Source organism: Physella acuta, unplaced genomic scaffold (genome assembly GCF_028476545.2).
Source record: "Physella acuta isolate Inbredline_101_S28 unplaced genomic scaffold, ASM2847654v3 ptg000527l, whole genome shotgun sequence".
Taxonomy (NCBI): Eukaryota; Metazoa; Mollusca; class Gastropoda; family Physidae; genus Physella; species Physella acuta.
In genome coordinates this window covers 133142-205230 of record NW_026732046.1, presented here as the reverse complement: position 1 = coordinate 205230, position 72089 = coordinate 133142, and the positions used below count along the sequence as shown (strand labels likewise).

Sequence of the window (72089 nt, the reverse complement as noted above, 5' to 3'; positions counted from 1 at the left end):
GGGAGTCTAAAATTGTTCTGGGTGTCATTAATGGATAACCCTTCTGTATTATTGATACGCGGCTAAATATGTATTGAGTACAAAAAGAAAAAGATGATCGTTATTGATAAATGTTATCTATAAAGTGTTACGATAAGGAAATATATTTTTTACATTCAAGTTTGTGATCCAATTTAATTCTGTGACTGATTGAGCGAAGAGAAAAATTCCAATCGAAACAGTAGATGCAATTATTGCAAAAAGCAATGATATTCTGAAACAAAATACACACGTTCAATTTATTAATACTCATTAAAATAATTTTAAAATTATTTTTGAAGGTTTGCAAAAAGGAAAATAAGATTAATTTATATTTATATATATATATATATATATATATATATATATATATATATATATATATATATATATATATATATATATATATATTTATATATATATATGTATATAAATAAATTAATAAATTAATAAATAAATAAATATATATATATATATATATATATATATATATATATATATATATATATATATATATATATATACATATATATATATATATATATATATTTATATATATATATATGTATGTATATATATATGTTACGGGCCAGTTGTAGGTTAGATTAGAATAGTTTAGAATAGTCTAGAACTAGGGGAGAGTGCCTGTGTGAGTGGAGTTCACCCTACTGTGTAGTTACCCTTGTGTGTTTATGTCTTGTAATCCCAAGGTCGAATGCGGGTATAAAAGGGCGAGTGAACGATTGTGGGGGGCAGTCAGCGGGTTAGTAGCGGTTAGGACGAGGGCTGTTCTGGTACGCTTGAATGCATTGAGACGAATAAAAGTAGTGAAGTTAAACACGAAGCGTTGTTATTGATTTGAAATGAACCCAGAACGTAACAACTGGTGGCCAGTATAAATCAAGTAGAAGCACAAACTTGATGCTGTCCTGTCGTTTGCCTGATGCTGTCCTGATGTTTGCCTGATGCTGTCCTGATGTTTGCCGGTTGCTGTCCTGATGTTTGCCGGTTGCTGTCCTGATGCTTGCCGGTTGCTGTCCTGATGTTTGCCGGTTGCTGTCCTGATGTTTGCCGGTTGCTGTCCTGACGTTTGCCGGTTGCTGTCCTGATGCTTGCCGGTTGCTGTCCTGATGTTTGCCGGTTGCTGTCCTGATGTTTGCCGGTTGCTGTCCTGATGTTTGCCGGTTGCTGTCCTGATGTTTGCCGGTTGCTGTCCTGATGTTTGCCGGTTGCTGTCCTGATGTTTGCCGGTTTCTGTCCTGATGTTTGCCGGTTGCTGTCCTGATGTTTGCCGGTTACTGTCCTGATGTTTGCCGGTTGCTGTCCTGATGTTAGCCGGTTGCTGTCATGATGTTTGCCGGTTGCTGTCCTGATGTTTGCCGGTTGCTGTCCTGATGTTTGCCGGTTACTGTCCTGATGTTTGCCGGTTGCTGTCCTGATGTTTGCCGGTTGCTGTCCTGATGTTTGCCGGTTGCTGTCCTGATGTTTGCCGGTTGCTGTCCTGATGTTTGACGGTTGCTGTCCTGATGTGTGCCGGTTGCTGTCCTGATGTGTGCCGGTTGCTGTCCTGACGTTTGTTGGATGCTGTGGGGATGCCGTTAGCCCGACGCTATAGCTGTTTGACAGAGTATGTAACAACATTGACTGCGAGTTGCAAAATTTTGTGATGTAGAATGGTTGAGATATAGGTAGGAGTCGTAAACCAGTGTAGCCATAGAGCGCAGGTTGACTCAAATTTTTTGTGATGTAGAATGGTTGAGATATAGGTAGGAGTCGTAAACCAGTGTAGCCATAGAGCGCAGGTAGACTCAAATTTTTAGTGATGTAGAATGGTTGAGATATGAGTAGGAGTCGTAAACCAGTGTAGCCATAGAGCGCAGGTTGACTCAAATTTTTTGTGATGTAGAATGGTTGAGATATAGGTAGGAGTCGTAAACCAGTGTAGCCATAGAGCGCACAGGGTAGACTCAAATTTTTAGTGATGCAGAATGGTTGAGATATGAGTAGGAGTCATAAACCAGTGTAGCCATAGAGCGCAGGTTGACTCAAATTTTTTGTGATGTGGAATGGTGGAGATATGGGTAGGAGTCATAAACCAGTGTAGCCATAGAGCGCAGGTTGACTCAAATTTTTTGTGATGCAGAATGGTGGAGATATGGGTAGGAGTCATAAACCAGTGTAGCCATAGAGCGCAGGTTGACTCAAATTTTTTGTGATGCAGAATGGTTGAGATATGGGTAGGAGTCATAAACCAGTGTAGCCAGAGAGCGCACAGGGTAGACTCAAAAAAAATTTTTTTGGTCTGGAAAGTTCTTAGATTCGGTGCGATGCAACTGGGTGTGTATGATTTTTTTTTTGTTTGTTAGTTACACGAATGATTTGTGCTAGCTCGAAATTGTAGCAGTTCTGTATATTGTCATTATGTATTTCATTGTATATACAATCTGTCATATACATTCTTCGGAATGTATATTTTTAACTTGTCTACTAGTGTATGTGTATGAAAGGCTTTGTGTTTTTTATTTAGCTAGGATTTGTTAGTCAGTATTTGTAGTTATTACTACAAATACTTAGGTGGGGGGTAGTGTTACGGGCCAGTTGTAGGTTAGATTAGAATAGTTTAGAATAGTCTAGAACTAGGGGAGAGTGCCTGTGTGAGTGGAGTTCACCTTACTGTGTAGTTACCCTTGTGTGTTTATGTCTTGTAATCCCAAGGTCGAATGCGGGTATAAAAGGGCGAGTGAACGATTGTGGGGGGCAGTCAGCGGGTTAGTAGCGGTTAGGACGAGGGCTGTTCTGGTACGCTTGAATGCATTGAGACGAATAAAAGTAGTGAAGTTAAACACGAAGCGTTGTTATTGATTTGAAATGAACCCAGAACGTAACAATATATATATATATATATATATATATATATATATATATATATATATATATATATATATATATATATATATACCGTGTAAGTAACTGCGCGTTGCCGCGGGTTAAGAAAAAATATTTTAAGAGGGTTTCATCAATGAAGTTTCATTCCAATACTCATAGACTTGTGAGCTTATTTTCTAAACTTTATGTAAAACAGAACCTGTACCCATACCCATAACCAGACCCAGACCCATACATACGGTTTAGACGGATTAGACGGATTAGACAGATAGATACTAGCGTGTCCGTCCTCGCGCGTTGCCGCGGGGATAAAATAATTTTTTACGAAATATTTTGAAGGTTTCATCATGCCTCACCAATTCTATATTTTTAGAGGAGTGATCTTGTTTTCTGAAACTGAGTTATTTAAATATAAATAATTCCCGTGCTATATTTCTTTGATCATTTTGTCGGGACACGGGCTTACCTACACTACCCCAGTGCGTTGTGTATAAAAGCCTTTAGTGTACGTTAATAACTATGTAAAAGTGAGGTAGAACACACTTAAGCGACAGCCCATGTGTCAGGGGCGTAGAAAGACGCTCTCGGGAGCCTCCAGTTGCACTACCACAGGGGCACCAGGCTTGGTTTAATTATCGAATGTCATATGCCGCCTTGTCAATAGTGTAGGGTACTCCTACAAACTAACTAGGCGCCATTGTGCTCACAGGATAGACCAGGGGGACAAGCATTGTATCGACAAAAATCGCACCCTCCCTGGCGCCGCCCATAAGTAATTGTAATGTTTTTTCGCCGAAACCTCTTCGGGAGTATTCTCATAATATACTCCGCAACGTTTTACGGCGATCGGATGAACAGTGTCAAACTGCAATCGACTTTTATTTTTTATATACAGTATATAGAGAAAAATCGAATCGCGCCGTGACGGGGCGTTATCTTAGCGAATTCGGAATTTTTTTTTTCGCCGATATTTTTCCACGAGTATTTTCAACAACTTCCCAAAGTTTCAGGGCGATACGATGAAAGGTGTAGTAATGCATAAAAAACAAATAAAGAAATATTTGTCGAATTTGTCGAAGACCCGATGGCCTCCATGATGAGGAGGTGAGATAATTATTTGTAACAATTTCTTCATGAGGATATGTTGTAATGATCACCCACTGAGGTGAAGTGTGTTTAAGGCCTGACCTTTAGATATAACAAAACCAACGATGCTGCTTGCTTCTGTATCCTTATTTATTGCATACACAACATTGCACAGAAAAGTACAATTGCAAGTAACTAAATAGATAGGTAGATCACGTACAAGCAGGCCCTGCTTATAGTTCTTCATTAGGTCTATATACTACCCGTTATTTAAATCCCATGTCAGTAACTGTCCTGGTCACTCGTAGGTTGCTGTTTGAATGAAAGTATACACAGTCGCAGCTACCGAGAATCCCAGAGGTCACATGTCATGCGAACGCGAGGAAATATCGCTCACCGAAGACCATAAAATGAACATCAACAGTCGCGGTCCCACAGCGCCGCTACCAAATTAGTTGGAAATTATCTCCCCTGAGGGGTAACCCATGGTATGTGTTACACATAAACAAAATCTAAGGCAGTCTTTGGAATTTCAAATGACATTGCCGTGTTGGATGATACCTTTCTGAGCAAAACAATAAGGTCAAATGTGTATGTATGTATAATGATTTGCATGACTATATGACCGGGTGTGTGAGTTTGTGAATGAATGTTTGTGAGAGTATGAATGTGGGTATTAGTGTGTGTAAGTATTTGTGCGAGTGAGAGTATACACACACACACACACACACACACATATATATATATAAATATATATATATATATATATATATATATATATATATATATATATATATATATATATATATATATATATGCATATATATATATATATATATATATATAAGACGCCTTGAAGTAATATTTCTTACTTTGACGTGCGCATGTGTTTCAGTATTTCTTCCGTATCACCATTATCTTGAAATATATATATATATATATATATATATATATATATATATATATATATATATATGTATATATATATATATATATATATATATATATATATATATATATATATATATATATATATATATATATATATATATATATAATAACGTTAAATATATACAATGAAATAAATCACTCATTAAAAAAATAATACCATAATACCAATGAATATTGTTAAAATTATCCAAGCACATTAAAATCATATTGTAGAATGGTATGAATATTTAAAATAGAGCTTAAAACTTTTATGCTCTTCATAATGGAAATATTTTTAAAAGAAACAATACTATTAAAATCTTACCGTTATTATTTATTAAACTGTTTGTACTCTCAATCTTGAAACATGAAACAGTTTCAAAATCAAGCCATAAAATGGATGCGTTTATGCAGCTTTGACAGTCATGATGATATTTATACAGTTGTATCGGTGTCCATTCTTCTACAGAGACCTGTTTAGGACAGCCATGAGGATGTGACACTATAACGGTCAACTTGTCCACATCATCAAATCTCTTGTATTTGTCCTCTACTTTCTCACATAGATCATCAAAGTGCCGACACATCTTGTCCAGTTCATCAAGCAACTCTAAGTCACATGACACACATGTAAACCTACACACGTCTCCCTCAATATCTGCCTCCCCCACCCCCAAGATATCAAGACTGACCCCATAACGTTTAATGTCATCAAAACCTACAACACACTTGGTCTGTCTCGCCTCACTGTCATCAAACACCACGTGTGTGGCTGTCACCACACAAACCTCACCCCACACTTTGCTGGGTGTGTCCGAGTGTTGACACTTGTCACATGGACAAGTGACCTTGTTGTCACTCTCTGTGTACTTGACCACATGCCACACCCTCCCCGTCCCTGTCCTCAACACGTCACTTCCTCTGGTGTTATAAAATGGGTACTGACCACTGAAGCATGGAACAGACTTTGGTCTCTTTAGACTGGTGTACTTGACCTTTATCAGGACCGTTAGTGCAGACAAAATTTTGATTAGCTCCAACATGATGACGTCACGGTAACGTGAGGGGAGATGATCCAAGTTGAAATCATTAACAGGTATAAAGTTGACATGACCTGGATTCTTATGACATTCCGCACAGTGCTTGTGTAAGTCAGCTTCACCTCCATAGCAGATCTCGGTTTCATGATGTCCTGGGGATGTACAAGGGGAGGGAACTTAGAGGTTACATGGTAAAATTTGTAAAAGACAAGGGAGATAACAAAATTTGAATACAACCTAAAACTGTAAATTTTAAGCTGAATAACAATTTAAAATGTCAGAAACAGTTAGAAGGAAATAAAGTTTACATTTGTTTGTGATAAAACCATTGGACCAAGTGTTTACAATAATGTATGAGCTGCAATAGATGCCTGGATGAAATGTTCTACAGACTGAACCAGTTTACCAACTGGAATAGAATTCTTTAACTTAATGTTAGCAGCCTTATGCTCAACCAATTTGTAAAAATGTCAATTCCTACATTGTATGTACATGTTTCACAAAATAAAATACTCACCTGCTTGAAAACCTCCTTCAGATTTTGTTTCTTCCAAACTTTGTGTTTTGTCCTGGCTATATGTTCTTCCTGAATAAATTTATTATAACATTTTGAGATACAGATACTATAGAAATTTTTTATATTGTATCCCAGTATAAACATACAGTAACAGACATTTAAATTATGTTTGAATTATTACCAGAAAATACATAATGCCTACCCTATAATTTCCTCACAAATATACCATACACTTATAGAAAATATATTCACCTGTCAACTGAAGATTTCTTTTCTTTTCACCTGTATCTCCCATCTCTGACAAATTTATCTGCAAGAAACAAAACAAAATGTACTAAACACTATTAATAAATATGTGCTGACACAGACTGTGTGTAATCATCTCTGTTGTGCTCAAATTATCTTTAACTTACTATCATTATATTAGGTGTAAACCTGTTTTTATTGACCACAGTACTAGTAAATTCACTAACTAAAGCTACAGAGAAATTGATAGCTCTACCTGTTGGTGTGCTGTGTTTGATTTTGTCCTCTGCTTGACAAAATGGAAACAGTCTCAACTCCAGTCACTCAAACTTATGTGGGTTGTCCAATCACGTAAAATATTTGTGGATACTTTTCTGCTTTTTAACCTGTAGGGAAATACAATTAATTTAGTAATTATAAAATATTTTTTCCCCGTAGACATTATTTAGGTTGTAAATCAAACTAAATTTTACTTCTTATAAGATGTAGAACAATATAATGTGTAACCTTATATTTAACTTAATTTTGTTAATTTACATGTTATATGTTGAACAAAAAGTGTTAGCATTATGTTAAACTGAGCTAATAGCTTGGGTTATCAAAAAAAAAAGTTTATTATAAGTTTTATGATAATCCTTTTATTGATATATGCTAAATGATATATATATGAACATTTCACATAAAATATGAATATGTGTTGGCGTAACTCGTAACTTACAACTAGTTAACTGATGGATAGATTTGTTTATATGGTATTCTAAAGTGGTCAGTTAAGTAGTTTACCGCTAAACAGGACTAACATTAACATTAAATTATATAGTTTATCTACATTGTTATAAGAATGTTTTCTCAAAAGAACTTGCTGAAATCAATGTTTAATTACATGTGTTTGGTAACATGGTTTTAAAATTATTGCTTTCTTTGATCCTTATTAAAGCTAAATTGTTTTACATAGTTTATTTTAAAAACTAGCTGTCTGTACCAATTTCACATGAATTATAGGCCTATATCATATATGTGAGCGGCTGGAGTGTGTTTATCTGTTATTATAATTATTTGTAACTAAGAAGGCGAATGTCGCTTTTTATGTTCCTTTGAGGATTGTTGTGGTTTTTAGTTAAGTAGTCCGCTATTATGGCGCTGATATGATTTTTATTTTAAAATGATTTATAGCCTGGTTATTGTGTCTTGCTTATATTTTGATGTTATTATTTATGCAAACTTTGTTTTGGAGTGTGGCTCCACTTTGCTTTATATCCTGAATGTAAGTTACTGATTATTGTATTAGGGACTATTTTCTTGTGCGTAGCATTGGTTTCTTTGTTCGTAGTATTGGTTTCTTTGTTCGTGAATGTGGTGTGTCGACATGGAGGGACATTCTGCTGGAATGTCGAGGCCTGTGTGTTGAAGAGTTTCTGTGTCACGTTTATGTGGTGTATGGTAACGTAGGGTTATTTTTATAGTGTTTTATTATGTTTTCCATATTTTGTTGAATAAATTTTATATTAAATTGTTAAGTTTTTTTGTTTTTTTAATTTAGACTAAGGTTAGGTTATTAACCAGTCTGGGTTACCGGACTTGCACTGACCGGACTGTAGTTAGTTAGATAAGCCTAGAAGGGTAGATATTAGGTATCCCCCCCTAGCAGGGCTTACAAATTGGTAGCACGAGTGGGGTCAGTGCTTTAGTCTAGTTAAATTTTTTGTGTTTTGTTAGGACTAGGTTAGTTTAGATAAATTTTTTTTCTTGATAGGCCCTTTATGGAACCATTTGTGTTTAGTTTTTGTTTAGTGTAGTAACCGTTTGTTGTTTAAAACACCCAATTCGGACGAGATGGCGGAGGTGGCACCAACCATCATCATCGTTCCACCCAGGGAGATCCTCATCAGGAAGTTTCATGGGGACAGCCATGGCTATGAGGTGGACCGGTTCATCAAAGAGGTCCAGTCCCTCTGGAGGGCCAGGGGAAACCTCTCCGTAGAAGAGAGGAAGGACCTCCTCTGGCAGTACCTGGGGGAAGCGGTGAGAGAGGAGCTGAGCTGCAGGGGTGATGACCTGCAGCATGACCCAGAAGCCACCCTCAGGCTCCTCAGAGAGGTGTACGGCGAGAAGAGGAGAGTACCGCAGCTCATGGCCCAGTTCCAGATGGTTGTACAGGGCCAACACGAGTCGGTGAGGGCCTACTCGCACCGACTGCACAGGGCCTTCAAGACCCTGGTTACGAGGCAGAGTGCCCTGCAGGTCCCACAGACTGATGCAGGGTTTCTTCGAGACCAGTTTGTGGAAAACCTGAGCCAGGCCACAGTCAGACGCCATCTGCACGAGCTGATTTTCCGGGACCCTAAGATCCCCTTCCTGGCCATACGGGATGCGGCCATTCGATGGTCTGGAGACGAGGACCCTCTTGCTGAACCTGCCTACGTGGCAGCAATAAATGCCAGGCCCATTGAAAAATGTTCGTTCAGGTCCAAGCTGGAGGACAAAGTCAACAGGCTCACCGAGCAGCTTGCTGCTCTGCTGAAGCACTTTACGCGGGACACCAAATTGTCCAATGTGCGCCAAGCACCTCGCAAGCGCACGGAGGTCCAATCAAAGGGCTGCTATAACTGTCACCAGAGGGGTCACCTCGCCCGTCATTGCCATATGGCAAAGAAATATGTGCCCAAAAGGAATCAAGTGACACCGAAGGTATGGCGAGGGGACAAGGTCCTCCGCCCCCGCGAAAGGACTCTGGTGCCTGCCAAGGGTGTACCAACCATTCAGGCGACGGAAGGAGACCCCAGAATGAAGGACAAGGTGGTACAGCCATTAGACCAACCTTTTCACCCAGATCCGTCAGTGGTATCAGGCCCAACATCCTGCCTACGCGCCAGCATAACCAGTGTAAAGGTGGACCAATCTGAGGAACTAGAGGCAATGGTTCCACCTAACCCATCCTTAATTAAGGCACCGGGTGGTGGTGCTGGGGCATGCCCCCAGACAGAGTCAAGCAAGAAGGACAAGCAGGTCAAAAAGGCACCTGTAGCTGAACTGGCCATAGGCGACCTGGTCCTTCTGAGACAACCCCCACTTGGCAGACGCAAAATAGCAGACCTGGACGGCCCGACAGTTTATGTCGTGGTCGAATTACCTCCGATCACCGGCGGGTGTTACGCCATTAAAAAGAAAGATAGCCCTTCTGGCACCCGCCGGGTGGCCAGCACACAGATTAGGAGATATGTGCCTCCCAAGGCTCAACCGCCCTCCCCAAGGCCGGTCAAAGTTGTACCGCCGGCTGCTACAGCCACATCGTCTGATTTTGTTGCAGAATTTTGTTTTTTGTAAAATTTATGATTGTGCCCCGTGGGCTGATTTTTTTGCAAAGTTTTGTTTTTTGTAAAATTTATGATTGTGCCCTGTGGGCTGATTTTTTTGCAAGTTCTTTTGCAAAATTGTGATTGTGCAAAGTTTTTGTATTTTTGTAACATTTATGATTATACCCTGTGGGCTGATTTTTTTCAAGTTATTTAGCTTGCGGTGACCGCAAGCTTTAAGGGGCGTGTATGTGAGCGGCTGGAGTGTGTTTATCTGTTATTATAATTATTTGTAACTAAGAAGGCGAATGTCGCTTTTTATGTTCCTTTGAGGATTGTTGTGGTTTTTAGTTAAGTAGTCCGCTATTATGGCGCTGATATGATTTTTATTTTAAAATGATTTATAGCCTGGTTACTGTGTCTTGCTTATATTTTGATGTTATTATTTATGCAAACTTTGTTTTGGAGTGTGGCTCCACTTTGCTTTATATCCTGAATGTAAGTTACTGATTATTGTATTAGGGACTATTTTCTTGTGCGTAGCATTGGTTTCTTTGTTCGTAGTATTGGTTTCTTTGTTCGTGAATGTGGTGTGTCGACATGGAGGGACATTCTGCTGGAATGTCGAGGCCTGTGTGTTGAAGAGTTTCTGTGTCACGTTTATGTGGTGTATGGTAACGTAGGGTTATTTTTATAGTGTTTTATTATGTTTTCCATATTTTGTTGAATAAATTTTATATTAAATTGTTAAGTTTTTTTGTTTTTTTAATTTAGACTAAGGTTAGGTTATTAACCAGTCTGGGTTACCGGACTTGCACTGACCGAACTGTAGTTAGTTAGATAAGCCTAGAAGGGTAGATATTAGGTATCCCCCCCTAGCAGGGCTTACAAATTGGTAGCACGAGTGGGGTCAGTGCTTTAGTCTAGTTAAATTTTTTGTGTTTTGTTAGGACTAGGTTAGTTTAGATAAATTTTTTTTCTTGATAGGCCCTTTATGGAACCATTTGTGTTTAGTTTTTGTTTAGTGTAGTAACCGTTTGTTGTTTAAAACACCCAATTCGGACGAGATGGCGGAGGTGGCACCAACCATCATCATCGTTCCACCCAGGGAGATCCTCATCAGGAAGTTTCATGGGGACAGCCATGGCTATGAGGTGGACCGGTTCATCAAAGAGGTCCAGTCCCTCTGGAGGGCCAGGGGAAACCTCTCCGTAGAAGAGAGGAAGGACCTCCTCTGGCAGTACCTGGGGGAAGCGGTGAGAGAGGAGCTGAGCTGCAGGGGTGATGACCTGCAGCATGACCCAGAAGCCACCCTCAGGCTCCTCAGAGAGGTGTACGGCGAGAAGAGGAGAGTACCGCAGCTCATGGCCCAGTTCCAGATGGTTGTACAGGGCCAACACGAGTCGGTGAGGGCCTACTCGCACCGACTGCACAGGGCCTTCAAGACCCTGGTTACGAGGCAGAGTGCCCTGCAGGTCCCACAGACTGATGCAGGGTTTCTTCGAGACCAGTTTGTGGAAAACCTGAGCCAGGCCACAGTCAGACGCCATCTGCACGAGCTGATTTTCCGGGACCCTAAGATCCCCTTCCTGGCCATACGGGATGCGGCCATTCGATGGTCTGGAGACGAGGACCCTCTTGCTGAACCTGCCTACGTGGCAGCAATAAATGCCAGGCCCATTGAAAAATGTTCGTTCAGGTCCAAGCTGGAGGACAAAGTCAACAGGCTCACCGAGCAGCTTGCTGCTCTGCTGAAGCACTTTACGCGGGACACCAAATTGTCCAATGTGCGCCAAGCACCTCGCAAGCGCACGGAGGTCCAATCAAAGGGCTGCTATAACTGTCACCAGAGGGGTCACCTCGCCCGTCATTGCCATATGGCAAAGAAATATGTGCCCAAAAGGAATCAAGTGACACCGAAGGTATGGCGAGGGGACAAGGTCCTCCGCCCCCGCGAAAGGACTCTGGTGCCTGCCAAGGGTGTACCAACCATTCAGGCGACGGAAGGAGACCCCAGAATGAAGGACAAGGTGGTACAGCCATTAGACCAACCTTTTCACCCAGATCCGTCAGTGGTATCAGGCCCAACATCCTGCCTACGCGCCAGCATAACCAGTGTAAAGGTGGACCAATCTGAGGAACTAGAGGCAATGGTTCCACCTAACCCATCCTTAATTAAGGCACCGGGTGGTGGTGCTGGGGCATGCCCCCAGACAGAGTCAAGCAAGAAGGACAAGCAGGTCAAAAAGGCACCTGTAGCTGAACTGGCCATAGGCGACCTGGTCCTTCTGAGACAACCCCCACTTGGCAGACGCAAAATAGCAGACCTGGACGGCCCGACAGTTTATGTCGTGGTCGAATTACCTCCGATCACCGGCGGGTGTTACGCCATTAAAAAGAAAGATAGCCCTTCTGGCACCCGCCGGGTGGCCAGCACACAGATTAGGAGATATGTGCCTCCCAAGGCTCAACCGCCCTCCCCAAGGCCGGTCAAAGTTGTACCGCCGGCTGCTACAGCCACATCGTCTGATTTTTTTGCAGAATTTTGTTTTTTGTAAAATTTATGATTGTGCCCCGTGGGCTGATTTTTTTGCAAAGTTTTGTTTTTTGTAAAATTTATGATTGTGCCCTGTGGGCTGATTTTTTTGCAAGTTCTTTTGCAAAATTGTGATTGTGCAAAGTTTTTGTATTTTTGTAACATTTATGATTATACCCTGTGGGCTGATTTTTTTCAAGTTATTTAGTTTGCGGTGACCGCAAGCTTTAAGGGGCGTGTATGTGAGCGGCTGGAGTGTGTTTATCTGTTATTATAATTATTTGTAACTAAGAAGGCGAATGTCGCTTTTTATGTTCCTTTGAGGATTGTTGTGGTTTTTAGTTAAGTAGTCCGCTATTATGGCGCTGATATGATTTTTATTTTAAAATGATTTATAGCCTGGTTATTGTGTCTTGCTTATATTTTGATGTTATTATTTATGCAAACTTTGTTTTGGAGTGTGGCTCCACTTTGCTTTATATCCTGAATGTAAGTTACTGATTATTGTATTAGGGACTATTTTCTTGTGCGTAGCATTGGTTTCTTTGTTCGTAGTATTGGTTTCTTTGTTCGTGAATGTGGTGTGTCGACATGGAGGGACATTCTGCTGGAATGTCGAGGCCTGTGTGTTGAAGAGTTTCTGTGTCACGTTTATGTGGTGTATGGTAACGTAGGGTTATTTTTATAGTGTTTTATTATGTTTTCCATATTTTGTTGAATAAATTTTATATTAAATTGTTAAGTTTTTTTGTTTTTTTAATTTAGACTAAGGTTAGGTTATTAACCAGTCTGGGTTACCGGACTTGCACTGACCGGACTGTAGTTAGTTAGATAAGCCTAGAAGGGTAGATATTAGGTATCCCCCCCTAGCAGGGCTTACATATATATTTTAAAACAAAAAGAAAATGTATTGTTTTGTGTGCTTAATGCCCTATGTAAGCTGTTGACTAAACTAACTGCTCTTGGTTAACTTTAATTGAATTGTACCTTGCTTTTAAATTTTTATGTTGGCTATGTTACAGTGCATGTTTCTATTGTTTACATTTTAAAATTAGGCAATAAACAATGTAGCCTGGCTCTAGGCTTATAAATGTTATTTATTTGTCAGAAGAGCATCAAGGGTGTGAGTAAAATGCGAGATGCAATTTGGTGAGGCAGTAAAGTGCTGTTGATATGTTTTGTCTTGCATCTTAACCTCGTCTGATTGGTATAAGAAATTAACCAATCTTTAGCATTTTTTTTTCACATTTTATGCTCCAACTTGCATTTTGCATTTTACTAAGACCTCCAAGGTCTAAATAGTAGATATCTTGATTTTGTAATAATAAAATTCAATTAGAGTCTATTACTATTTATATCATACCTAGGCTCAGAATTTACTTTAGATATCTAAAACATATTAGCAATTTGTTCAAATTAGGCCTAGTAATAATTTAACAATAATTTAACTACATAAGGCCTACTTACTTATTACTAGATCTAGATGTTTAGTTGTTCCGGCAATTTATGTTATGTTCAGTTAAATTTTAAATGTCGACAGTCAAGTTGTAGCTGAGACTTAATGTCGGCAGTCAAGTTTGTAGATTAGACCAAAAGCCAAAACTTTTCAAAAGTCTAAGGTTAATGATCATGATGATTGTCATGATGTAAATTGACACGATAGGCATAGATAGTGATACAGACATATAGTTGGGTAATAGAGTGGATATAGAATCTAACTAATCTATTTCACTTTAGATCTAGATCTAGATGTATATTATAGTTTAGAAGTAGATTCTAGATCTAGACTCTAGATTTCTAGATCAAGAACAACAATCAATGAGTCAATGAATGTAAATGATAGTAATAGTAGTGACGACATAATAACTAACTAATCTAGATCTAGATTTAATTAGTAGATCTAGATCTAATTCTAGATCTAAATCTAATTCTAGATCTAAATCTAATTCTAGATCTAGAATAGATCTAATTCTAGATCTAGGAGTCTAGTAATAAAATAAACTAGATCTAGTTAAGCTAGTAAAGTATCAGATCAGATGTAGGGCCTGTTCCCAGTGGCGTAGCGAGGTCGGGTGTCACCCGGTGCGGCACTTAATGGTGTCACCCCCCAGAGGCGTAGCGACCCCCCCCTCAAACTTTCGAGTTGCACCCCTCCCCTCAAGTTTTCGATTTGCACCCCCCCCCTCGAACTTTCGATTTGCGCCCCCCCCCCCCTCAAGTTTTTCTCTATATATTTTCCTATTTTTTGCCTTGGTGTCACCCACCTAAATGGTGTCACCCGGTGCGGTCCGCACCCCCCCCCTCGATACGCCTCTGCCTGTTCCGCAAGTCTGGTAAGCTTTGTCGTCTGCTAGATCTAGATCTATAATCTAGATCTGTATCGAAAATTTCTTTCTTTGAAGAAATCGATTCCTCGTTAAAAATATAAATACTTATTTTTCAATATGGTAGTAGGGAACAAGAAAGCAACATTTTTAGATTATATTGTTCTAATATCAAATAAGGCTGCATCTAGTTATGTAAACAAAAAAAGGCATCCTAATTTTAAATTTAATAGGCGTAAATGAATATAATTGTAGTCGCCCGACTCGCCTCTAACCAATTACTAAGGCCAGATATTTTAAAACGTGATTAAAAATAATTTGCCAGTTAGATCTAAATTATTTTTAAGAATCTTTATTTGTCATTAATACATTGCCATCCTACAAAATAATACGTAGATTTTGTTTTATTTTATTTTCGCTTAACACGTAGGTATTCTAAATGGTTTTGTTTTCTTAATTTATTTCAATAAGGTTTTCGTTTTTAAAGCAGGAAATTGTGTCGTGGTTTATGTGTGCAGGAGACTCCTACAATTTTGGAATATAAAGGGCTAGGGTCTATGACATTTATGACGTCCACACACAATGGGGGCGGAGGTGGGGGTGTTCGGAAAAAAATCGACTTTTGTGGACGCGTATGGATGGGGGGGGGGGGGGGGGGTAGGTCGGGCCTAGATCGTTCAAACAAATCATAGTAGGCCTACAACATTGTTTTGTGTCAAAGCCAACGACGATGTAGATCTATAGTTTTTTTTTGTTTTGTTTTTTCTTTACAAAAATAAATATTTAATTCCTTGCAGGATTTTGTTCGGTATGTCAAAAAACATTAAAACAAACCAAAAGATTATCACACAGGACCTAATTTATACTATGTCGTTTAAAGTAGACTTAACTTTTCGACATTTTATGGGCTTTACTTTTAATATTTAGGTCTAGTAAGGGAAGTTACCAAAACTATAACATTACTAAATTACATTAGCAATGTACAGCATAACAAGTCGACATAACATGGAGGGAATTGTGTAGCGTGTACAAGACACTAGCCAAAACGAAGGACATTGAAGCAAAACCAGGAAGAAAACCAGACTGTAGTCAAAAGACAACGTGATATAGCGCATGACGTAGAGACAAGTATCAGTTCATTGTGTTGAAGGAAATCGCATCCAATATTTCAAATAATAACAAAACATTTGTTATAGGCCTATCGGTAACACACAGAGTTTCTTCCGGGCATCTTTTTTTTGGGGGGGGGGGGGGGGGGGGCTCAGCCCCCGCCAAATAATTCTACCACCCCCAGAACGAAATGAAATTTATATAATTTATATAGAAAATATATACTTTTAACAGTGTCCTCCCCCCCCCCCCCCGAAGAATGTCAACCGCCCCCCCCCCGAAAATTTCAATTGCCCTCCCCCCCCCCCAAAGAAAATAGTCTGGAAGAAACACTGGTAACATATTATGTTAAATTAAAAAGTTATAAACTTAAAATATTCTCATGTACTTGAAAACTTGAAAACATAACGTTAAGTTACGAAAACAATAAAACTAGAAGGCTAAGCACTAACCTAATGTTGGGTAAGTTTTGAATGATCAAATAACTCACAGCTTAACTTAATCCAACGTTGAGTTAATAAAAAAGATAAATAAACTTACCTTCAAACCTCTAATATTTTCTTGTGGTCAGATGGTTGAGAAAGCTGGAAATGTCTTGAGTGAAACCTCTATGGAGGTACATGTCGTTATAAAAGGTGTGTCACTATGACAACCAGATCAACACTGATTTGTGCCAAATTGTATAGGGTCTTTACGTCAGCTTTTTTTCTGGACTTATTTTCTTTATTTATTTTAAAGCACGTTACGCCCTAAATGTGTCCGACAAAAAAAAAAATCAATCAATAAATCAATGTGGTTGGCGCGTGTTAATACCAAAGTTCGAACGTCAGTAGCGGGTTCTAAACTTCTGTAAAAATTAACTACTTCACACAACGGGGCGGGGGGGGGGGGTATAGTGAAGTAGAGTCGTATTTGTAATTTTTAAAAATAATTGTTCTGAAATGTAATGTTAAATATAGAATACAATAATTTTAAACGGTGCGGCCGCTACCACAAAGTGGCCCTCGAGCCAAAAGAATTACCCCCCCCCACCTGTCTTATGATATTCAGTGGCTAAAAATGAAGCTAAAAATAACTTGTGTCTGGCTATTTTAAACAAAATCACGTGACTATTGATAGTGGTTGAACCACTGTTAAACCTGGACGGGTTAACTTTGTTAACGTGACTATCTTCTACAACCTAGTCTATATTTAGCGTTTTATTTAAAGAGGGAATCTTTATGTTCTATAGAAATTATATTGACAGCAGCTTTCAAAATACTTACGGTAAACATAGTTGGTCTTTTAAAAGATACACAGAGTTACATTGGTAAAATAGATACGAGTTTTAATACCAAACTTAGCTTGGTAAATTTTCACTTGCTTTTACCGTATACTTTGGTTCGCATTATGTGTGTGTGTGTGTGTGTGTGTGAGCGTGAGTGTGTGAATGTATATGATGTAAGACAATGGTGACTCACTCATCTAACACAAACACACACAATCACACACCAACTAATCCAATACAAATGTAATTAGTAACACACACTTGAACATCCAACAATTCCCGCAAACAATAAACACTTTAAACATATCCCTCCTCCTCCAACACAATTAGATATATGTGTCAAGTGGTTATGCGCTATTGAGGTCATTGACTCCGATTTCAGCCTGCTTTTCATTTTGGATTTGCTTCCATAGCCTTTGTCCAACCAAGAACAAACTACAAATCAGCATTAGTTTGATTTTGGAGTTGTCTCTCCTAGAAGAGTGGCTGTCCCCATCTAAAGAGCCTAGTCTGACCGACGATTTTCAGTCTAGTACTCATGAACTTTACTGGCTCGACAACGACGACGTAATACAACAAAGATGATTTTGGTTCAGTATTTTATCGTTTGTACGAAAAACAAATAATTGATTATTTTATATAATACAACAGCCAATATTTTATATAAAAAAACGTCACATATTTTATATCATACAACATCCAATATTTTGTATAATACAACAATTAATCCTAATATATAAAAGCCCATGTGATCAATTCTCTCTCTCTCTCTCTCTATCTTTCTCTCTGTTCGCAAAATATTTTCACAGGCTATCATATCAGTATCGTTAGCAATATTTGGAGAACTTGATACGGAATTTTGTTGAAAATATGTAAGATGTTTTAAATGTATAAACAAAATTTTATTTAAAGAAGAAAAATTAAAAAAAAAATTAAGGAATTTTTGAATGTAGAAAAACAATTTTAATTATACAAGCAGAAAAGTGTTTATAGTTATGACAAGAACTGCTAAACCGAAAAATCTCGAGTTCGAACCCTCGGGCAGATGAGGCTCGTTAGCTGGGGACAGCCACTCTTCTAGGAGAGACAACTCCAAAATTAAACAACTGCTGCCTTGTAGTTTTTTCTTGGTTGGACAAAGGCTATGGAAGCAAATCCAAAAAGAAAAGCAGGCTGAAATCGGAGTCAATGGCCTCAATGGCGCATAACCAGTTGACACGTAACGCTTAATTGTGTTAGAGGTGTGGTCAAGTCGGCAAAAAGCTCATGGTTGATAAATTCGAACAAAATCTCGAGTTCAAACCTACTGGCAGATAAATCTCGATCCCCTTCAACACTAATAATTAAGAACGAAGAAGAAGAAGAAAGATGACAAGAACGCCATAAACCAATGACGTCACATGTCAAATGTTTACACTAACGAAAGAACACAAAACTAAGGGCATCATCATCCGATTTTAGAAAATAAAGAAATGAACTATTTCATTCAAATTTGATTTAGATGTACGTACGCTATGAAATGTATACAATACAATTTTCTCGGCCAAAACTTATAAAATTTACTTTATCTATTTGGATTCTACATCTAGAGATTCTAGATCTAGACTAGATCAACGAAAAAACAAGAAGCAGACGCTAAGATCTAAATTTAGATTTAGACTCTATCTCTTGTAGAATCTATTCCAATAATGTATTTCTATATTAAACTATTTCAGGCCTTAATTATATTATAAAAATCTTTGTTTGTTTAGCTATGGAATTGGCTAATTTCTAATAAAATTAAATTTGAAAGAAAAGGCCTATCCTAGTTTCTAAATTACATCTTTTATACTTCATGGATCATAAGGTGCCTAAATACTGAGATGATAGTGTAATTGATACCTTGCGAGTGGTACGGGTTCAAGATACACCAAGTTAATCTTTTTTTTTTCAATTTTTTTTTAATATGTTGATGATATAGCTGCCTATCGGGACTTGGTGGGACACGGGGCAGGTGAAATAGAGTTCAACTGTTTTTGTCTTTTTAGCATATGAAGGGATAGTATGGTCAGAACCATGCTCAGCGCATCGTATACAATGTGTGTCACTATGACAACCAGATAAACACATTTATGCTAAATTAAGTAACCTCTTTACGTCAGCTTTTTTCGGGAATTTTTCTTTTCTTCATTTAAAAAAAATATATGTTACGCTCTGAGTGACACTATCAAAGAAAATGAAATCAATAAATTGTTAAAGCCAAAGTTCAAAAGCCAGTAGCGGAACGAAAGCTTCTGCCAAAATTAACTTCGTCACGGAACGGAATCTCATATGGACACACCAGGTAAATGTCTAAGGCGGGGGGTTTTGGGGAGGGGGTTGGTGGTGAATCTCTGGGACGGTAAAACGTTTTACAACCATTTTTTACGCTATTACTCCCTGCCCGCTGGTCAGCTACACACCATGTTGCGCGAAGTGACCTCTGACCCCACACTTAGACTGTTCAGTCGGGGTGGAGTTAGTGACCAGTCCATGAGTCTAAAAGCCTAATGGGACGGTTCCGTCGCTGATGCCATAAAAGGGCCGGTAATTAACACAATCGTTCTCTTACCATTCGGCTAGACACAGTGGGTCCCTACCTACAGGGTTGCGTCCCTTGTGGGGAATCTATCAGGTCCTATTGACACGCTCTGGGTTTTGTATTACTAGTCATTTTCATATTTTTACCATCCTGTAACTCATTAGTTATGTGTATGTCTAATATGTATAAGCTTTTAAAAGTATAATCAATTAAATTGTACTTTTGAAGTTAACTCGGTTTTATTGAGTAGTTTATTTTAATACAGGTCGAAAACTACAGGCATTGAGTTGTTTTTGTCATCGGACGTGATTATTAGTTTTATTCAACGGTGTTACTTTTGCCAGAGTCAAGTGGTTATTATTATTTCAAGGCTGTAACCTGCGCACAGCCAGTTGTAGCGTAGTCATCAGCCATTCAGGCTGTTACTATAAAGTTTACTCATTACTGTTACTGCACCAGCTACTGCAATCTTATTGCTATTTTAAGTGCTCACCCTGCCGTGACTCAGTTCACGCGGCAGTTGTTATACCTATACATTCTTCTACATATAATTATATTTTTCCCATTCAGTGACTTACTTTCAAGTGCCAGTAAATACTTTTTGATTACATCATTTATAATAATTATTTATTGTGGTACCTATCGAACAGTGGCTCAGACCCTACTACCGGTTGAATTATAATTTACTGATAGTTTTCAGTTAACACGTTATTATGATCATTTACCGTTAACAATCTGAAAAGATATTTTCCTCTTCTTTATTAATGAAAATGTTATAAAAAAATGATTACTTTGTAATTGTAAGTATAACACTACTGATTTGTATAAAATACTGGACCTGTACACTACAGGGGTGTCGACTTGCTGAGACTCAATACTAACTCGATATAGTTCTAAGTACATTAGGAGACAACATTATCGACCATACAAATTGACCCCACACAACAAAAGGAAGTTTTGTAAATGTATGTGTTTTCAGTTTGTACGTAAAGAAATAGAAATAATCATGCTAGGTCACGGCATTGTTTGTTTATGTTGTGTTACATGTCGCATACATGAGTTCCATGACAATTGATCTCAGACAAAATATCTCAGACGAAATATCTCACGGACTAATGATCTCAGGACAAATGAGAGTTAACCTTGGTATTTTATTATTAACTACAGCATAGATAACACGTCTGGCTCTATCTGTAGTTGACTGCCTCACAGGTACACACCAGCTAGGCCCACACTGATTATACAAGGGGCGTAACTATAATATGTTAAACTATATTTTCTATATTTAACAACAAAATATTTCATCAAAGAACTCTCATCTGGATGAAAGTGATGTGTATAAAGCTCTGTAAAAGAGGTGACATGAACCCATGTAATACCCTACACGACTTACTTATTCGCTGATGTGTCGAACTACTGGTTTTATTGGATTCTCCATTGATGTTTACTACACGTTTATTATGTTAAATATATTTCTACTTGAACACAATTATATTTTAATTATATTTTAACGGATGTTTTATTTTAAATCGATTACATCCAGCTTTTTTGTCAAGTATATGTTACATCTTCGGCCAAATGAGTTCGACACGTCATCTTACACATCGATGACTACTTCACATAAAAATTCTCTACTTAATACAACACCCATCACACAAAACAACAGCAACACACGAACAAAACACAACACACAGATAATAAAATACGCTAATATAGTAAAATAACTCACTTTAATAATTTACAGAATGAAATGTAATGCATGCGATAAAATTATCCTTGTAAAACGTGTTCTCTTGTTTACCAATGTTCTATTTAGGCAGATGTGAGAGTTTCAAATGTGTAACTGGTCATTAGTTGCTGTAGTTTGCTATAACTGGTGAATAAATTTTGTAGGGCGTAACAACACCATCTGGACCCTAATTCTTAGCTACCAGACAAACATTGTAACAATTACACAATTTTTTTAATGAACTAAATATTATTATGGTATTAACAGCAGTGTTAAATTGTTATGTGAGCTAAGTATTGATAGGAAATAGGCGGTTCCCTCACCCCCCACCCACCCCCACACACACATACACAATAAATATTCTTTATTTACATTATTGTAATTATATTTTACTTGAATCCAGAAATTAGTTTAATAAAAAGAATTTCATTTCCACTCAACGAATAATCGTAATGTGTTTTGTATTGGTAGTAAAGGTGTTATGTGTCGTTTTTAATGTTATTTAAATATGAGAAGTCGATTAACTCGTTTTTAAGAAAAAAAGTGTGAGAATTTACGGGTAGTGACAAATAACCACAATGAAACTATATGTATGTTAGATGTATCTGTAGATACGAGGTGAACGCATTTACTGTATGATATCATCATTAGGTAGTTCACCAATTAAATTCTATTGTCATAATACCGTAGACGAGTTGCAGGAACTAATATTTTTACTTTCTCGTATATACGAAGTATAGAGAAAGTTTTGTAATGGTGCAAAAAAAAAAAAAAAATCGAGATTTTTGCTAATCTCGACGTTTTCCATCTCACTGATACGGAAAAATATAATTTTGCAAACTTGTCCGTATGTCTGTGTGTCTGTCTGTGTGTGTGTGTCCGTGTGTAAACACGATAACTTGAGTACCGTTACAGCTAGGTTGATGAAATTTCATATATAAGTATTTTATCAAAATCATAGATCAGTATCAACTTTTGAGCGATTTCCGATAACCGGAATTGGTACTTTTTCTACTTTGAATTTTTCAAAAGCCTATAACTTGAGAACTATTTCAGATAGATAAATGAAATTTGATATGTAAGTAAAAGATCTAATTCTCTACCTTCTGTCAAATTTTGAGTAATTTCCGTTGAACGGAAGTACTTATTTACGCTAATTCCTATTTCTCAAAAAACGCATGTAAATTTATAAAGTACTAATAATATTGCGCACTATTATGCACCTTTATTTAGCGTTCACTTGGTGTGCATTTCTTTTTTCTACGAGATTATATTCTATTTTTAAAAAAATTGAGTTTTTAAAATGGATTAAAAAACATGTCTAGAAGTCTATATCCCGAGTTGCCATCCCCGTAGTGTTATATTAGAATATTCGAGAAAGTTTAGGGGAGATCACTCCCGGTTTATTTTCTTTAAATTAGTTTGTTAATTAGATAAATATGTCATGCTGTTGCAAATGGTTCGTAATGAAGTTCGCAATAAAACAGCTTCAGAATTACTTGGAGGGAAAAATATAAAGAAAACTGCCTAAAAGTTAAAGGTTGAAACATGTAGGCCTATAAATCAAGTAGATTTTCTCTTATGTTTTATGTTATTGTTATGTTCTCTTTTTCCTTACACTTTTTTACTTTCTCGTATATACGTAGTATAGAGAAAGTCTTGTAATCGTGCAAAAAAACACCTCACTGATACGGAAAAACATAATTTTGCAATCTTGTCCCTATGTCTGTGTGTCTGTCTGTGTGTGTGTGTGTGTGTGTGTGTCCGTGTGTAAACACGATAACTTGAGTACCGTTACAGCTAGTTTGATGAAATTTCATATATAAGTATTTTATCAAAATCGTAGATCCGTATTATCAACTTTTCAGCGATTTCCGATAACCGGAAGTGGTACTTTTCCTACTTTGAATTTTTCAAAAGCCTATAACTTGAGTACTATTTTAGATAGATAAATGAAATTTCAAATGTAAGTAAAAGATCTAATTCTCTACCTTCTGTTAAATTTTGAGTAATTTCCGTTGACGGGAAGTACTAATTTACGTTATTTCCGATTTCTCAAAAACGCATCTAAATTTATAAAGTACTAATAATATTGCGCACTTGGTGTTCACTTGGTGTGCAATTAATTTGTCTACGAGATTTTATTCTATTTTTAAAACTTTAAGTATTTAAAATGGATTAAAAATCATGTCTTTAGCCCGAGTTCCGATCCCCTGTTATTTTATATAAGAATATTCGAGAAACTTTAGGGGAGATCACTGCCGGTTTATTCCGTTCACAATTACGCAAAGCCGGTGTTGAAAAACTCATCTCGCATTTAAATAGAGTGTTTAAATGGTTGTGTACTTTTCAGCAATGTTTTGCATTTAGAACTACTTTCATTTACTGTGAAATTAGTAACTAAAGTTTAGTAAAGTTCCCTTTTAAACCTGACGGTCTATGGGGCAAGTGAAGTAGAGTTCACTTGTTACTGTGAAATTAGTTTCTGTAATTCGTGAAGTAAAAATAGTGCATTTAAAAAAAAATTAAATATGTGCTACACATTTTACAATTGCGGCGACTTTTCGCTTCACTACATTTATATTTTGAATTCTTCTAAAATCTTGAATGACATTTATTTAAACAGTTAAAAAAAGTCATGAAAAATAAATTATGGCTGTAGGCCTACTATATTGAAAAATTGTAAACAGTTCAGCAGATATTAAGTATATATTTATAATTTATTTTATTTGATAACCAGAATAACGAAGATAAAAATAAAAAAAAAAAGGTTACATTCCATTTTACTCAGTAAAATAATTTAAAACATTGGTTTACATTTTCTTATATATTCCTAGTAACTCTAAACAAAAGATACCAAACAAATTAATTTATTTCTTGCCTCACCAAAATACCAAGTTGCTGTTGAAGTCTTGACGCGAAATATTTTATTAAATGGAACTGTTGTTTTCTTTGTTAACACTGGACAAGAGAAGACAACCAACAGTTGCAGATGGATCACAACCACTCTCCACTATAATTTCCTTCAGAGTTTGATCCACTGTGGGGACGTTGACGCCACCAACCGAGATATCGCGGCCTGTAAACAAGCACACCGCTGGTTCCTGTATATGTACATGTTGTGTAAATGTACTTGGTGTAAAATCCGCACCTCTCATGTCTGTGTGTCCATTGTCCTACAGAGACATGTTTAGGACAGCCATGAGGATGTGACACTATAACGGTCATCTTGTCCATATCATCATGTGTCCAGAATTTGTCCCATACTTTAACACAAAGTTCACCAAAATTTAGGCATTTCTTGTCCAGTTCATCATTAAACTCTAAGTCACATGACGCACATATAAAAACACACCTGTCCCCTTCAATGTTTTCCATCTTCCTCGGAACCTCCCAGCCATCAAGACTGACCCCAGGACTTTTATTGTCATCAAAACCTACAACACACCTGGTCTGTCTCGCCTCACTCTCATCAAACACCACATGTCTGGCTGTCCACACACGAACCTCCCCCCACACTTTGCTGGGTGTGTCCGAGTGTTGACAATTGCCACATGGACAAGTGCCCTTGTTGTCACTCTCTGTGTACTTGACCACATGACACACCCTCCCCGTCCCTGTCCTCAACACGTCACTTCCTCTGGTGTTATAAAATGGATACGACCACTGAAGCATGGAGCAGACTTTGGTCTCTCTAGACTGGTGTACTTGACCTTTATCATGACCGTTAGGGCAGACAACGCTTTGATTACCTCCAACATGATGACGTCACGGTAACGTGAGGGGAGATGATCCAAGTTAAAATCTTTAACAGGTATAAAGTTGACATGACCTGGATTCTTCTTACAGCGGGTATAGTGCTTGTGTAAGTCAGCTTCACCTCCATAGCAGATCTCGGCTTCATGATGTCCTGGAGAGGTACAAGGGAAGAAAGTTCACAGCATTAACATTTAATCTAGAATAAAACGATTCAAAGTATAACATATTAATTTTTTTTATTTTCTTAACCGCAGCTGACATTTTCCATTATTACATTTTATGTACACGTTTCATATAAACAGAAACTAACCTGGAATGAAACCTTCTTTAGTTTCAATTTCCTCCATCTTTGTTGGCAGATCTTGGTAATATGTTTCTCCTATGTACTTAAATGCATATAATTGGCAGTTTAAGGTTTTAGAGCAACTTTTGATATTTGAAATAATTTAAACCTTCATGAACAGTTACAGACATAAAAACTATACTTAATGTTTAGCAGTAAATATAAAACTGCTGGTGCTGTTATGCCTAAAATGTCTTTAGCTAATTTACAATGCTTTATGTAACAAAAAACTGATTTTACCTTGAAGTCACAAAAAAGTGATTTTATTTTGAAGTGACAACTTTATTTCTTTTTTGAACTCTAAATTAAGTTTAATAAAGCATCATTCTTTCTGTAAGTGCTGTTTGAAAAAGTACGTAAGTACAAATTAGAGCAATGTAGGTCTTTTGTGAAAACATTAATCGAATATTTATGCTTAGAGTTAAAGTGAAGAGATTATAACTAGTGTAGACACATGATTTACAGGACAATAGTGAATGCAATTATGTTTGCGTGATTATTAATTAGTGGATACAATTCTAAGGCAAGAAAGCAACCTTGACCATTAGTTCACCTTCGTTGATAAGTTGGTCTAGTGTGTAGAATGTTCTTAATCTTGTTATCTCTTTTTATTGGTAATCTTTTATTAAATTCTTATTACTAATCTAGCTTATAATTACATCGATGATTAAATATGTTTACATTGTCAACTGAGATAAAAAATCCTTGCTTTGGATATGAATTAAAATTGAATTAAGACTTGCCAGAAACCGACAAATCCACAGAGAAGCAAAACAATTAACAGGCGTCCATTTAAATTAAACAAAAAAATGTAGGCATAATATTATGATTAGCAAACACATTACTTCAAGTAACTTTGACCTAACAAATAGCTTAACTCACCTGGTAAGATTGATTCAAGTAAAATAAATGAACATAATACAATTACTAACTTTAAAACATCATAGCTGGAGTAGTGTATGAGAAAATTTTAAACAGCAGAAGTTAATCAACTAGTGAAAGTAAATATAACACACACACTTATGATCATTTATGGTTGGCATATGTTGCTGTGTTAGCCAGATCTTTGCCAAAACTTTATGTAAAGTTTAACGGGAATTTTTTTAACTTGCTTAATTTAGAGAAGGGCCTACTTAACGCTCTACAAGCCACTATTAAAGATTTGAAATCGATAAATCAATCTGGTAGGGTAAGTTACGGCCTAGCCTTAGACCTCCGTCAACTCTATTTTTTTATGGTCAGATTTATTACTTTCATTTTAAAATATGTTCTGCCAAAATCTTGCTATGTTGACCAGGAACATTTTCAAATTTAATTTAACAGGCTAAGATGCGAAAATAATCCGCATTACGATTGAGTATAAAAACATGTCAAGTTTTAGAATTATAAACCATTTCAACGTCAGTGAGCGAGTTCGACAAAAAGCACGGAAAAACATGAACAATTGCTCACACAGTCCTTCCTATGGTCAGGTAATCTACTTCCATACAAAGTTCATGGTGGATACAATTTAGATACGAAATACAAAAAGTACAGTCTGTTACAATAACATAGAAACATCACATATAAACATTCACATGCAAATTTCACATAAAAACATCTCGTATAACATCTCATATAACATCTGATGCTGGTATCGGGTTGGTCATACACAGTGATAATGTGAGTTGTGCGACATAATGTAATGTAAATAGTGTTTATTGAGATTACGTGACGCCTGTGTATATGTGATAGTGTACTGAGACAACGAGTTACATCTATATATTACTAAAACTCAAGTTTGTTTACATGTTTGATATATATTTTTTGTTTGTTTGTCTGATTGACTATTGTAAATGGATCTACGCTATATGCAGAACTGTAAAATAGAGAACAATTTTTGTTTTCAGACAGACTGTTAATTACAAATTTATTTAAAGACGTTAATTAATTTATTGATTTATTCATAGGTAGATTAACCACATTAATTTTAAAGTTTTAGAACAATGGCTTTCTTTGACTGAATAGTGACGTCACAAGTTTTGTTTACTTTTTAGTACAAAAACATGGCGGCTTCCATCATTGACTTTGTGGCCCATTCATAAGTTTAACGCGTTCTAAAGCTAATTTTCTGTCGGCTATGACTTTAACAATACATCACTTTGCTGTATTTATTAGGTTTCAACACTATGATCAAAGTTTTAACACTTCTTGTTATTTTATTATACAATACATGTCTCTAGATCTACAGATCAGCTGTCGAAGGAAGAAAAAGTTATGGATCTAGATCTAGATCTAGATCTAGGTCACTAGACTTTACGTAAATTCTAGATCTAGACTTAATGTAAATTCTACGTCTAGAATCTATTTCAGGCCTTAATTATTTTATATAAATCTTTGTTTAGCTTCAATGAACATCTAATTCGAGAAAACTTGGGATTTATCGATCTAGGTTCTAGATCTAGATATAGTAGGATTACTCGCTAACTTGGAGGCGTGGTCGGTTGCTAACAACAATGGCGTCCGGACCGGGTGTATGACTTCCGACCATTTTTAGGCTATGTTTACCATGAGCAAAATGGCGGGTTTTACGTTATAAAACCATGCTATAGGTGGCCAGGGATAGATATGCCAGAAAAGCATTTTAAAATTTGCAATGGAGAATGAAGACTAAATTTTGAAGTCGGTGTCATTAAAATTAATAGAACTTTTAAAAGGTCACCTGTGACGTCAGTATATGAAGGGATAGTGTGGTCAGTTCCCATGCTCAGCCGAAATCGGTGTTTTAAAAAGATAACATGTCTAACACTTGGCGGGACACTGGGCAGATGAAGTAGAGTTTAGTAGAGTTTTTAAAATATAAAAAAACGTCTTTTTGAATGTGGGGTCTGGTTATTTTGTGATGATAAGTGCTGACAGACGTGATGTCATTTATAGATGACCCCCCCCCCCCGAAACCCGGTTATCTAACTAGATAACGGGTAGTCTTTTTTTTTAAAATTATTTTGCAATTTGCGATTGATTGAAAGTGAACTTCTGAGCTTGAAATTGTTTTTATGTTGAATTGACCAAAGTCTTTTGGTTAAAAAAGGTCCAGGCAAGTATAATTTCCTTTTCTACATGACCAACCCATCTGTGTATGGGGAAGTCCCAAAAACATAGTCTCTAAATATAGCTCTAATGACACGCTAAACTAATCGATACAATAATCTTGAAGACTAGAAATAAGAGCTAAAGCACATTTGCAGCTATCCAGTTTTAGACAGAGGAGATCACGCTAGTATTAAAATGTTTAAGGGGTTGTTTCATTGATAGATATAAGTCTATTTATCGCTGTTGTATTTTGTCTGACAGTAACTGTATATGTAAATATTTAGATAACATGTAGGCCCCTATCATTATATATAAATATTTAGATAACATGTAGGCCCCTATCATTATAAAGAAATATTTAGATAACATGTAGTCCCCTATCATTATATATAAATATTTAGATAACATGTAGGCCCCTATCATTATATATAAATATTTAGATAACATGTAGGCCCCTATCATTATATATAAATATTTAGATAACATGTAGGCCCCTATCATTATATATAAATATTTAGATAACATGTAGGCCCCTATCATTACATATAAATATTTAGATAACATGTAGGCCCCTATCATTATAAATAAATATTTAGATAACATGTAGGCCCCTATCATTATATATAAATATTTAGATAACATGTAGGCCCCTATCATTATATATAAATATTTAGATAACATGTAGGCCCCTATCATTGGCGATATCCCTGGATAAGAAGATTGGGGAGTCGGTAAATGTTAAGTGGCGCCTCTACATGAGGAAATCGGTTCATGACTTGAACCCAGATTTGATCTCGTCACTTTTGAGTTAGTAGTCCAGCGACCTGCCGCTAGTCCACGCTGTCCCATGGTCTGGGATTAGTGGCTGTCACTATGTGAAGACCAAATTGTCAGCCCTGTGATTGTGGGTTCCTGAATACAAGAAGTTGGACTCCAGTTTGTATAACTAGATAATTTTATTTACACATTAGAAATATTATAAATCCATCATTGAAGGAGTGTACAACTACTGTTAGATCTCGGAGTTTTCCCTATTACATGGCTTGCTGTTCCCAGATGACGAGCCTCACCTGCCCGAGGCTTCGAACTCGGGACTTTCGAGTTAGCAGCCATGTGCTTACCCGCACGACTACTCCGAAGATTACATAAAGACCCTAACCTAAACCACATACATGGACTACAGATAGGCCAACTTTTTCTCTAAAACCCAAAAATTCAAGCACGAAATAAATAAATAAATTATTAAAAAAAATATCTTCTAAACAAATTTGAGCTCTTTGTGTGATGTGGTGTAGACTATAGGAAAGTTTTGAACTAGAAAATCTTGAAGATTTGTCTGCCCTACCTCTCACCACCAGACTACCAAGTGTTGTAGGTCCGTGATGTAGCCAGACATCCCAGCCTTCAGCCAGCTCTGTCTTGTTGTCATTTGTGGTGCTTGTGTTTGTAAACAAAAATTTAATGTAAACATTCCGTGTTTACGTTCGACTATCTGCTCTAATTTACTCACATTTTCAATTATTTCCCCTAAATGGTTGTACAGGCAACCAAAGTATTCAGATAAATATTTTATTCTAAAGCAAAAAAAATAAGTGATGTTTTTCATATGATTGACACAACATTTCTTGGAAAATTATAATAAAAAAATTGTTTGATGGAAAGAAATTTCAACATACATAGATTTAGTACTAAATACATTTAAAATGTAGTCAGACAAAATAGACATTTAATTATTTGCAAGGCGCGCGGCGTATCATACGCCGATATTTAGTTGTATTTTTTTCAACTTTTCAGTAAGTCGAAAGCAGCCTCCTCTTAGTTACCTCTCCTAAGGTTAAAATAGTTCCAAACTAAATTATCTGCCCCTAATAGCCGTCACTAAACCCGTCTCTACGATTGTAAACATTTAGCGTGAACCACAGCTCACCAGACCATGTTGGGGTGGGGGTGGTTGCGATATGCCTAGAAAGTAAGAGAGGGGACTGCAAGGCACGCTTACAGCTTGTTTTCTAACGTCTCCAAGAAGAATTATATATATATATATATATATATATATATATATATATATATATATATATAGATAGATAGATAGATAGATAGATAGATAGATAGATAGATAGATAGATAGATAGATAGATAGATAGATAGATAGATAGATAGATAGATAGATAGATAGATAGATAGATAGATAGATAGATAGATAGATAGATAGATAGATAGATAGATAGATAGATAGATAGATAGATAGATAGATAGATAGATAGATAGATATATTTAGCTATAAAACATCTGTATTTTGTTATGGATAAATTTACCGATTGGATGGCACAAAAGATAAAATACAAAAACGTTCTGTTTGTAATGACAAGTGTGAGATGTAATTCCATTTTCAGCATGAAGATACACTATTGTTAGACCAGAGGAACAATCAAACAAATGGCTTGATATCGTTTAATACACTGCTGTCTCAGGCATTTTGGTAGATGCTTTACTTTGATTGTTTAGTACATGGCTAACTTAGAACTAATAATGGCTAAATTAGACCGTCTAGTACATGACTTAGTGTAGTACATGACTTAGACCGTGTAGTAAATGAATTAGACCGTGTAGTACATAACTTACTTGGACAATTTGATAAATAATTGACTGTTTCTAAAAAAGCGAATAATATGCAATAATGTAACCAGCATATTTTAATAGTGTGACATAAAATCTGGAAGAAAAAATAATTTTATGTTGTGATGGAAGTTTAAGACCATCATGTGGAGATGTGGTGTAGCATAAACATAAACGGATAATGTATTCCACAGTGTAGTGGCCTTAGTGAACACTAGACAAAACAAAGAGACACAAACAAATTAGTCCTTAAGATTGATCGCGTATTTCATTGTTATTTCCCTTAGATCACAAAGATGTCGCCTAATACAATAAAGCTAGCTATATAAAAAATGTTGTTCAATCTTGTGACCACAATTTCTCCCAGGCATCGCTTTGAAAATTCCAATGCCCCCCCCCCTCCCTCCCTGTGCGATTTGTGGGACTGTCACAGACTTGAAATATCTAAAATACTTAGTAAATGAAGGCAATGGACAAACGTTGTGGGTGTTTTATTCTTGTGTCGTTAGTAGAATTTATTTATAATGAGTTGAAACGTTTTACACCAGCATTTTTGTATAAAGAATTCGTTAGCTATGTCTGAGGTAAAAAATTGCCAAACTTGTACAAACTTGACTGCCGACATTAAGTCTCAGCTACAAACTTGACTGCCGACATATAGTCTCAGCTACAAACTTGACTGCCGACATTAAGTCTCAGCTACTAACTTGACTGCCGACATTAAGTCTTAGCTACAAACTGGACTACCGACATTAAGTCTCAGCTACAAACTTGACTGCCGACATTAAGTCTCAACTACATACTTGACTGCCGACATTAAGTCTCAGCTACAAACTTGACTGCCGACATTAAGTCTCAGCTACAAACTTGACTGCCGACATAAAGTCTCAGCTACAAACTTGACTGCCGACATTAAGTCTCAGCTACAAACTTGATACCCAACATTAAGTCTCAGCTACAAACTTGACTGCCGACATTAATTCTCAGCTACAAACTTGACTGCCGACATTTCTCTTCACTACCATCGTGTTTTGTTTATCATTAACACAAAACAGATTATCAACGATAACAAAATAAATGAAAGAAACTTTGAAATCTTCTAAAACTTTATTGACATCCATACAAACAGTTTGTAAACAAATACGAACATGAATTATAGCATAAATAAAGACACTGATGGCGATGACAAATCAAATGTTGAGGTTTAAACAAAACAAAGATACAATTGTAGCCTATAAATATTTTATTTCTCAACAATAAACATTTGTTTATAATTTTGTTTATGTGTCTAACAACTCTAAACAAATGACATGAAAGAAACCAAACAATTTATTTCTTGTCTTCACCTGTTGCTGATGAAGACATTCAAGTCTTGACACACACACAAGGTTAATGAAGGGAGCTGCCATTTTGTTTGTTTACATTAGACAAGGGGAGAGAACCAACAGTTACATTAGACAAGGGGAGAGAACCAACAGTTACAGATGGATCAATACCACCAATCCTCCCCACTATAATTTCCTTCAGAGTTTGATCCACTGTGGGGATGTGACCACCTGTCATATCCAAGCATGTAGACCCACGCTCCACTGGAGCCAGGACATGTACATGTTGTGTATGTGAACGTGTACCAACCTTTCCCCTTATTTTGGTGTGTCCATTGTCCTACAGAGACTTGTTTAGGACAGCCATGAGGATGTGACACTATAACGGTCAACTTGTCCACATTAAATGTCGAGTGTTTGTTCTGTACTTTCACACGTAGACACTCGAATTGCCGCAACAAATTGTCTAGTTCATCAACCAACTCTAAGTCACATGACACACATGTAAACCTACACCAGTCTCCCTCAATATTTAGCCTCCTCACCTCCCAGCCATCAAGACTGACCCCAGGACTTTTATTGTCATCCAAACCCACAACACACTTGGTCTGTCTCGCCTCACTGTCATCAAACACCACGTGTGTGGCTGTCCTCACCCAAACCTCCCCCCACACTTTGCTGGGTGTGTCCGAGTGTTGACACTTGCCACATGGACAAGTGCCCTTGTTGTCACTCTCTGTGTACCTGTCCACACGACTCACCCTCCCCGTCCCTGTCCTCAACACGTCACTTCCTCTGGTGTTATAAAATGGATACCGACCACTGAAGCATGGAACTGACTTTGGTCTCGCTAGACTGGTGTACTTGACCTTTATCAGGACCGTTAGGGCAGACAAAGCTTTGATTTGCTCCAACATGATGACGTCACGGTAAAGTGAGGGGAGATGATCCAAGTTAAAATCATTAACAGGTATAAAGTTGACATGACCTGGATTCTTCTTACAGCTGGTATAGTGCTTGTGTAAGTCAGCTTCACCTCCATAGCAGATCTCACATTCATGATGTCCTGGAGATATACAAGGGGAGAAAGTTCACAACATTAACATTTAATCTATAATAAAACAATTCAAAGTATAACACATTATTTTTAAAAATTTTCTTAACAAAAGCTGGCATTTTCGATTATTACATTTTATCTACACCTTTCATATAAACAGAAACTAACCTGGAATGAAACCTTCTTTAGTTTCAATTTCCTCCATCTTTGTTGGCAGATTTTGGTAGTATGTTCCTCCTATATAATTACATTCATATAATTGGCATTTTAAGATTTTAGACTTTATGAACAGTTACAGACTTAAAAACTATACTTAATATTTAGAAGTAAATATAAAACTGCTGGCGCAGTTATGCTTAAAATGTCTTTAGATAATTTTACCATGCACAATTTATGTAATAAAAACTGATTTTACCTTGAAGTCACAAAACGTGATTTTATTTAAAGTGATAACTTTATTTCTTTTTTTAACTGTATCTCTAAACTTAGTTTAATATAGCATTATGCTTTCTGTAAGTATCGTTTAATAAACCGGGAGCGATCTCCCCTAAACTTCCTCGAATATTCTTATATAAAAAAACAAGGGATGGGAACTCGGGATATAGACATGAATTATAATCCATTTTAAATACTGAAACTTTTAAAAATAGAATAACATCTAGTAGAAAAAAGAATTGCACACATGTGAACGCCAAATAAAATGTGAATAATAGTGCGGAATATTATTAGTACTTTATAAATTTACATTCGTTTTTTTTTGAGAAATCGAAAATAGCGTAAATTACTACTTCCAGTCAACGGAAATTACTCAACATTTGGCAGAAGGTAGGGAGCTAGATCTTTTACTCACAAGTGAAATTTCATTTATCTATATGAAATAGTCGGCCTACTCAAATTATGGGCTTTTAAAAAATTAAAGTAAAAAAGTACCACTTCCGGTTATCGGAAATCGCTCAAAAATTAATACGGATCTACGATTTTGATATAATACATATATATGAAATTTCATCAACCTAGCTGTAACGGTACTCAAGTTATCTTGTTTACACACATACACACAGACAGACACACATACGGACAAAATTGCAAAGTCCAGTTTTTCCGACTCGATAACACATAAAACACCAAAATGTTTAAATATTTGTATTTATAATTTTTGCCTGATTAAAATAAGTTCTCTATTCTCCGGATGTGATGAAGGACTGAGGTGTAAAACGGTGAAAACTGTCAAAATTTCATGTTATTTTTATGCAACATTACAAGACTTTCTCTATACTTCGTATATACGAGAAAGTAAAAATGTACATAAATACACAGTAAAGCAATGTAGGTCTTTTGTGAAAACATTAATCGAATATTTATGCTTAGAGTTAAAGTGAAGAGATTATCACTAGTGTTGACAGATGATTTACAGGACAATAGTGAATACAATGATGTTCGCGTGATTATTATTTAGTGGAAATAATTCTAAGGCAAGAAACCAACCAACTGAGACCATCAGTTTACCTTCGTTGATATGTTGATCTAACGTGTATGCAGTACTTAATCTTGTTATCTCTTTTTTATTGGTAACCTTTATAAAATTGTAATTACTAATCTAGTTTCTAATTACATTAAATATTGTTACATTGTCAACTGAAAACAAATATCCCTGCTTTGGATATGAATTAAAATTGAATAAAGACTTGTCAGAATCCGACAATTCCACAGAGAAGCAAAAAAAAAATATATATATATACATAAATAAACAGACGTCCATTTAAACTAAACAAAAAATGTAGGCGTAATATTATGATTAGCAAAAACATTACTTCAAGTAACTTTGACCTAACAAATAGTTAAACTCACCTGCAAAGATTGATTCAAGTAAAGTTAATGAATATAATACAATTACTAACTTTATAACTTTATAGCAGGTGTAGTGTTTGAGAAAATTTTAAACAGCAGAAGTTAGTCAACTAGTGAAAGTAAATATAACACACACACTTATGATCATTTATGGTTGGCATATGTTGCTGTGTTAGCCAGATCTTTGCCAAAACTTTATGTAAAGTTTAACGGGAATTTTTTTGACTTGCTTAATTTAGAGAAGGGCCTACTTAACGCTCTACAAGCCACTATTAAAGATTTGAAATCGATAAATCAATCTGGTAGGGTAAGTTACGACCTAGACTTAGACCTCCGTCAACACTATTTTTATATTGCCAGATTTATTTTTCATTTTAAAATATCTTCTGTCAAAATCTCGCTATGTTGGCCAGGAACATTTTCAAATTTAATTTAACAGGCGACGATGAGAGAATAATCCGCATTACGATTGAGTATAAAAATATGTCAAGTTTTCGAATTATAAACCCTCTCAGTGTCAGAGAGCGAGATCGACAAAAACCACGGAAAATCATGAAGAGTCGCTCACACAGTCCTTCCTATGGTCAGGTAATCTACTTCCATACAAAGTTCATGATGGATACAATTTAGATACAAAATACAAAAAGTGTACAGTCTGTTACAATCACATAGAAACAGCACATAGAAACACATAGAAACATGACATAGAATCATTACATTGAACCATCTGATATAACGTCTTAAATAACATCACATCTAACATCTCATATAACAAGTCATATAACATCTCATGCTGGTATCGGGTTGGCCACCCACAGTGATGATGTGAGTTGTGCGACATTACGAACTGTAAATAATGTTTATTGATGTCATGTGGCGTCTGTGTATGTGTGATAGTGAACTCAGTCAACCAGTTACATTGTATTTATTATTTTGCTTTTTGCAATTGATTGAAAAGAAACTGCTGACCTTGAAATTACTATTTTTCAGTTGAATTGACCAAAGTCTTCTGGTTAATAAAGGTCCAGGCAAGTATAACTTCCATGTCTACATGACAAACCTATGGTGTACGGGGCGTCCCGATAACATTGTACCTAAATATAGCTCTATAGACACGTTGTACAAAGTCTAAACTAATCGATACGATAAACGTGAACGCTAGAGCTAAGGGCCAAGTTACATTTACAGCAACCCTTCCCAGTTTAGTGCTTATTAGATCACTCTAGTTTTCAAATGTATAAGCACTTGTTTATGGAGATATATGGGTCTCTATCACTGATGCCATTTGTCTGATTGTAAAATCAATCTATCTTTATATATAATTCTCTTCTTGGAGACGCTAGAAAACACCAAGCTGTAAGCGCGCTCCCTACCACCCCACCCCAACATGGTCTGGTGAGCTGTGGTTCACGCTAAATGTTTACAATCGTAGAGCCGGTTTTAGGGAAAAAATAACGTTAAACAAACTTGACGTTATTTATGGAAGACCCCCGAAACACACGGTTACTCAAGAATAACGGGTAGTCTAGTTTCTTTTAAAAAGCGAAGCAGATCTATATTCAAATTAAATGCTAAATACATAATTAACTATCGCGATACTTAATCTTTAGGTAGACATGATAATATGGTAAATAGATTAAACGACATTTTGAAGGCGTCCAGTTTAGGATTTAACATCTGCATAAAGGCCGAGATAAGGCGACACGTTGCTCCAAGTAACCGTTGATCTATGAAATAACACACTTCAATACTTAATCTCAAAATCTGGTTAATGAATAATCGTCAATATTTTCTTGTGATCTGGTGTGTGAGAAAGTTTGAGATGTCACTTATTAATTAATTACTGAAGCTAATTAGAGTACGGTGTATTGCAATGACTATATCAACATTGACGTGTGCCAGATTGTTTAGGGTTTGTTAATTTTTCAAAAGAACGTTACGCTCTAAATTACATATACAAAGACAATCATTAAAATATGGTTGTAGCGTCGTGTTACTGCTGGTCCAACTTTCTGACATTATAGCACACTAAAAACGGTGTGTCACGCGAGAAATCCTAAAAATATCTAGAAATGTGTGTGTTTTTTGACTTGTTTGTGTCTTGATGTGTTTATCTCTGTAAATAGGGATTTTAGTTTTTAATGAAGATGTTTCAGAATATTTTATTGCAAATATAAAATACTATCATTTTCCGATATAAAAGATAAGGCCTGTAAACTACAGTAGGTTTCAATTTATCGGTCATCAGGTTGTGCAAGCAGTTATTAACGCAGCCAAAAAAACAACAAACTTCAAGACAGCTGCGATATTTTTCGGCTATCAATAAAACGCTGTAAACAAACCTTGATGAGAAACTGTTGATCTTATGTCGTTTAGGGAGTGCCTATGAACAGATAGATCAGCTATATTTAACTTGTCTTGAGTTTATCTGACCCCCTCCTCATCCCCACCCCAACCTCTTACATGTATATGTTACTAACAATTAACAGTAATAGCTTAGTAATTTTATTTTGGTATCTCGAATAGTTTTATGGTTCAAGAAACATTTCCAATATCCATGTCACGATCAATGAACTAAAATTAGATCGGGACTAACACGTCAGGAACAAGATTAAAATATCTGACCTAATTATTGATCTGATCAAGTATTGAACATATAAACATATGATTGCTATAAATAATGCCAACCAGATTATGAAGTTAATCTTTCAACACCGAGAAGATTTAAATAGAATGACAATATTGTGATTGCACTTTCTTTACGTTATTGTATTAGGCTTTCTAGAAAAATCATAGACCATGGTACAACATTCTGTTTCTTTTAAACCTGTGACAGTTCTGTTATATTTAGATACTATGTTAAACGGTTGAACCTTGAGTTGTAATTGTGGCTGTTGAATACATTACTTTAAGGGTCTCCCAAAACCATGTTGTCACGTGTTATGAATAGACCAATCAAATGCTGGACCTGCATCTAAAAAAATGTATTACATAATTGAAGTGCAATTACCATATGTGTAATATTTAAATATGAAAAAAATTTAGACATACACTGTTTTATCAAACGAAACAGGTCAACGTAAACTATTTAACACGCTAATTTACTACTGTTCGCAGATTTTTGTTCATAACAAACAAAATGTAACTTTTGACGATGTTTTAGAGTCGAGTTTCAGGATTGTTTAACAGTAGCCCGAGTAATGTTGTATAAAGTGACGAAGGGCTGCAAGAAACTTCCGTGATAGAAATTGTCATTTCTATTTATAACTCACATGTTTAGCTCTCCTGTCTGCGTGCCTACTACGTGGGTGTTAGGGGAAGTCCCGAAAACGTGGAATCTAAATATAGCTCTAATGTTTATCTAACTTGTGTAACTGCAGGCTTTGTAAAACAACCGATAACTGAGACAACTTCAGTCAGACTACACAACAGGGGAGGTTGTTCTGATATAATATAGTTTTATACCCGGTTGAGGCCTCCCAAATTTTATTTATTTGATTGTAAATTAAGTTTTAATTTTCTTTTAATAATGTTTCCCAGTGGCGCTATGAGTTGACAACGGATGGGGTTTTGGAGTTGACTTGAACAAAAGTACTCCTCACTAGAAATCTTCCTTACTCTCTGTCATGCGCAAAATTAGTTTCACTGATTTCTCCCATGACATTTGCTGGCCCTTACCAAAGTTTAAGATGAATTGTGTATGGATATTATTTTATAAACAAAATCAAATGACTTGAGCAGAGAGTTTAACCATAGCTTAAGCTGAAATCTTCTGCTTGTATAGGAGACAATCCTCTACAGTCCAGTTGATGCTTAGTGTTTTATGTAAACAGGGAGTCTTTATGTTGTACAGAAATAATATCGATCTAAGCATTTTATATAAGGCAACATACATATGATAAGTGTAATAAATATAGCCTACAGTTACATATACCTTATGATGAAACTAATTAGTTAAATAATTACTTTCGTAGATTTACTAGATTTGTGTTTTAATATACGTATTTTTATTCAAGTAAGTTTTACTTGTATTTTTACATTTGCTTAGTTGGACGGATTGTGTGTGTGTGCGAGTGTGTATGGCGTAAAACTATGATTAACACACCAATATAGCCAGTGGCGTAGCCAGGATCGTCTCAAGGGGGGGGGGTCCAATTTTTACCCGGGGACAAACTTTAGATTCGCACCTCTCCCCCGTCCCCCCTCAGAATTTCGATTTGCACCCCCCCCCCTCAAACTTTCGATTTGCACCCCCCTCAATCTTTCGATTTGCACCCCCCTCATACTTTATATATATACCGAGGGGTCTATGGGGGGGGGCGGTTATGACCCCCCTAACCCCCCCCCCCCTGCCTACGCCACTGAATATAGCATTGGCCCTGCACTGTATCGAATCTGACTGTGGTATCGAATATGATTTGCTGACACAGCTAAGTGAATTGCGACGTCATCGTGCAGGGAATGTTTCTGTATTTGTTGTGTTGTTTTTTACCATAAAATGATCACATTTAAATACAGAATACAAGTTAGTCAACGACTTGACCAATTAAAAAAAAAGTGGTTGAAACTGGGATACAAGTTAGAAAATTAAACAAAATAATTTAAATAGAAAAAAAAACTAGGCCTTGATACGATCAATCTCTTGCAATCAGAATAAAACGCAAGACCATTCTAAGCGTGAACTTTAGGGATAGACTAGCAGTTTCCAAGAGGTCCGGGAATTTCTAAAAGGAGCCCTTTACTGGGCCCCAAATTTAGAATGAAATTTTCATTGTGCATTTTTCTCTATCAATGCTGAATGCCCAGGCCTACAAAGAATATAGATCTAGGCCTACAACAATAACAAAAAAGATAAATCGAAAGTAATACTAATAATAGGACATAAAACCCCCATGAATGCATTCATTAAAATTATAAATTAAAAAAGTCAGTAAAGTTAGTCGGTACTAAACAGATTTTTTAAAATTATTTTGGCATTATCGAGCGCTGGTATAAAACTTCGTTGAAAACGAAAGTAGAATTGACTATTCCACTATAAAAATGAACAGTCTGTCCTGTACTTCGGTGTCCAATACTTTTTACGATGTTTGAAAACATTACCCCATGTTCATTTAAATCACGTGACTAAGCTTGAGAAAAATAAAGTTTACCGCTAGGCATGAAAGAGAGGGAAATAATAAAATGTAGACTTACCAACACATTGTTTTGTTTAAAATCACCACCAGACTACCAAGTGTTGTAGGTCCGTGATGTAGCTAGACATTCCGGCCTTTAGCCAGCTCTGTCTTGTTGTTATCTGTGGTGCTTGTGTTTGTACACACAATTTAATTTAAACACTCAATCTTTACGTTCACCTACCAGCTCTAGTTTACTCATATATTATGTGTCAGTTTCATGAATCTTGTTAAACGTTTTGTCCATATGGTTGTGCAGGCAACGAAAGTGTTCAGATAAATATGTTATTCTAAAGCAAAGAAAACTCAGTGAGGTTTAATAGAAGTTGATTTCAACATACATAGATTTAGTAGTAAATAAATAGTTTAAAATGTATTCAGACAATATAGACATTCAAATAGTTGCCTATTGAACGTAACTATAGACATATATATTTAGCTATAAAACCTGTGCTATGTCTTTTGTTATGGATCAATTTATCAATTGGATGATACGAAAGATAAAATACAAAAAATATTCTGTTTGTAGCTACGTATGTTCAATGTAACCATATTTTTATCATGGAGAAACACATTTGTTAGACCAGAGGAACTATAAAACAAATGCTGGACTAAGCTTAATACACTGCTATCTCAGGCGCTAATCTATATGATAAACTTACACCGTGTAGTACATAACTGACTTAGACCGTCTAGATAGTCTAGTACAATGATTTCATTGTGCTGACGAAGCGAATAGTAAGCAATAATGTGGTCATCATATTTCAATAGTGTGACAGAAAATCTGGAAGAAAACAAGACAATTTTTCTGTTATATGATACGTTCGTGTTGTGATGGAAGTTTAAGACCATCATGTTGAGATAATACCCCATCCCCGGTGAAGCAAAAACATAAACAGAAAATCTATTCTTCAATATAATAGCTTTAACAAAGTGACACAACTAAGTTAAATCTTAGACTGATCGTTTTTTTCATTGTTATTTCCCTTAGAACAGAGTCAAAACGCTAAATACAATAATGTGTGGGACGGTCACTGAGGTGAAATATCTCAAATGTTTAAAAAATGAAGGCAATAGACAAAGGTTGTGGGTGTTTTATTATTTGTTTCGTCTGTAGAATTTGTTTAAATTATGTGTTGAAACGTTTTACACCAACATTTATGTATAGAGAATCCGTTAACAAAGTTTGAGGTCAAATCTTGACAATTGTGCAATATAAAGCTTAAACTACAAACTGGGAACTTTAGTGGACATCAAGTTCCAGCTACAAACTTGACTGCCGACATTAAGTCTCAGCTACAAACTTGACTGCCGACATTAAGTCTCAGCTACAAACTTGACTGCCGACATTAAGTCTCAGCTACAAACTTGACTGCCGACATTAAGTCTCAGCTACAAACTTGACTGCCGACATTAAGTCTCAGCTACAAACTTGACTGGCGACATTAAGTCTCAGCTACTAACTTGACTGTCGACATTAAGTCTCAGCTACAAACTTGACTGCCGACATTAAGTCTCAGCTACAAACTTGACTGCCGACATTAGGTCTCAGCTACAAACTTGACTGCAAACATTAAGTCTCAGCTACAAACTTGACTGCCGACATTAAGTCTCAGCTACAAACTTGAATGCCGACATTAAGTCTCAGCTACAAACTTGACTGCCGACATTAAGTCTCAGCTACAAACTTGACTGCCGACATTAAGTCTCAGCTACAAACTTGAATGCCGACATTAAGTCTCAGCTACAAACTTGACTGCCGACATTAAGTCTCAGTTACAAACTTGACTGCCGACATTAAGTCATAGCTACAAACTTGAATGCCGACATTAAGTCTCAGCTACAAACTTGACTGCCGACATTAAGTCTCAGCTACAAACTTGACTGCCGACATTAAGTCTCAGTTACAAACTTGACTGCCGACATTAAGTCATAGCTACAAACTTGACTGCCGACATTAAGTCTCAGCTACAAACTTGACTGCCGACATTAAGTCTCAGCTACAAACTTGACTGCCGACATTAAGTCTCAGTTACAAACTTGACTGCCGACATTAGTTCTCAGCTACAAACTTGACTGCAAACATTAAGTCTCAGCTACAAACTTGACTGCCGACATTAAGTCTCAGCTACAAACTTGAATGCCGACATTAAGTCTCAGCTACAAACTTGACTGCCGACATTAAGTCTCAGCTACAAACTTGACTGCCGACATTAAGTCTCAGCTACAAACTTGAATGCCGACATTAAGTCTCAGCTACAAACTTGACTGCCGACATTAAGTCTCAGTTACAAACTTGACTGCCGACATTAAGTCATAGCTACAAACTTGACTGCCGACATTAAGTCTCAGCTACAAACTTGACTGCCGACATTAAGTCTCAGTTACAAACTTGACTGCCGACATTAAGTCGCAGCTACAAACTTGACTGCCGACATTAAGTCTCAGCTACAAATTTGACTGCCGACATTAAGTCTCAGTTACAAACTTGACTGCCGACATTAACTTGACTGCCGACATTAAGTCTCAGCTACAAACTTGACTGCCGACATTAAGTCTCAGCTACAAACTTGACTGCCGACATTAAGTCTCAGTTACAAACTTGACTGCCGACATTAACTTGACTGCCGACATTAAGTCTCAGCTACAAACTTGACTGCCGACATTAAGTCTCAGCTACAAATTTGACTGCCGACATTAAGTCTCAGTTACAAACTTGACTGCCGACATTAACTTGACTGCCGACATTAAGTCTCAGCTACAAAATTGACTGTCGACATTAAGTCTCAGCTGAAAACTTCACTGCCGACATTAAGTCTCAGTTACAAACTTGACTGTCGACATTAAGTCTCAGTTGAAAACTTGACTGACGACATTAAGTCTCAGCTACAAACTTGACTGCCGACATTAAGTCTCAGCTACAAACTTGACTGCCGACATTAAGTCTCAGCTACAAATTTGACTGCCGACATTAAGTCTCAGTTACAAACTTGACTGCCGACATTAACTTGACTGCCGACATTAAGTCTCAGCTACAAACTTGACTACCGACATTAAGTCTCAGCTACAAATTTGACTGCCGACATTAAGTCTCAGTTACAAACTTGACTGCCGACATTAACTTGACTGCCGACATTAAGTCTCAGCTACAAACTTGACTGTCGACATTAAATCTCAGCTGAAAACTTCACTGCCGACATTAAGTCTCAGTTACAAACTTGACTGTCGACATTAAGTCTCAGTTGAAAACTTGACTGACGACATTAAGTCTCAGCTACAAACTTGACTGCCGACATTAAGTCTCAGCTACAAACTTGACTGTCGATATTAAGTCTCAGCTGAAAACTTGACTGCCGACTTTAAGTCTCAGCTACAAACTTGACTGCCGACATTAAGTCTCAGCTACAAACTTTATTGCTGACATTAAGTCTCAGCTACAAACTTGACTGCCGACATTAAGTCTCAGCTACAAACTTGACTGCCGACATTAAGTCTCAGTTACAAACTTGACTGCCGACATTAAGCCTTAGCTACAAACTTGACTGTCGACATACTCAGCTACAAACTTGACTGCCGACATTAAGTCTCAGATACAAACTTGACTGCCGACATTAAGTATCAGCTACAAACTTGACTGCCGACATTAAGTCTCAGATACAAACTTGACTGCCGACATTAAGTCTCAGCTACAAACTTGACTACCGACATTTCTCTTCACTACCATCGTGTTTTGTTTATATCATGAACACAAAACATTAAGGTTTTCAACGATAACAAAATGAATGAAAGAAACTCTGAACTCTTCTAAAACTTTATTGACATCCATACAAACAGTTTTGTAAACAATTACAAACATGAATTAAAGTATAAATAAAGACAATGATGGCGATGATAAATCTAATGTGGAGGTTTAAACAAAACAAAGATACAAGTGTAGCCTATAAATATTTCATTTCTCAACAATAAACATTTGTTTATACTTTTGTTTATATGCCTACCAACTCTAAAAAATGACTGAAAGAAACCAAGCAATTTATCTCTTGTCTTCATTAGAATACAAAGTTGCTGATGAAGACATTCAAGTCAATGAAGAGAGCCGCCATTTTGTTTATTTACATTCAAAAAGGGGAGAGAACCAACAGCTACAGATATATCAATACAACAACCCACCTTCCCCACTATAATTTCCTTCAGAGTTTGATCCACTGTGGGGATGTGACAACCACATGCCATATCTCAGCATGTAGACATGCGCTCCACTGGAGCCAGGACATGTACATGTTGTGTACGTGTACTTGTACCTACCTCCCCTCCTATGTTCGTGTGTCCATTGTCCTACAGAGACCTGTTTAGGACAGCCATGAGGATGTGACACTATAACGGTCAACTTGTCCACATCAACAAATCTCCCGTATTTGTCCCTTACTTTCCTACATAGACCATCAAAGTGCCGACACATCTTGTACAGTTCATCAACCAACTCTAAGTCACATGACACACATCTAAACCAACACCTGTCTCCCTCAATGTCTGCCCACCTCACCCTCCAGCCATCAAGACTGACCCCAGGACTTTTATTGTCATCAAAACCTACAACACACCTGGTCTGTCTCGCCTCACTGTCATCAAACACCACGTGTCTGGCTGTCTCCACACGAACCTCCCCCCAAACTATGCTGGGTGTGTCCGAGTGTTGACACTTGCCACATGGACAAGTGCCCTTGTTGTCACTCTCTGTGTACTTGACCACACGCCACACCCTCCCCGTCCCTGTCCTCAACACGTCACTTCCTCTGGTGTTATAAAATGGATACTGACCACTGAAACATGGAACAGACTTTGGTCTCTCTAGACTAGTGTACTTGACCTTTATCAGGACCGTTAGGGCAGACAAAGCTTTGATTACCTCCAACATGATGACGTCATGGTAACGTGAGGGGAGGTGACGCAACTTAAAATCATTAACAGGTATAAATTTTTTATGACCTGGATTCTTCTTACAGTCAACACAATGCTTGTGTAAGTCAGCTTCACCTTCAGGACAAAGCTCACATTCATGATGTCCTGGAGAGATACAAGGGGAGGGAACTTAGAGGTTACATGGTAAAATATGTCGAAGACAAGGGAGATAATTAATTTGAAAACAACCTAAACCTGTAAATTTTAAGCTGAATAACAATTTAAAATGTCAGAAACAGAAGGAAATACAGTTTACTTGTGTTTGTGATAAAACCATTTGACCAAATTTTAACAATAATGTCTGAGCTGTAATAGATGCCTGGATGAAATGTTCTACAGACTGAAGCAGTTTACCAACTGGAATAGAATTCTTTAACTTAATGTTAGCAATCTTGTGCTCAACCAATTTGTAAAAATGTAACTTCCTACATTGTATGTACATGTTTCACACAATAAAAATCTTACCTGCTTGAAAACCTCCTTCACTTTTTGTTTCTTCCACACTTTGTGTATTGTCCTGGCTATATGTTCTTCCTGAATAATTTTTTTATAACATTGTGTGACAGATATTATAGAAACATTTTATATTGTATCCCAGTATAAACATATAAAAAACAGACATTTAAATTATGTTTGAATTACTAGCAGAAAATGCAAAATGCCTAAAATGTCCTCACAAATATCTTATACAATTATAGAAAAATATATTTACCTATAGGCCTACCTGCGAACTGAAGGTTTCTTTTCTTCCCACCTGTATTTCCCATCTCTGACAAATTTACCTGCAACAAACAAAAACTTAATAAATTTGTGCTGATACATAAACTGTGCTAAAATTATCTTTAATTTAAAATCATTCAGTTAGTTGTAAACCATTGTTTTTTTTTATTGACCTCCATACTGGTAAATTTACTAACTAAAGCTACAGAGATATTGATAGCTCTACCTGTAGGTTTGATTTTGTCCTCTGCTAGACATTAAAAAATGAAAACTGTCTCTAATCCAGTCGCTCACATTTGTCTTGGTTGTTCAATCACTTCAAATATTTGTGGATACTTTTCTGCTCTTTAACCTGTAGGGTAAATACAATAGATTCAATAATTAAAAAATATCCCCCCCCCTCCCCAAGACAGTTTTCAGGTTGTAAATCAAACTAAATTTTACTTCTTATAAGACATACAACAGTTTAATGTGTGACCTTATTTTTTAATTAATTTTGTTAATTTACATGATATATATAACAAAAACTGTGGGATTTAAAGCATTATGTTTAACTGAACTAATAGATTGGGATATTTTAAAAAAGTTTATTAAAAGTATTAAGATAATCTCTTTATTGATATATGATAAATATGCCATTGAATATTGCACCTAAAATATTAATATGTGTTGTCGTAACTTACAACTGGTTAACTGATGGATAGATTTGTTTATTAGGTCTTCAAAAATTGGGCAGTTAAGTAGTTAAGCGCTAAATGGTCACTTTTAAGGGTGTGGGGAAATTGCGAGACGCGAAAAGCGAAATGGCGAGGCGGGAAAATGCGAGAAAGGCGCGAAAACGGTCGGTCACGTGACTTTTTTGTCTCGCATTTACCACATGCCGATACTTACGCTGGGTGGTGTTGAAATGCGAAGATTTTTGCGAAAAATTTACCGCACCCGATTTTTATTGGTATCTGGTCCAGACTTCAAAGACGTTTCGTTTACATTGTTAAAACTTCCGATTTTTCCGTCGCTAGACATACTGATGATTTGTCAACTCCCCCCATCTTTTGTGTCGACTTAGAATACCACCTTGTTCGAAACCGACGGAAATACCGCCGACGATAGATCAACTTCTGTCTTTTGTGTGGAACGCCGAGGCCGCCTGATTTACCGTCTTTGAAGATCGCCGTACCCGGATCCGCTGCCGCCGCAAACATATTTTCTATTGTTGCATAGAAATTTTGTATTATAGCCGCCGCCTACGATTTTTTTCTAGCTTTTTTTACCATATAAATCTAAGCACAAGGAAATGCCTACATCATTTGGATACAACTAAATAAAGTGACGTCACCGATATTATCAGTTGCTCGTGCTATATCGTAAGCTATGGGCCTACTTCAAATATTTTAAAAACCAAGTTGAACTTATCTGAATTTTTTGGTTTTGGTGGTGTTATTATTTGGGGTCTTCCATAAATGACGGCACACTCGTAGGGGGGGGGGGGGTCTGTAATTTATGACGATGTGTGATGAGGGGGAGGAGGGGGGGGGGTTAGATGTGAAGTCATACTATAAAAAAGCAATGTTAGAAAAAGAATTTTAGACGTTTTTTCGCGTTTTAGAAAACTGTTTTAATACATTGTAATTGGAATTGATTAAAATACTCTATTTTGACCGAAATTAGACAAGATTGTGGGAAAATATCGATGTTTAAAAAAAACTCAACTGCTGGTGACAACAATGAGCAAGACATTGCCAAAATTACAGAAATGATAAAAAATACAAATTATAAAAAACGGAAAACAGATATTGAGCGTGCGGATGATGATGATGAGAACATGGGTGCCAGTGTTGTTTGTGGGATGAACGAGGTCAACTGTGATGAGAATGTGAAATGTTGTGAATGTGGATTGGAAGAAGTAGCAAAAGAAAAACGTATAAATGGGAGTCTAATGAACTGGGTTGGGTGTACTATGTGTGAAAGATGGTGTCACGAGGTGTGTTTGAGGACTGTTTCAGAAGATTTTGTTTGTAAATTTTGTTTGTAATTAAAATTACTTAATAAAAAAATAAATTGCACTTTTTAGAATTGTTTATACTTTTACACTTTTTGCAAGTACAAAACTCCATAAATAGATGTTGCAAAATATCTCTCCTGCTGACAAGATTATACCAATTTACACTGACACAGCTCACGTTTGTATAAACATAAGCGGGCTAGATTTTTAAATTAATGCCGACTGAGATGGGCTTTTTCTCTCGCTAACAAGAGCGGGCGATGACAGTAGCACAGCAACGATATTAGGATTTTTAAATAGATAGATCTAGATATAGATCTATCTATCTTCTTAGTATCTAGATAAAAAACAACAACATACAACACTCGTGTTAAAGGGTATGGCTAAATGCTTGTTTATTTAAAAAAAAAATTAAATAAATACAGATGGAAAAAAAAAGGAAAAAACTTTTTTCGCAAAAAGTGTCTCGCTATTTACTCCTAATTCCGCAGGTATGTCTCGCATTACCTTCTCGCATTTTCCCGCCTCGCCATTTCGCTTTTCGCGTCTCGCAATTTCCCCTCACCCCACTTTGAAAACAGGACCAACAGAAAATTGTGTTTAGCAGTAATGTATAATGTTTTGAGATTGTTTTCTCAAAAGAACTTGCTGAAATCAATGTTTAATTACATGTGTTGGGTAACATGATTTGAACATTATTGCTAACTTTGATCCTTGTTAAAGTTAAATTACTGTTTTAAATAGTTTATTTTAAAAACTAGCCGTCTGTACTAATTTCACGTAAATTATAGGCCTATATATTTCAACACAAAAAGGAAATGTATTGTTTTGTGTGCATAACACCCTAAGTGAGCTGTTAACTAAACTTACTGCACTTAGTTAACTTTAATTGGATTGTACCTAGCCTTCAAATATTTATGTTGGATGTGTCCATTTTTTCTATTGTTTACATGTTAAAATTAGGCTGTAAACAATTTAAGCTTTCTAAATTTATAAAAGCCAAATATTTACATAGAACTAGATTTCTAGATACAGTACGCCTAACTTTTTACTATACAATACTTCTGCATGCATAGAAAACATATCAATATAATTATTTCAATATTTAAATGTAGCCTACCTCTAGGCTTATAAATGTTATTTATTTGTCAGAACAACATCAAGAGTATGAGTTAAATACGAGATGGGATCAGGTGAGGCAGTAAAGTGCTTTTGACATGTTTTGTCTTGCATCTTAACCTCATCTGATTGGTAAAAGAAATCAACCAATGTTTAGCATTTTTTTCTCACATTTTACGCTTCAACTTGCACTTTGCATTTTACTAAGACCTCCAAGGTCTAAATAATAGATATCTAGATTTTGTAAAAATAAAATTCAATTAGCCTAGAGTTTATTTGCCATTTATATCATACCTAGGTTCAGACCTTAGTTTAGATATCTAAAACAATTTAGCAATTTGTTCAAATTAGGCCTACTAATAATTTAACAATAATTTTACTACATAAGGCCTACTTACTAATCACTAGATCTATATGTCTAGTTTTTCCGGTGGTTTATGTTATGTTCAATTAAATGCTTTAAATGGCCTATTATTAATAAATACAATTAGTGAGTAGACCAAAATCCAAAACTTTCCAAAAGTCAAAGTTTAATGATAATGATGTAAATTGACACCATTAGCATAGTCTATAGCAGGGGTCTCCAAACTACGGCCCGCGGGCCGGATGCGGCCCGCGATGTCCTCTCATCCGGCCCGCGGAGATATTTTTGTCCACGGATAAAACGTTTGTTGTTGATGGCTGAGGAACTTTGCCCAGAAAAATCAAAGACATGCCTGAAAGAACCTCGCCCCCGAACTGAACTTTGATAGTTAATGCGGCCCTCGGACTGAAAAGTTTGGAGACCCCTGGTCTATAGTGATACAGTACTGATACCAGAGGCATAGCGTCGGTGGTGTGTGTGTGTGGGGGGGGGGGGGGTTACATGCTCATTTTAGCTGCTATTTTTAATTATAAAACTATATAAGTGGGGGGGGGGGGGGAAAGCCAAATTGAAAATTTGTCACAAGGAGCAGCGAGGGGTCGCTACACCTCTGACTGATACAGACATATAGTTGGATAATAGAGTGGATACGGAGTCTAACTAATCTCTTTCACTATTTCACACTAGATGTATTATAGTTTAGATAGAAGAAGATACTATTCTAGACCTAGATCAAGAATTACAGTGACGACATAATTATATGTCATAAATCATAATTAATAACTAATCTAGATCTAGATGTAGTAATAGATCACTAGATCTAGAGTTCTAAATCTAGATTCTAATAATTTTAGATCTAATTCTAATTTTAGATCTAAATCTAGATCTAAATCTAGATTCTCCATCTAGATCTGGAATTAGAATCCAAATCTTAATTTAATTAAATTTACTAATTTAGGACAAGCGGCCGCTAGGAAAAGTACCTCACTAGAATCTAGATCTACCTGCCTACAAATACAATGTTAACACTTTAACACTGTTAGTAAGTTAATAACTTTAAGTTCAGTTAGGGCCTTGTGACCTACTTAGGTCTAGTGGTGTTCCATTTTTAGTTTGACACTGTTATAATACCATATATGGATTGATGGTGCAACAACCGGGTTTTTTCCACTGTCTTATTAAGAGTGTCTAAGACTCAGAAATTTTCCATCAAGATCTGATTGATTGATTCAGATCAGATGACCACCCCATAGCACAGTGGTTAGGATCTCGGCGCGCGGCCGAGGTTCGATTACTCGGTGTGGAGCTGAGTATAGTCTATGGTGTCTAGTGGTCTAGTGGCTTAGAATCTCGGTTTGGAGCCGAGTAGTGTGGCACAGTGGTTAGGAACACCATTAGTGGCCTAGTGGTTAGAATCACATAAGTGTCACACAATAGGAAACACAACCAGCACGAGGTAGTCCATCTTGACCAGGCCGTCCATTTTGTCCGGCAATCCATTCTGACCATTTGAACGTGAGAGAGCTTAAGTCCTGAGTGTGCTATGCATTCTTAAGTTGTTTTAGTATTCTAGTATTATATTACTTGTCTCCAAGTGATTCTTGATGCTATAGCAGTGTTGTGTGACCTGTGGCTATTTTTATACAGTGTTAGAATCTGTGATAGTGTTTTTTTCTTACGCTTTGTAAGTTGGGTTTTGTTATTTTCTAAATTAAATATTTTATCTTGTTTAACCTAGTGTTCTGCCACAACTGTGTTCGCTTATTAAAGGTTGTATGCAGATTGGATGAGTTAACTTCAATAGTATCACTAGTTTTCCCTAGACATCGAAATCGAGCCCTAGTGTGTTGTTGAGTTAGTGCTCATTCATTTAGGCTTTAGGTCATTTGCATATAACCCCAAGAAAGAATCCGGGGGCGTTCGCCATCTATCTGGCTGGTAGATAGGTGTCCGTTACAAAGTGGGGACTCGCCGGCATTTAATCTGTCGTTCCAGTTGTTGGTTGTATCAGTTAAACACTAAGTTTAGTTTGATTTAGTTGTTTTTCTATCCAGTGGAGCCGTGTTATTAAAACGCGCGCAAGGCTAGAATTATCTAGGTCAAAAGCCAGACGTGCCACGTCCTAGATAGGAGGTCAAGTTCATAACGCAGCGTTGGGCCGTGTTAATTTAGAGAATCTAGGCTTGTTTTGATTGTGAAGTTAGTGTTATGGAGTCTTTCTTATCTAATCCCACTGTTGAGGAGATAGAAAAGTTGAGTAGGAAAGTTTTGATTAGTGTTGTTAAGGAATTGAAATTGGATTATTCTGTTACGCAGAAATCAGAGGTGTTGAGAGATAAAATTGTTGTTCATTTTATTAATGAAGGTGTATTTGATGAAAGTTTGTTGGCTGGGGTGATACTCCGTGAGGAGAAACCTCTAGAGAAGGTAGAATTAGAAGCTAGAATTGCTTTAGAGAAACAGGAATTGGAGGCTAAAGTTACTTTAGAGAAGGCTTTAAAAGAACAGGAGTTAGAGGCTAAAATTGCTTTAGATAAGAGGAGGTTGGAATTAGAATTTGGTAAAGTTAGTGAAGTCACTTCTCTGGTAGATCCAAAAAAGTTGTCAGTGGGGCAAGTGATTGCCAAATTTGGGAAATTAGTTCCTAAATTTGATGAAACAGATTTGGTAGTTTTCTTTAACTCATTTGAGAGTTTAGCGAAGACATGTGAATGGCCCGAAACTTCCATTACTGCTTTATTGAGCACGGTCCTTACAGGGAAAGCTGCAAAAACATACCAGGCACTCTCTCACGACGTTCAAAATAACTATAGTTTGGTCAAGACTGCCATTTTGAAGGCCTACGAACTGACGCCCGAGGCCTATCGGATAAAATTCCGAGCACTCCGCAAGTTACCAACTCAATCATATGTGGAATTTCTCTTTGAAAAAGAGAAAATTTTCTCAAGGTGGCTACACTCTGAGGAAGTTTCTGAGTTTGAGAAGCTCAGATCACTTATCCTAAGGGAAGAATTCCTAAAGTCCCTGCCTGAAGACATACGACTACACATACTGGATAACAAGATAATTGACATCCAGAAGGCTGCTGAGTCGGCTGACACATATATGTTGGTGCATAAGAAACCACCAGTGTCAGGAAACCGCCTCAACCCCGTGCTTCCCCTTTTTGGCAGCAATCCTCCTGTTGGCCAACACTTGAAGGCATTACAGTCCAGAGAGAAACCAAGATCAACTCTCAATCGTCGAGCAGTATGCCAGTTCTGCAAAAGACCTGGTCACCATGTCAAGAACTGTTACAAACGTCTTCAATTTAACAGAGAGGCGGTGCGTGCTTCTGCGCACTATGCTCTATCCCCTCAAGCAACCGGTTCAAATATGAACTCTAGAATTCTAAGGGACGCTAACCCTAAGTGTCCGCAGGAAGGCAGTCAAGTCTCCACACATTATGTGCAGTCACATTTTGACTGTTCACGCCACCATCCAGTTTCTTCCGAGTCTACCGATCTCGAGGGATCGAGAAAGGTTGACTTTTCATCTTTCATTATAGAGGCTGTCATTAGCAAACCAGGTGATCCGTTGTCTCAGCGGAATATCACCGTCCTAAGATACACAGGAGCGTCACAGTCACTTCTTTTGAAAAGTTCAATGGACATTACACCGGAGACGAACACCGGAAATGTTTCCATTATCCAGGGAGTGGGGACAAAATCTACTGTAGTCCCTCTACACAAGTTTTCCCTGAAACATCATCTCGTCGAAAGTGAAGTCATTTTAGGTGTGATAGTATTCCTATCCCAGGAGTACACCTACTTCTAGGGAATGACCTTGTGGGAAGCAAAGTATACCCCTGTACGGTTCTAAACCCTTTGTCAACAGTTCCAGATAATGATAATGAACTGTATCCTGCATGTGTGGTGACAAGAAGCCAGACCAAACAATTGGCTGACACAACGTCTGAACCACACCTACCATCATCGTCAAGAAATTCGACTCCCAAACTGGAGTCTATGCTTCCAGAGAACACAAGCCTGGGCTTACCCCTGAGGATATCTCAGGAAGACATCATTAAAGCTCAACAAGTCGACGCGGAACTCAAAGCAATGGTCGAAAAATCTCTCTCATCTGACGATGGAGAATATTTCTCCGAGAACGGCCTCTTCTTTCGTCGCTCTGTACCAGTGGATGCCTCACCTGCCGAACCATGGTTGGGTAAAAACCAGCTGTGGGTCCCTCCACCTTATCGGCATGAAATACTGAAACTGGCACATGACCATCCAATGTCAGCGCACCCAGGAGTCACTAAAACAGTGGCGAAGATCAAAGAACTGTTCTTTTGGCCCAAAATGAGAAATGATGTGTCGCGTTACTGCAAAAGTTGCACGAACTGTCAGTTGGCCGGAAAGCCAAACCAGAAAATTCCTAAGGCCCCTTTGATTCCGGTTCCTGTATTAGAAGAACCCTTTTCTAAAATCGTCATGGACTGTGTAGGTCCCTTGCCTAAAACCAAGGCGGGCAACGAGTACCTACTTACCTTTATGTGTTCAAGTACCCGTTTTCCCGAGGCGTTCCCCTTACGGAACATTAAGGCAAAGACTGTAGTCAGAGCCATGACCCGGTTCTTCACTACCTTTGGATTACCTAGAATCGTTCAAACAGATCAAGGCAGCAACTTCACCAGTCACCATTTTCAGGAAGCGCTAGCCAAGCTAGGCGTTACCCACATCACCAGCTCAGCCTACCACCCTCAGTCTCAAGGCGTACTTGAGAGGTTCCACCAGACCCTAAAATCCATGCTAAGAACATTCGCTAAAAGTAACACCCAATGGGATGAGAATGTTCCATGGATTATTTTCGCCGCTAGGGACTGTGTCCAGGAAGCTTTAGGTTACTCTCCTTTTCAACTTGTGTTTGGACATTCTGTCCGTGGTCCCCTGAAGCTGATCCACGAACGTTGGACAGGTACCAGTGATCATCCAGTGGAAAACTTTGACGATTTTCACGTTCGACTGAAAGCCGTGTGCGAATTGGCTCACAAGAACTTAAGAAAGGCCCAAGTGAGAATGAATGGACTGTATGATAAGATTTCTCGTAAACGAACATTCAATCCAGGCGAGAAGGTTCTTGTGCTAGTGCCTAATCTGAACAATGCGTTATCCTTAAGATATTGTGGACCCTTTACTGTGCATTCAAAATTAAGTGATTTGAACTATGTTGTCAATACGCCTGACAGAAGAAAGAAACAGACAGTGTATCATGTTAACTCACTGAAAAAGTATTATGATAATTGTAACAATTTTCATTCCACAGCTAAAATTACTTTACCTGTATGTTCAAATGTTTCTGATGATGTGATACATGATAAATTGAAACCCCCAAAATTGGTAAATTCTTCCTTTTTAGATCATCTAAATGACCACCTTATGCATTTGTCCACAGAGGAAAGCCATAAATTGTCTCAATTATTTGAGACATTTCCCTCTATTTTTGGGGATGTCCCCAAAGAAGCGAAGGTACCACCTCATGATGTAGACGTAGGTGATGCAAAACCCATCAAACAACACCCCTATAGAGTTAACCCGGAAAAAGCTGTTTTGATAAAAGATGAAATTGATTATATGCTTAGGAATGATATCATTGAACCCAGTTTCAGCAACTGGAGTTCCCCATGTCTTTTAGTCCCGAAAGACGGTGGATCTTTCAGGTTTGTGACAGACTTTAGGAAGGTAAATGCGCTCACCAAAGCTGATTCCTATCCATTACCTCGAATAGAAGACGTTATTGATAAAGTTGGTCAAGCTAAGATAATTTCCAAAATTGATTTACTATCAGGTTACTGGCAAATCCCCTTATCTGACCGTGCAAAAGAAATATCTGCTTTTGTAACCCCTAATGGTTTTTATAGATACAAACGTATGCCCTTTGGTATGCAAAATGCTGGTCAAACTTTCCAGCGGGTCATTAACTCTGTCATTGCTGACATAGACCAATGTGAGGCCTACATAGATGATATAGTTGTATTTTCTAATACTTTTGAAGAACATATTGTTCAGTTGACTAACCTTTTTAGAAAATTGTCTGAAGTTAATTTTACTGTAAACCTGCATAAAAGTGATTTCTGTAAAGGTTCGATTACCTATTTGGGTTATCAAGTGGGAACGAACCAAGTTAGGCCCATTGAAGCTAAAGTAGATGCTATTGTAAGGTTGCCTCCTCCCAAAAATTGTAAAGAAATCAAAAAGTTCCTAGGGATGGCTGGTTACTATAGGCGGTTCTGTCAAAACTTTTCAGCTGTTGCTGAACCTCTTACTGCATTATTGAAAAAGGGTGTTGAGTTTGAATGGTCAAATAAATGTCATGAAGCTTTTTTAACCATTAAGTCATTTTTATCTAATGCTCCTGTTATGGCTGCACCAGATTTCAGCAAGCCCTTTAAACTCGCCATTGATGCTAGCAACTTAGCCATTGGCTCAGTCTTATTTCAAGAAGACAACATGGGGATTGACCATCCAATTGCTTTTTTTTCCAGGAAGTTAAATGAGAACCAAAAGAATTACTCTACTATTGAAAAAGAAGCTTTAGCTTTGGGTTTGTCCTTACAACATTTTGAAGTCTATGTCACTTCTTCAACCAATCCAGTCAGAGTGTTTTCTGACCATGATCCCCTGAAATTTACCTCTAAGTTAGGACAGAACAATCAAAGAATATTGAGATGGTGTTTATATTTCCAAAATTTTAATCTGGAAATTTCACACATTAAGGGTAGTGATAATGTTGTGGCTGATTGTTTGTCAAGGATGTAAAATCTTATTACACACATTGATCATGTGACATGTTTTGTGGTTCATTAGGACCATACACAAGTTTTGTTTAGGTGACACTCACATGAGTGTGGGTGGTATGAGTTTTGAATTTTTTTCAAAATGATAATCATGTTGCATATTTTGTTTATTTTTAGGTGAACCTTAATTAAAGGTGGTTTTTGATTATATGTAATCTTTTCTGATAATATGTCTCATATGACTCAGTTGATATTGTAGCTAGTCATTGAAATAAAGGTTTTACCCTGGCGGGTTTACCACTTTTAATATCCACATGGAAATATTGTAATACCCTTTTTTGAGGGATTTTGATGTATAAAATTTTTTTGAAGGGTTACTCCCCTTTCACCAATTGTAAAAGTTTGAGTTACTTCCCTTCTATGTCCAGGGATATTTTCATCTGGTATTAAGATTTTGATTGGCTACATTTGTAAAACATTTTTTTTATTTTCATTGCCAGATTGGTTCCTTATGTATGTTTTTGTGGAACCTATCTGTCACTCCCAAAAAGGGAGGGGATGTGACCTACTTAGGTCTAGTGGTGTTCCATTTTTAGTTTGACACTGTTATAATACCATATATGGATTGATGGTGCAACAACCGGGTTTTTTCCACTGTCTTATTAAGAGTGTCTAAGACTCAGAAATTTTCCATCAAGATCTGATTGATTGATTCAGATCAGATGACCACCCCATAGCACAGTGGTTAGGATCTCGGCGCGCGGCCGAGGTTCGATTACTCGGTGTGGAGCTGAGTATAGTCTATGGTGTCTAGTGGTCTAGTGGCTTAGAATCTCGGTTTGGAGCCGAGTAGTGTGGCACAGTGGTTAGGAACACCATTAGTGGCCTAGTGGTTAGAATCACATAAGTGTCACACAATAGGAAACACAACCAGCACGAGGTAGTCCATCTTGACCAGGCCGTCCATTTTGTCCGGCAATCCATTCTGATCATTTGAACGTGAGAGAGCTTAAGTCCTGAGTGTGCTATGCATTCTTAAGTTGTTTTAGTATTCTAGTATTATATTACTTGTCTCCAAGTGATTCTTGATGCTATAGCAGTGTTGTGTGACCTGTGGCTATTTTTATACAGTGTTAGAATCTGTGATAGTGTTTTTTTCTTACGCTTTGTAAGTTGGGTTTTGTTATTTTCTAAATTAAATATTTTATCTTGTTTAACCTAGTGTTCTGCCACAACTGTGTTCGCTTATTAAAGGTTGTATGCAGATTGGATGAGTTAACTTCAATAGTATCACTAGTTTTCCCTAGACATCGAAATCGAGCCCTAGTGTGTTGTTGAGTTAGTGCTCATTCATTTAGGCTGTAGGTCATTTGCATATAACCCCAAGAAAGAATCCGGGGGCGTTCGCCATCTATCTGGCTGGTAGATAGGTGTCCGTTACAGCCTAACACTATTAATTTATTAAATCTAGGCCTATATTTGCAATATTTAGCAAAATATAAAGTAGAGACCGAACAACGCCACACATATGTAGCTCTAGATTTATGTATCATCTGTAAATCTAGATATAGTAGATCTAGATCTAGATCTAGTAGTAAAAATAAACTAGATTTAGTCAATCTAATATATAAAGCTCAATTCTGTATGTAACATATATGTTTGTCGTAGATACTTCAATGGATTTAAGTGTTACATTTTAAAGTCCTTATGGTCTAAATTTATTAGTTAAAAAATTAATATTGAAAGTTTTGGGAAATAATTTTCTTTTTTATCAAACTGAAAGTAATAATTGTCGGCATGTTCATTAAACACAAGTTTTAAAAAATATCATTTTTTACAAAAATTCTAATTATGTCTTTATTTAGTTCTATAGCACTTACTTCCCTTTGATAAATTAGGAAAACACAATTACTTTCCTTTATAAAACCATTGCATTAGTGGAAAAGAATTTACTTTTTATTACTTTGTTTTGGTGTTGGGAAAAATAGAATTACATAATTAGCGGGTATTGATCAAGTGCAAATGTTGTAGGTGTTTTACGGATAAGCTTGGAGTTCTATAATTGTTCATTAAATTGAAACAGGCGCGTTCGTTTAAGTGAGTGCAGAAGACTATGAATAAGTTGGGGTACTATAGTCGTTTATTAAGCTAAAACAGGCGATTCCGCCCCGGGCTAGACAGTGAACACTTTGCGTTTATGTTAGCGTTAGTGTTTTCTTTGTGTTTAGGTTGGGTTTGCGTTAGTGGTTGCGGTTGCGGTTTGATATGGTTCGTTTTTGTTCTTTCTTTTTTCGTTTTTGTTTTTTTTCTTTGGGTTTGTATTTGTGTTTTTGGTTGGTTTTGCGTTTAGATTTGGTTTGTTTTCGTTTGCTTTTTCGTTTGTTTTTTCTTTGTGTTTGTATTGGTGTTTGCGGTTGTGGTTGGGTTTGTTGTTAGGTTTTTGTTTTCGTTTGTATTTGTAATTGTGTTAGCGTTATGTTTGCGTTTTGTTGTTTTGGTTTTGGTCGGTTGTGGTTTGGGTGGGCAATGCCGGGTTTATGATGATTACTAAACACACAGGTAATGGTCTTTAACAGGAAGGTTTTTCACAAAAGCCAGAGCAGGGCCTGGCCGGGACGGCTAGTCTAATATAAGATCGGATGTAGGGCTTCTTCCGCAAGTCTAACTAGTATGCTTTGTCGTCTGCTAGATCTAGATCTGTATCGAAAATTCCTTTCTTTGAAAAAATCGATTCCTCGTTAAGAAATATAAATACTTATTTATTTAATATGCAAATGTGGCAGTAGGGAACACGAAAGCAACTTGTATGAATTAGAATCTATATCTTTAAATATTTTTAGATTATATTGTCCTAATATTAAATAATGATGTATCTAGTTATGTAAACACACAAGGAAATCCTAATTTTAAATTTAATAAAGGAATGTTATTGTAGTCGCCCGGACTCGCCTCTAACCAATTACTAAGGCCAGATATTTTAAAACGTGAGTTTAATTTACTTGCCAGTTAGATCTAAATTATTTTTAAGAATCTTTATTTTTCATTAATAATACATTGCTATCCTACAGAATAATACGTAGATTTTGTTTTGATCTAATTTTCTCTTAACACGTAGGTATTCTAATTGGTTGGTTATCATAAATTATTTCGGGGAGGGGAGGGGGGGGGGGGGGCGGGAGGTTGGGTCAATGTGAAAGTCATTGTGTTAAAGTTAACATCGCGGACAATTCTCTAAAATAATTCACTTTTTCTGTAAACAGGATGAAACTAAGTTAAGAAATAATTAGATCTAGAACTAGATCCTGATAGATCGTTCCAACAAATTATAGTAGGAGGCCTACAGCATTATTTTGTGTCAAAGCCAACGATGATATAGAGGTCGTCCAAAAATGACGTCACACTCGTAGGGGGGAGGGGGGTCCGTAATTTTGTGACGGTGTGTGATGAGGGGGGGGGGTGTTTAGATGTTTTGCATTATAAAAAAAGCAATGTTAGAAAACGAATTTTAGACATTATTTTGCGTTTTAGGAAACTGTTGTAATAAATAATTTATTGTAATAACAATTGATTAAAATACTCTATTTTGACAGAGTTCAGACAAGATTTTGCGAAAATATAGCTGTTAAAAAAAATTCAACTGCAATTTTGAGGGGGGGGGGGTTGTAAGCTGAAGTGTGACGTCATTTTAGGGGGGGGGTCTGGCTTTTTGTGACGACGTGTGACGGAGGGGAGGGGGGAGGTAAAAATCGTCAAAAAAGCGTGACGTCATTTATGGATGACCCCATAGGTATTTTTTTTTTTACAAAAATAAATATTATATTCCTTACAGGTTTTTGTTCGATATGGCAAAAAAAAAAACATTTAAATAAACCAAGCGCTTATTATGTAGGACCTAATTTATACTTTGTCGTTTAAAATATACTCAATTTTTCAACACTTTCTGGGCTTTACTTTTAGTATTTCAGCCTAGTAAGGGAAGTTTAGCGAACCTATCAAATTACTAAATTACATTAGCAATTTATATTTCAACAAGTAGACATGACATGGAGAGGAATTGTGTAGCGTGTACAAGACGCTAGCAAAAACGAAGGACACTGAAGACAAACTAGGAAAAAACCCAGACTAAAGTCAAGACAACGTGTTGGAGGAAATCACAACCAATAGCGCATAACGTGGTGACAAGTATCACTTCATTGTGTTGGAGGAAATCACATCCAATATTTCAATTAAGAACAAAAAAAAATTGTATTGGCCTATCACTAACATGATATGTTAAATTAAAATGTTGTTCTCTGAAAATATGCTCATGTACTTGAAAACGTAAAGTTAAGTTACGAAAACAATGAAACTAGAAGGATAAGCCATAACATAATGTAGGGCAAGTTTTGAATTATCAAATAACACAACTAAATTTAATCTAATGTTAAGGTAAAGAATGTAATAAATAAGCTCACCTTTAAACCTCTAATATTTTCTTGTGATCAGATGTGATCAGCTTGAGATGTTATGAGTGAAAGTGACTGAGTCTATGGAGGTAAATGTCCCTATACAAGGTGTGTCACCATGACAACCAGATCAACACTGATCTGTGGCGTATTTCATTAATGTGTTTTCAGGAATTTTTTCTTCATTTATTTTAAAGCATGTTACGCTCTAAATGTCACCAATCAAAGATAAAATCAATAAATCAATGTGGTAGGCTCGTGTTCATGTCAAAGTTCAAACATCAGCAGCGGGTCTAAAACTTCTGCCAAAATAAACTACGTCATACAACCGGGTCTCGGGTCAAGATACCAGGGGGTTGGGGGGGGGGGTTGGGGTTCATAGCGAAGTAGAGTCTTGTGGTCGCTTGCAGAAAAAAAGGAGGGGGGGGGGGGTAGATATGTTTGATTAGCTGTAAATTTCACACATAAAATTTAACACTCGCATACTACTATGTAAAAAAAAAACATATCTATTTATTTATAATCCAAAAAGAAACGGAAATTACTTTATTAAATCCTTTTTTTAAAGACCGAAAAATATTGTGTCTTAGTTGCCCGTGCCTTTATTAGTAAGTAATATACTGATTACAATCATTAATTGTTACTATTGGTGGACCTCAGATCTAATTATAATCGGAATAAAAAGTAACATATCGTTAAAGCTGACGTAGAAATAACAATATTGGAGTGGAACCGTTGGCGTTCGTTGTGATGTTCCACTGTGTACCATCTGTAGGGGAAGATTTAAAAAAGAATATTATGATTGCATAGATTTTTCAAAAAAAAAAACTTTGGATGTTAACATTTTTTATTGAAATCAATACAAATGATAGAGTTAAAAAAACATGACGAGCATAGCTATAGCTAAAACTTTTAAAAGACATATAAAAACAAATGATTGCTGTCTCTTCTCGCTTATATCACCAGCTAACTGTTTTTAATTTGATATTTTGATTTAGGCCTAATACAAGTAATTATAATTCATTTCGTTCTGAATGCCGGTATTAACATTTGTTAAAACTTTCTTTATGTGTCTAACAACTCTTAAACAAATGACGTGAAAAAAACTAAACATTTTATTTCTTGTCTTCACCAAAATACAAAGTTGCCGATGAAAACATTCAAGTCTTGACACACACACATGTAATGAAGAAAGCCGCCATGTGAGAGAACCAACAGTTACATTAGACAAGGGGAGAGAACCAACATTTACTTTAGACAAGGGGAGGGAACCAACAGTTACATTAGACAAGGTGAGAGAACCAACAGTTACACATTAGACAAGGGGAGAGAACAAAAAATTACAGAGTGATCAAATCAAATTCTCCCCACTATAATTTCCTTCAGAGTTTGATCCACTGTGGGGACGTGACAACCAGCCATATTTCGGAATGTAGACATACGCTCCACTGGAGCCTGGGCATGTACATGTTGTGTATGTGTACAAGTACAAACCTTTTATCAAATATTTGTGTTTCCATTGTCCTACAGAGACCTGTTTGGGACAGCCATGAGGATGTGACACTATAACGGTCAACTTGTCCACATCATCAAATCTCCCGTATTTGTCCCATACTTCCTCGCGTAGATCATCAAAGTGCCGACACATCTTGTCCAGTTCATCAAGCAACTCTAAGTCACACGAAACACATGTAAACTCACACCTGTCTCTCTCAATGTTTGTCCCACTCACTCTCCAGCCTCCAAGACTGACCCCAGGACTTTTATTGTCATCAAAACCTACAACACACCTGGTCTGTCTTGCCTCATTGTCATTAAACACAACATGTGTGGCTGTTAACACACGAACCTCCCCCCCACACTTTGCTTGGTGTGTCAGAGTGTTGACACTTGCCACATCGACAAGCGACATTGTTGTCACTCTCTGTGTACTTGACAACACCACACACCCTCCCCGTCCCTGTCCTCAACACGTCACTTCCTCTGGTGTTATAAAATGGATACTGACCACTGAAGCGTGGTACAGACTTTGGTCTCTCTAGACTGGTGTACTTGACCTTTATCAGGACCGTTAGGGCAGACAAAGCTTTGATTACCTCCAACATGATGACGTCAAGGTAACGTGAGGGGAGATGATCCAAGTTAAAATCATTAACAGGTATAAAGTTGACATGACCTGGATTCTTCTTACAGCCCGTATAGTGCTTGTGTAAGTCAGCTTCACCTCCATAGCAGATCTCGGCTTCATGATGTCCTGGGATGCAATATAACAAATTTAAATTTAAATAGAAAGAAGCTTTTTAAATGCACTAAAAAAAGAAAATACAACTAATTTGATGTCTTTCATAAAAAGTTTCCTGGAGAGATACAAGGAAAGGGAACTTAAAGGTTACACTATGAGATGTAAAGTAAAAAAAAATTATAATAGAATAAGGGAGATAAATTAATTGATATATTAGCACTTTCTGAAGTATTTCTAAGAAAAATTTTTATTTGTGATAAAACCATTGGACCAAGTATTAACAATAAATTACGAGCTGTAATAGATGCCTGGATGAGATGTTATACAGATTGAACCAGTTTACCAACTGGAATAGAATTCTTCAGCTTTTTATTAGCAAAATTGTGCCCAAATGTAACTTACTACATCGTATGTAGAGCCTACATGTTTAATAAAAGAAAAAAAAACTTACCTGCTTGAAAATCTCCTTCAGTTTTTGTTTCTTCCCAACTTTTTGGTTTGTTTTGGCAATTTGTTCCTTCTGAATAAAAGTATTATACATTATGAGAAACAGATATTATAGGAACATTTTATATTGTATCCCACTATAAACATATTTAGTAATAGACATAAATTATTTTTGAATTATTAGCAGAAAATACAAAATGACTACAAATTCCTCACAAAAAACTATCGACTGATAGAACATATATATTTAGCTTTTCTTCCCACCTTTATCTCCCATGTCTGACAAATTTATCTGCAAAAAAAAATGTAGTAAATACTCAGAACAGGCACGTACATATTACAGTACAAATATGTGCTGACACATGGAATATACATTATCATTTCTAAGGTGCTAACATTATCTAATTATCTTTAACTTAATATCATTTATTTAGCTATCAACCATTTTTATTTGTTGATCACAAAACTGGTAAATTCACTAACTAAATCTATAGAGACTGATGATTGGTTATTACAAAACAAAAGTTTATTTTAGGAAGTATTAATATAATCACTTTAGTAATATTCTATACATTACAATGAACATTATAACTCATAACTTTCAACTGGTTAATGTATTGACAAATGTGTTAACAGTGACATGAAAAAGTGGTCAGTTAAATAGTTGTTAGCTAAATGGTCAGTTTTAAAACAGGACTAACAGAAAATTGTGAAAAGCAGTAATTTATAACATTTCTTTACTAAGTTATAAGATTTTTTTTTCTCAATTGCTATTTGCAGAAGTCAATGTGATGGGTAACATGTTTTTAAAATTATTGCTTACTTTGATCCTTATTAAAGATAAATTAATGAATTAAATAGATTGTTTTTAATTTTTGTGAACCTAATTACCAAAGTGTTATTTATTAGTCAGATAATGTTAAGGATTTGTCAATATTTTCATACTATAAGTCTAATACACAAAGGAAGTGTGTTGTTAAGTGTGCTAAAATTACTAAGTAATATATTGATTAAAGTTCGTCCACTTAGTTAACTTTAAGGTTAGGATTAAGCTAAGTTTAGGTTTATTCTTAGGGTTAGGTTTGGGTTAGATTAATTTAAATGGTTAGGGTTAGGGCTAGGATTAGTGTCAGCTTGGGGACGGGAGTAATTATCAAAGTATGGTAATTGACAAGGGAGTAATCAATCCAGGGGGCACGGTCGGGATGAGAATTTTCCGCGGGGTAATTAACGAGGAGGGGGGGGGGGGGGATTGTATTTAAAAAGTAATTGATATCACATAGTCGTGTGGTGTTATTGTATATGTTGAAATATTTTATTTATAACGTTTGATGCTCGAATATTGTTTATTAAATAAAGACATAACACGAAAACTTCAGTAACCTCACTGACATGATCTAACTTAAAGATTACTGTCTTTCATTTGAACTTTCTATAAGCATTACGGGACGTGTCGATCTGTATCGAAAAGCGCTTTCTTTGAAGAAATCGATTCCTCGTTAAGAAATATAAATACTTATTAATTTGAATGAATTAGAATCTAGATCTATATCTTTAAATATTTTTAGAATATATTGTCCTAATATTAAATAAGGATGTATCTAGTTGTGTAAACACACACGGAAATCCTAATTTTAAATTTAATAAAGGAATGTTATTGTAGTCGCCCGGACTCGCCTCTAACCAATTACTAAGGCCAGATATTTTAAAACGTGAGTTTAATTTACTTGCCAGTTAGATCTAAATTATTTTTAAGAATCTTTATTTTTCATTAATAATACATTGCTATCCTACAAAATAATACGTAGATTTTGTTTTGATCTAATTTTCGCTTAACACGTAAATATTCTAAATGGGGAAATTGCGAGACGCGAAAAACGAAATGGCGAGGCGGAAAAATGCGAGAAGGGCGCGAAAACGGTCGGTCACGTGACTTTTTGTCTCGCATTTTACCACAACCCAATACTTACGCTGGGTGGTATTGAAATGCGAAGATTTCTGCGAAAAATTTACCGCACCCGATTTTCAGTGGTATTTGGTCCAGACTTCAAAGACGCAGTAGCGTAGCGAGGGGGGGGGGGCGGTGGGGGGGACATATGCCCCCGGGCGCCGACCTTAGGGGGGGAGCGCCAAATTGAAAGTTTGAGGGGGGGTGCAAATGAAAAGTTCGAGGGGGGTGTGCAAATCGAAAGTTTGAGGGGGGGGGGGGTGCAAATGAAAAGTTCGAGGGGGGGGGTGGGTGCAAATCGAAAATTTGCTCCCAAGGGGGCGCCAAATTGAAAGTATGTCCCCGGGCGCCGGGAAGGGTCGCTACGCCTCTGCAAAGACGTTTCGTTTACATTGTTAAAACTTCCTATTTTCCGTCGCTAGACATACTGATGATTTGTCAACTCCCCCCATCTTTTGTGTCGCCTTAGAATACCACCTTGTTCGAAACCGACGGAAATACCGCCGACGATAGATCAACTTCTGTCTTTTGTGTGGAACGCCGAGGCCGCCTGATTTACCGTCTTTGAAGATCGCCGTGCCCGAATCCGCTGCCGCCGCAAACATATTTTCTATTGTTCCATAGAAATTTTGTATTATAGCCGCCTACGATTTTTTTCTAGCTTTTTTTACCATATAAATATAAGCACAAGGTTGGATGTACTATGTGTGAAAGATGGTGTCACGAGATGTGTTTGATTAGTGCTAGGACTGTTTCAGAAGATTTTGTTTGTAATTAAAATTACTTAATAAAAAAATAAATTGCACTTTTTAGAATTGTTTATACTTTTACACTTTTTGCAAGTGCAAAAATCCATAAATACATGTTGCAGAATATCTCTCCTGCTGACAAGATTATACCAATCCACAATGACACAGCTCACGTTTGTATAAACATGAGCGGGCTAGATTTTTAAAATTAATGCCGACTGAGACGGCATTTTCCTCTCGCTAACGAGAACGGGCAATGACAGTAGCACAGCAACGATGTTAGGATTTTTAAATAGATAGATCTATCTATCTATATAATAAAATCTAGATAAAAAATAACAACACTCGTGTTAAAGGGTATGGCTAAATGCTTATTTATTTTAAAACCAAAAAAAAAAAACCAAAAAAAATAATTTAAATAAATAAAGATGAAAAAAGCATTAAAAAAACTTTTTTTTCGCAAAAAGTGTCTCGCTATTTACCCTTAATTCCGCAGGTATGTCTCGCATTATGTTCTCGCATTTTCCCGCCTCGTCATTTCGCTTTTCGCGTCTCGCAATTTCCCAACACCCTTTGTTTTCATAATTTATTTCGGGGAGAGGGGGGGGGCAGGTTGGGTCAATGTGGACGTCATCGTGTTGAAGTTAACATCGCGGACAATTCTCTAAAATAATTCACGTTTTCTTTAAACAAGATGAAACTGAGTTTGAGAAATAATTAAATCTAGAACTAGGTCCTTATAGATCGTTTAAACAAATCATAGTAGGCCTACAGCATTGTTTTGTGTCAAAGCCACGACGATATAAGGGGTCGTCCATAAATGACGCCACACTCGTAGGAGGAAGGGGGGGGGGGGGGGTCCGTAATTTTGTGACGGTGTGTGATGAGGGTAAAAATCGTCAAAAAAAGCGTGACGTCATTTATTGATGACCCCATGTATTTCTTTTTTTTAATTTTTTTTTTTTTGCAAAAATAAATATTATATTCCTTACAGGTTTTTGTTCGGTATGGCAAAAACATTTAAACAAACCAAGCGCTTATTATAGAGATCTAGGACCTAGTTTCTACTTTGTCGTTTAAAATATACCTAATTTTTCAACATTTTATTGGCTTTACTTTTAATATTTAGGCCTAGTAAAGGAAGTTACCGAACCTATCAGATTACTAAATTGCATTAGCAATTTATAGCATAACAAGTAGACATAATATGGATAGGAATAAATTATTGTGAAGCGTTTACAAGACCATGGCCAAAACGAAGGACATTGAAGCCAAACCAGGAAGAAAACCAGACTAAAGTGTAGAGACAAAGTGATATAGCGTATTACTTGGTGACAAGTATCATTTCATTGTGTTGGAGGTAATTAATCCAATATTTCAATTAAGAACAAAAAAATTGTTATAGGCCTACCACTAACAGGATATGTTAAATTAAAATGTTGTTCTCTGAAAATATGCTCCTGTACTTGAAAACAAAACGTTAAGTAACGAAAACAATAAAAATAAAAGGATAAGCACTAACCAACGTTGGGTAAGTTTTGAATTATCAAATAACACAACTAAACTTAATCCAAAGTTAAGGTAATGAATGAGAAAAATAAGCTCGCCTTTAAACCTCTAATATTTTCTTGTGATCAGATGGTTGAGAAAGATGGAAATGTCTCGAGTGAAAGTGACTGCGTTTATGGAGGTACCCGACGTCCCTATAAAAGGTGTGTCACTATGACAACCAGATCAACACTGATTTGTGCCAAATTGCGTGGCGTATTTCAGTAAGGTTTTTTTGGGAATTTTATTTCTTCATTTATTTTAAAGCACGTTACGCTCTACATGTGACCAACAAACAAAAATAAATCAATAAATCAATGTGGTAGGCTCGTGTTAATGCCAAAGTTCAAACGTCAGCAGCGGGTCTAAAACTTCTGCCAAAATAAACTACGTCATACAACCGGGTCTCGGGTCAAGATACCAGGGGGTTGGGGGGGGGGGGTTCATAGCGAAGTAGAGTCTTGTGGTCGCTTGCAGAAAAAAAGGAGAGGGGGGTAGATAGGTTTGATTAGCTGTAAATTTCACACATAAAATTTAATAACACTCGCATACTACTATGTAAAAAAAAAACATATCTATTTATATATTATCCAAAAAAAAACGGCAATTACTTTATTAAATCCCTTTTTTTAAAGACCGAAAATTATTTTCTTAGTTGTCCGTGCCTTTATTAGTAAGTAATGTAATGAATACAATCATTAATTGTTACTATTTATGGACCTTAGATCTAATTACAATCGGAATAAAAAAATTAAAATATCGTTAAAGCTGACGTAGAAATAACAATATTAGAGTGGAACCGTTGGCATTCGTTGTGATGTTCCACTGTGTACCATCTGTAGGGGAATATTTAAAAAAGAATAGTATGAATGCATAGATTTTTCATCCGAAACATACAATGAGCCTTAAAAAATTACAAAGCTATAACCGACACAAATTTAGCTTTATAATGCATTAAACTTTTAATTAGCAACATCATCTACCCTTGGAAGAAATGTTTGTTGTGAAAATAAGTTAATAAATTATGAGTTCTCTACTTTCATAATTAAAGGGGTGGTTTACAAATTGATATATCATTATTGACGTCTTTATATAAATGTGTGTCTAATATTTAGGGCAAAAAGAACATTGTTCTCTACATACATACATATCTCACAGTTCTACACATAGTGCAGAGGCTCTGATCAAGCGGAACTGACAAAAAAAAAACAAACAACAACAACAAATAAATATGCAAACATGTTAACACTTGTGAGTTTGAGACGAATATAGATTATTTTGTTAACATATTTATTATTGTCGCTACCCCAGGATAATGGAGGGGCATTTGTAAGTGTCCATTCGGAAAATCGGCCTTTGGGCAAACGGTATTCGGGCTAGGGAAAACGCTTGCTCCTGAGTTGATAAAACGTTTTTCCCATACAGCCACATAGCACCAAACTTTGAGATGAAAACATACATAGTCTGCCTCAGTCGTGTTAATATACAGCTAGGGTAGATCAACGGAGACCATCTCTTTTATACAATACCACATCATATTTGTGATTTTAAGCAAGCGTGTTGTAATTGACATTTAGATGTACTCTCGATTTGTCATACAACCTGGATTTTATACTTCTTCTTCTACTTCTTCTTCGTTCTTGAGTTAGATTGAAACACTGACGACAGAAACCATGCTGTCTGTATATAGATCTTCAATTAGCCACCATCAGCTAACATGACGGAAGCAGGAAGGAACAATACAATCATAAAACAAGGGACATCACTCAAAACCACATTATAAATATAAGACTAATACAAGAAGAGTGAGTTCCCTTGACTTCACAATTCTCAATATATTACATCCCTTTACCCTTAGTAAACAACAACACAGCTCTCAACAGAACAAATTATTGTATCTTAAAATCACCACATATATTGTAACATGAACATTATATGATTCGAATCATTTGGTAGATTACATCCTTACAAACAAATGCAAAATATGCTACAACATAATTAAAATACAAAACAATGATGTCAAAGTCCTTTTGACCTTTAAAATCATAGGTCTAACTTATTTGGGACTTTGATTGTCCTGTTTGACCTTCTCAGTGGCTTTTGATTTGGTGACTCAAGATTGTGACCATCTGGACTCTCTAGCTCAGGAAGTCCAGGATCTAAATCATTAATTCCAGAATTTACATTTTCTGACTCTAGAGTACTTGGTTCACTCATATCAACAGAACTTGGTTGTGGAACAAACTGAGTTGGGGTGAGCTGTTCAGATTTGGTGGGATTGACAGATTCACACTTATCTGCACAAGTTATTTTTAACTGGTCTGCGTGTCTACGGACAATAAGTCCATCATTTGTTTTTACTTTATAAGACACAGGTCCTGTACATTGAACAATTTGACATGGCATCCATTTTTTACCCTCTCCCATAATTTCTCAGATACACATTCTCATTAACTCCAAATTCTCTTTCAATGGATGTTTTGTCATGATTTACTTTTTGTGTATGTTGATGTTGGGAAACAGACCTTTGAACAGTTGGATGTAGTAGAGGGGGTCGTCGTGGTCGAGTCGGTAAAGCTCATGGTTGCTAAACCGAAAAGTCTCGAGTTTGAACCCTCGGGCAGATGAGGCTCGTTAGCTGGGGACAGCCACTCTTCTAGGAGAGACAACTCCAAAATTAACCCTTTGAGCCCGCCAGGCCGGTAAACCGGCTTCAACAATAGGCATATATGTCCGAAAAGCCGGTTTTCCGGCCCGATGATATAGCGTCATATTCCTAGCGGGCGGTATACCGTCTAATTAAATATAATTAGCGGAAGACTGACTAAAACTGCGCTTATGTCTTTTTAGTGGGTGATTATGATTCTAAAAATAGATTTTAGGAAAAGTGAAAGTGTTTACATTTCGTAGCAATGCCGCCGAAACGAAAAGCTGAGCCACAGCCATCGACCTCATCACATAAAGTTGGTGCAAAAGATGAAGCAAAAGTCCGAAATATTAACAAAAGAAGTAGAATGACTGCAACTCAGGCAATACAAGTGCTTATTGATTCTGATGAAGAAGATAATATTCCTGGTCTATAGTGTGATGATAGTGACGTTGAATTTGAGACTGAACTCAGTGAAATTGAAATTGACAGTGACAATGTACGTTATAATGCACGTGGTGCCATGGACAAAGACTTGCCGAAACGAAAAAAAACAACTGTTTACTGGTGCAAAACATGCGAAGTTTTTCTTTGCATCGGGTCCGGCAGTGATAACTGTTTTGAAAGTTATCACACAAAAGTGGACTTCTGGCTATGAACTAGTATGGCCAGGTATCAATAATAACAAAACAATTACTAAATGTAAATTTGTTTCTTCTATGTTCTATCAAATCAATAATTACGTGTTCGTTTTGTATACATTGTTCTGTTCATACATTGTAAACAATGCCGCCGAAACGAAAAGCTGAGCCACTGCCACAGAATCTTGCTGCATTGTTGTTTGATCCTGAGTCTGGATACCAAATTTGGCTTGATTATCTCAAACGGTTCAAAAGTTATAGGCAAAGTTAGAAGCAGATAAGTGAAAATTGGTTTGGCCCTGGGAGCTCAGGAAATGGGAGAAACTAGGCCAGGGAGGCCAGGGCTCAAAGGGTTAAACAACTGCTGCCTTGTAGTTTGTTCTTGGTTGGACAAAGGCTATGGAAGCAAATCCAAAAAGAAAATCAGGCTGAAATCGGAGTCAATGGCCTCAATGGCGCAAAACCAGTTGACACGTAACGCTTAATTGTGTTGGAGGCGTGGTCGAGTCGGCAAAAAGCTCATGGTTGGATACATTCGAACAGTCTCGAGTTCAAACCCACTGGCAGATAAATCTCGATCCCCTTCAACACTAATAATTAAGAACGAAGAAGAAGAAGAAGAAAGAATGTAGTAGGTCAAGGTGAGTTTTAATTTTCCTACCACACAACAATTCGCATGGTGCAACACCTGTTGTTATATGAGGAGTTGTGCGGTATTTGGCTAAGAACCTGTTTACTCTTTCT

The 72089-nt window shown here is 36.7% G+C and overlaps 2 protein-coding genes and 1 pseudogene across 2 annotated transcripts in view; all 3 read right to left on the bottom strand.

Moving 5' to 3' along the window:
- LOC131945147 (uncharacterized) overlaps nucleotides 1-7113 on the bottom strand; it is a 13153-nt gene extending 6040 nt beyond the window's left edge. Inside the window, exons 1-6 of the mRNA XM_059306154.1 lie at nucleotides 6980-7113; nucleotides 6730-6787; nucleotides 6478-6546; nucleotides 5246-6112; nucleotides 4863-4908; nucleotides 154-253 (exon numbers count right to left, since the gene is read on the bottom strand). Coding sequence (XP_059162137.1) covers nucleotides 154-253; nucleotides 4863-4908; nucleotides 5246-6112; nucleotides 6478-6546; nucleotides 6730-6772 — 1125 coding nt within the window. The 5' untranslated portion in view covers nucleotides 6773-6787; nucleotides 6980-7113. The remainder of the gene's footprint in view (nucleotides 1-153; nucleotides 254-4862; nucleotides 4909-5245; nucleotides 6113-6477; nucleotides 6547-6729; nucleotides 6788-6979) is intronic.
- Nucleotides 7114-25165: 18052 nt separating this feature from the next.
- On the bottom strand, nucleotides 25166-33938 carry LOC131945136 (uncharacterized). Its single transcript, XM_059306143.1, has 4 exons — nucleotides 33883-33938; nucleotides 33224-33723; nucleotides 25612-25687; nucleotides 25166-25452 (listed from the first exon to the last, which is right to left on the bottom strand). The coding sequence occupies exons 1-4, from the start codon at nucleotides 33917-33919 to the stop codon at nucleotides 25166-25168; spliced, it is 900 nt and encodes a 299-aa protein (XP_059162126.1). The 5' UTR covers nucleotides 33920-33938.
- A 10854-nt stretch (nucleotides 33939-44792) lies between these two features.
- LOC131945135 (uncharacterized) lies at nucleotides 44793-63906 on the bottom strand (annotated as a pseudogene).
- Between the last annotated feature and the right edge of the window lie 8183 nt (nucleotides 63907-72089).

Bases quoted from the DNA above. Each gene is read 5' to 3' on its own strand.
- LOC131945136 (XM_059306143.1), bottom strand. From the start codon at position 33,919: ATGGAGGAAATTGAAACTAAAGAAGGTTTCATTCCAG. The intron at 33,724-33,882 runs GTTAGTTTCTGT...GTATATCTCCAG, and splicing joins TAAAGAAGGTTTCATTCCAG to GACATCATGAATGTGAGATC. The intron at 25,688-33,223 runs GTCAGTCTTGAT...TATGCATTTAAG, and splicing joins ATGACAATAAAAGTCCTGGG to TACATAGGAGAAACATATTA.